The sequence below is a fragment of the Sminthopsis crassicaudata genome, chromosome 2 (assembly GCF_048593235.1).
Source record: "Sminthopsis crassicaudata isolate SCR6 chromosome 2, ASM4859323v1, whole genome shotgun sequence".
Lineage (NCBI taxonomy): Eukaryota > Metazoa > Chordata > Mammalia > Dasyuromorphia > Dasyuridae > Sminthopsis > Sminthopsis crassicaudata.
In genome coordinates, this window is record NC_133618.1 from 111,561,052 (window position 1) to 111,626,676 (window position 65,625).

At 35.4% G+C, this 65,625-nt stretch overlaps 2 protein-coding genes across 5 annotated transcripts; both read right to left on the reverse strand.

Moving 5' to 3' along the window:
- Positions 1-805: 805 nt before the first annotated feature.
- On the reverse strand, positions 806-28,406 carry FAM161A (FAM161 centrosomal protein A). 3 transcript variants are annotated; one of them, XM_074287018.1, is made up of 7 exons: positions 28,174-28,406; positions 14,312-14,559; positions 11,116-12,297; positions 10,470-10,637; positions 8,275-8,374; positions 1,925-2,070; positions 1,141-1,305 (listed from the first exon to the last, which is right to left on the reverse strand). In XM_074287018.1, the coding sequence occupies exons 1-7, from the start codon at positions 28,315-28,317 to the stop codon at positions 1,146-1,148; spliced, it is 2,148 nt and encodes a 715-aa protein (XP_074143119.1). In that variant the 5' UTR covers positions 28,318-28,406; the 3' UTR covers positions 1,141-1,145. The 3 variants fall into 3 exon arrangements, with proteins under 3 accessions (XP_074143121.1, XP_074143119.1, XP_074143122.1); XM_074287020.1 differs by lacking the exon at positions 10,470-10,637 and having other exon boundaries at positions 806-1,305; positions 28,174-28,403; XM_074287021.1 differs by lacking the exon at positions 14,312-14,559 and having other exon boundaries at positions 28,174-28,368.
- Positions 28,407-31,911: 3,505 nt separating this feature from the next.
- Positions 31,912-60,539, reverse strand: CCT4 (chaperonin containing TCP1 subunit 4). Of its 2 annotated transcripts, none has more exons than XM_074287023.1 (14): positions 60,037-60,539; positions 55,838-55,890; positions 52,190-52,279; positions 50,383-50,491; positions 49,870-50,012; positions 48,944-49,065; positions 48,482-48,614; positions 42,658-42,797; positions 38,361-38,457; positions 38,158-38,268; positions 37,948-38,078; positions 37,417-37,651; positions 34,797-34,910; positions 31,912-32,104 (listed from the first exon to the last, which is right to left on the reverse strand). In XM_074287023.1, the coding sequence occupies exons 1-14, from the start codon at positions 60,161-60,163 to the stop codon at positions 32,090-32,092; spliced, it is 1,620 nt and encodes a 539-aa protein (XP_074143124.1). In that variant the 5' UTR covers positions 60,164-60,539; the 3' UTR covers positions 31,912-32,089. The 2 variants fall into 2 exon arrangements, with proteins under 2 accessions (XP_074143124.1, XP_074143123.1); XM_074287022.1 differs by having other exon boundaries at positions 55,838-55,934; positions 60,000-60,533.
- Positions 60,540-65,625: the final 5,086 nt, after the last annotated feature.

Below are 65,625 nucleotides of genomic sequence, written 5' to 3' on the forward strand. Positions count from 1 at the left end.
CACTGTACACTTCAACAACAATACTGTATGAGGATGTATTCTGATGGAAGTGGAAATCTTCAACATAAAGAAGATCCAACTCACTTCCAGTTGATCAATGATGGACAGAGGTAGCTACACCCAGAGAAGAAACACTGGGAAGTGAATGTAAATTGTTAGCACTAATATCTGTCTGCCCAGGTTGCATGTACCTTCGGATTCTAATGTTTATTGTGCAACAAGAAAATGATATTCACACACATGTATTGTACCTAGACTATATTGTAACACATGTAAAATGTATGGGATTGCCTGTCATCGGGGGGAGGGAATAGAGGAAGAGGGGGATAATTTGGAAAAATGAATACAAGGGATAATATTATAAAAATATATATATAATAAAAAATTTAAAAAAAAATAAAATAAAATGAATAACAGCAATTTAAAAACATAACTCAATTTTTTAGCCAAAGTTGTGAAAGATAAAAGGAAAAAAACTGAATGGGTAGAATTCCGTGTCTTGATGTTATTAATAAAACTCAATTCTTAATTAGGACATTTTTATATACGTTTCATAATCATATTTGTCAAAAATAGTTGATGCTTAATAATACTTGAGATTAATTTTAAAAATATGGTGACTGATTGTTTAATACAATGTAGAAAAGAATTTCAATTTCAACACTGCCCTTCATTAGAAACAGTTTTCTTAAAACCCATCTGTGAGCAACTAGTTGAGATATCTCACTGATATTACTAGAATCCTTTATTAGTTTTTCCACTATAAGAAAGATGTATTTAGAAATTAAAATGACTTGCCACATCATCCTTTTAAGAATTCTTTTATTTGAACTACAAATGCTGATATATAATCAATGGTGTGTGCAAAGAAAAACAAAAACAATAATGAATCCATAATTGCTTATTAACACTTAATTTAAAAAAATTTTTTTTACATTTCTTTTAAAAAGGCATGTTTCATGATTTACTTTACAAAGCATCTATGTGCAATGATTTGGGATGGGGGGAGGGGGGAAGGAGATAAAAACTTAAAACAGAAATCCAACATTTTCCAGACTGCAGCAGACCTGTATCTAAAAAATGTGCCTCCAAGGATGTACTTAACATGTCGGTTGTTAGCTGTAATCAACAGAAATCCGGTACTTTTAAAAAGCTTTTATTGTTCCCACTTCATTCTCTGACAATGCGGAGTTTTCCTCTGCACTATCTTCATGAGTTTCACTGTCTTGATTGAGGTCGTCTTGGCTGACAGAGCCATCCTGATCATTTTCTCCCCAGTGTTCTCCTACTTTGTCTCCATCAAGGCTAAGGCAGAGAAAAATAAATAAATCACAATAATTTCCTATGCTAATCATCCAAAGGAAAAATTACAACACAAACAAGTCCTCCTACATATTTTCTTGTTACACAATTCTATGTCTTCCTTAAATTCATAATGTGATACCTTACGAGAAAATTTTGTATACATACTGACTGCTGGAAAAATTAGAAATGTTCTATGTCAATGATTTTGTTATTTATTATTAAGGCTTTACTTTAAAAAACACACGCACACAAATAAAAGTGCCATATTTCTGTTATCATTAGATTTCCTAGGTCTCAGAAACAAGTTGCTTTGTGTCATGGTGGACACTGAGAATTGTACTTAAAATCAGAAAGCCTGGGTCCAAATTTCACATTAGATACTTAAGAGCTGTAGGACCTTAAGCAAGTCAGTTAATTAATCATTCTGTACTTTAGTTTTCTCAATTATAAAATGGGGATAATGTTACCAACTACTTTATAAGACAGCTATGAGGAATAAATGATATGATGTAAGTAAAGTGCTTTGTAAATACTAAAATCTTATGTGAAAAATAAAAAAGTTTAATATTTGAATAAAAAGGACCTCTTTTAAGTATAAACCATTAAGAATGTACATTACCTTACTTCATCTTCAGAGTAGTTTTCAATCTCTTGGTCTGTCAAATACTCTCCATTTTGGCCTTTCTTTGACACAAACTCATCACAAAGCCCTAGTCCTCTTAAGGTTTTAGAATATTTCTTTTCAGCTGACATTCTTGCATTTTTCTAAAAGAAAAAAAGAAACCTTTTTAAGTTAACAACAAATGTCTATGTCAAGAAAGTAAACTTCCTTAAGTTAAAACACTATTACTTATCAGGACAGTGGGTAGAAGCTCCTCAAGAGATAATTTACTTTTAATTATTGCCATGTATATGACCACAGCCTAAGGCAAGTCAACAAGCTAATAGTTACTGCAGTTACCTTTGTAAAAAAAATTATATTTCATAACTTATAAAGAACTGCCTTTAAGTCCAGGCCTCTCTCCCTCACCATTTCCATGTCCCATCAGAAGTTTCTAATTCTGCGATAAAGAACTGTTAGTAGTAAAATTCAAGTCCATGGAACATAGCAGGAATGTTCTGTTGTGTTATCTGACTGTGGAATTAGCTTTGGTGAACCTTGGATAAGTTCTGAATCCTCCAAGAATCCTGGGACCATGCGTTTGAGGAACCCCTTGGCTGACTGGGAGTCATCGTTACAGATTTAGAGCTCAAAGGACCTGTAACTTTCCCTTTCAGAATCTGGCTCCTTCAATTTAGAGATAAGAAGTAAACTCTGAGAAGCTAAGTGGCTACCCCAGGGTCACACAGCTAAGAAAGATGTAAAGCTAGACTAGCTTTGGGCTACTTTCTAATTTGTACTACATCAGTGCTTTAGCTTTCTTATAGAGTCTTTGAAACACTTGGAAATCACTGGAAATTTGAATTTCATAGAGGTTCTCATAAGTAGGTATGAAACCCTGAATACTCCAGAATTTACCCAGCCACATTAATGAACCTTCCCCACATTCCAGGAAGAGCCAGTTCAAGCCAATTTCTTGATATAAACAAAGCCTTCATAAATAACTATAACTACCTTAAAGTGGACTGGAAGGGAGGGAACCACATAACTATCTGTAGTTGACTCCTCAAAATAGCCTGGGAATAGAGTAAAGCTCGACTCACAGTGCTCAATAATTCTTCTAGGTTGGGAATCTGAAATCATCCTATAATGATTGAAAGCCTAGCAGTTCCAACTAGCTTGAATAATAGTCACGTTATATTTCTCAAGTTCAGGGACCTCTTAGAATGGTTAAGTGGCCAATGTCTCCTAGGAGATACCAGAAAAAAAGAACTAGTAGAGGAGACTCTACGTGCCATTTTCCCCCTTAATAACTAACTTTAGCCAATGCACTTTTTTTTTTCCAATTAATAAATCCTGAACATCTAGGTTTCTTCTGGCAACCTCTACTCCCTTAAATCTCCCCTTCCCCAGGCTCATCACCTCCAATTCCTTCAAGTGATCCTTATATGACCCGATTTTAAAATTCTCCATCCTGGCCAATATGCCCTGGACACCTGCTTTCCACATCCTTTGCTATTGGCTAGCAAGATCCTCACAGCTCTTTCTCAGCCTGCTCCACTTCATCAATCTGAGCACCAGACAGGCCCCCAGAAGCCTTCTTGTCCAACCTCAAACAAAAGAGATCCCTCACTCTAACACTCCCCACAAATGTTTCAAGTGCTCCTTCCAGAAGCACCCCATTCCAATGGAGAAGAAGCTTTACTAATGTCAAGGCCAAATTGGCATCTGCAACTTTCACCCATCACTAAACATAACAAGTTTTATCACTTCTCCATGTGAAGGCCTCTCTGTAATAGTTAAGGACACATCATGTTCCTTCTGAGTCTTGTCTTCTCCAGGTTAAACATGTGGCACAGACTCAAGGCTCTTCATCCTCCTTCTTGGATGTTCTCCAAGTTATTTCCGTCCTCAATCTGTGGTGTCCAAAATTGAATACAATACTCAGATGAGGTCCAGCAAATGCAGAACCCTGGGAGTTAATCACCTCCCTGTTCCTGGAAACTATACCCTCATCTCATTAGCTTTCTTGGCTGTCAAGTCACACTGCTGACTACTCCTGAACTTTCAGTCCACTGCAATCCTCAGATCTTTTCCAGAACTACCATCTAACTATCCCTCTCCCATCCTGTACTTATAAAGGTGATTTTCTATAACCACACAAAAGATTTTACATTTATCCTTACCCAATGACATCTTCTTAGATTAGCCCAAAGCTTTATCTAGTTCAACAGTTTTTAAAGTGTGGTCCAGGGACCCATGAGATCAAAACTGCTTTCATGATAATACTAAGAATTCCATTTTAAAAATAGTAAACATGGCTAAATATAACTTGCATAAAAGTTCTTTGGGAAGTCCTCAATAATTTTTAAGAAAATAAAAGAGTCCTGAGACAAAAAAAGTTTGAGAACTGCTATTTCAGTCTATCAAGATCCTTTTGGGATCCTAACTCTCTCATCCAACCTATTAGCTATTTCTGCTAGCCAGCTTTTGCTTATTTGCAGGTGTGATGATCATATATTAAATGCTTTTACATAAATTCATGATAAAAATGTCATAAAGAGCCAAGGTACAATCTCTTGGACATTCTACTGGAAATCTCTAGCCAAGCTGAGAGCAAACCATTTTGAATTCCTCTGATTATATTATTGTCTAATTTATATCTGGTTTTTTCCCCTCAAGAATATGAGTTTAAAGCTTTGCTAAAAATCTAGGCAAATTTTATGTACAGCATGTACCTCATCCTGTCAAAAAAGGAAATGAGTTTAGTCTGGCATGACCTGTTCTTGATGAAGCCAGGCTAGCTCAATAATCACTCTTCTTTACAGATGTTTACTAATTACCTCTTTATAAAGAACTGCTCTAGAATACTCCCAGGAACTAAGTCAATCAAATTCACTGTCTGTAGATTCTGTTCTCTTACCATTTTTGAATCAGAACTTCATTTGCCTTTCTCCATTTTTATGGAACCTCTCCTATATTCCATGATCTTTTTGATATCACTGACTATGGCTCAGCAATCACATAAATCATTTTTTCTGAGACTGTTGCTAGGTAACTAGAATTCACCAAGGGCAGCTAAGTACTCTTTTGTTTGCTCCTTCCTTATCTTGGAGAACAACTTCCTATTAATCTTTTGTGTGTGTATGTGTGTGTGTGTGTGTGTGTGTGTGTGTGTGTGTGTGTGTGTGTGGTCATTTCTACTTGTGAAGGCTATTTTCCCTTGCATAGAAAACAAAACAGCAATAGAACCAGTATAGAACTTCTGGCTTCTCTATTATCGGCTCCACTGTCTCATCCATTCAAAGCAAATGTCTGATTTCTTCTTTGATTCTCTTTTTTCTCCCAATATGAAAGGAAAACAAACAAACCCTTAGGTTGTCCTTAGTTTCCCTCAAAATCGGATGCTTCTGAGCTTTAGCATTACTGATGGTATTTTTACAGGACAATGCCATGTGCCTTAAGTCAACTTTTTATATGACATTATTTTGATTTCCTGTCTAATTTCTCTTTAAATCTAAGTTGGCTGATGAATTCTTTATGCATCTGCTTCACTTATCAGTCACTACAAATAAAGTCCCCTTTTCCATGTTTCACTGGAATTTTTTGCATTTGGAATTTAAACATTCCTGAGCATCTCCCATCCTTCCTGAGCTAAATTCCCCTGCAACATTTTGATCCATGAGATCCTATCTCTTTTTCTCAACATCCTTGATATATGCTTTCATAAACGCTAGGAAATATGTCAGAATACAGTCTATTTTCCTTTACTTTATCACAAACTCTAGGAGGGAAGGCCATTTCCTCCTGGAGTTCTTATCATGTTCATCACAATTCTTTCTTTTTGAAAGAATAAGAATTTCTCCTTTTTCATTCTCCATCTTCTGAAGGATGAAATCATCACTAAGCCAAGAAGATATTAATTAACTTTTCTACTTTTGGCAAAGAAAGAACAGAACTCCAAGAGATGTCTATAGAACTGAATAAATGAATTGTTCCACTGCTAATCAATTGTGACTCCATTATACTCAAATTGTGATCCATTCCCCAAACTTCTCATCTACCTTCCTCATTTAACTCAGGTGGAAATGTAGGATATGCTAATAACAAAATTAATTCTGTTTCCTCTGCCACTGACTTCACTTTCCTCTATTTATAGTCATTCTTGCCAATAACTATTTCTTTTCCCACTCCTCTTGAATATAGAGCCTGAAAATTTCTTGTTCTCTGCTGTTTCTTCCATTTCTAGGTCTTTGACATGATAACTTCTCCTCTTTTAAGCCAGTAAATAAGCACTTATTAAATATCTACTATGCACCAGGCGCTGTGCTACATAGGATGATTTGCTCCCTTTATCACAGTAGTCTACTTCCTTCCAAGATATTACCCTCCTCTTCAAGGACTTTAGCAACAAGCTCACAGATTTCTTCTTTCTTCCTTCCCATTCTTCAATATTCAATATTTCAATAGCTATATGCTAACAATAATGTTCAAAATTTAAAGAAAATATATTTTAGTTGATAGTGAACATGTGTTTTTCCTGAGAACTAACAAAAAATAGTAAGTTAAAATAAAAATTTCTCTATAATAGTGCTGTACCTTGAAAATGAAATGTTCTGGGGTAGCTAGATAGCGCAGTGGATAGAGCACCAGCCCTGAAGTCAGGAGGACTTGAGTTCAAATCTGATCTCAGACACTTAACACTTCCTACCTGTGTGACTCTAAGCAAGTTGCTTAACCCCAATTGCCTCAGCCAAAAAAAAAAAAAGTCAGAAAATGAAATGTTCATTTGCTATGATACAGCTTAAAAAAAAGAGATTTCATAAAATTAAATTAGGAGAGAAGCATTAGAGAAAAAATAATATAGGCTCTCTATAAGTAAAATTTTCTTTTAAACTTTCATTTTGCATATTTATTTTACATCTTTTAAAATATCTATTCCTTGCTCCTCCCCTCATAAAATGTTGACTTTAGATTTAGAAAACATTTAAGGAACGGTAATTCATAGAATGTTGTAGCTGCTTACTAATGCTAGAGTCACCAGTGATAAAGTGAAACCACTTTAGAAAGTCACAACAATCCAGTTGATATGGTTAATACAGACCAAAGAACTATATAATTCTGTCTTTAAAGTGATATTTTTTAAAAACTTTTTTATCCTGTTCAGACAACTATACTAGTCATATTAATAACATAATGATAAAATTACTTTGTGTTATAAACACAATTTAAAACAGAGGCTCTGTTTGCCTGAATTTAAAACTGATATAAAAAATCTATACCTAAATGTATGATATAAAATGTATGATATAACATTATGCTCAAACTGGCATATAATGCCTACATTTGCATCTTTAAAAAAATGTTCTGACATTATGATGCTGTGAGGATTTACAAATAGACTGTGACCAGTATACATATCCCTCTTTGACAAGATCCAACTATTTGCCTGTTGAAAACATATATTGTGGTATTACTAAGCTTATGTGACCACATCTCTAGATAGATATAGCTGCCCCTTGGAGGCTTAACTTTCCTTAGACCCAAATTCTCTATGGGTTGTGGCTTAAAAATGTATAATGTTAATGGTAACTCTTCCCTTTTGAGTGGGAGTTATTTAAAGCCAAACCATTCATATATAATCCATTTTGGGAGCAGGTAAGAGGATGATTTAACAGGGATTGTGGGCTGTAAAAAGTACTTAGTCTCAGGCTACCATAGCAAATTTTTTTTGGTATTATGAAGATGCCATTTAAAAAAATAGTAGTTCTGAAAAAAATGTTCTTTACATCTTACTTTAATTGACAGCATGAAATGTAATATTCAGGTCACAATGATGATCCTTGGTATTTTTTTTAAATTTATGAAATCCCTAAAAATCTTTTCACCATTCAAAATTAAAGAAAAGCTTTATTTACCCTAAGATCTAATTAAGTCAGTTCTGAAAAATACAAATGACCACTTTTTATAGTCAATTACAAAAATGATTCCATGAAAAAAATTAAAAATATTTAATATAAAAATATACTTTACATTCTATACAGACTTAAATGTGTCATTGACATAGCTAAGTTCTCAGGTTTTTAAGCAAAACTATTTGGTTAATTTGATGCATTTGTCATAAATATTTCTTAGAAAATTATTTCATAAGTGTAATTAAGTGACACAGTGTATAGGAGACCAATGTTGGAGTTGGAAGGATCTGAATTCTCAGACACTTGACATTTACTAATGTATGACCCCACGTGCCAGAGAGATGAGAGAGAGAGAGAGAGAGAGAGAGAGAGAGAGAGAGAGAGAGAGGAAATTTAGGAATTAAAAACATAAGAGCTAAAAATACTAAAAAACTAAATGCCAATCCATACAACCTGAGCAACTCTTTCAAACAGTAATGGCCTCTTCTTCAATCTCTTTTCTATTTCTTCTAGTTCTTGTAGGTACTCTTTCATCCTTTCCTTCTCATTTTTTCTACCATTGAAGTAATATAAAAGAAGAAATATAGTTTTTAAAAGTTATGCTCAAAATAAAAATTGTAACAGAAAAACAAGTATATTTTCCTAAGACACATTTTAAAAATGAATTATTAGGAAATAGTTTACCATATTCCCTTTCTTTAATCAAGGTTGAATTTTTTTTTCTTTTTGGTGGTACCTAAGTCAGGTAGAAAATGTACTGGCAGAATCACTCTCTTCAATGGGAATATACTAGTTGCTAGTTGCTAGTTAGTAAACAGGACCTGGCCTGAAGAGGTAACTATATACCAACTAATAAATGTGCAAATCATCCACTTTAATAGCTGGCATATATACACAAACACATATTTTACCCCTATACATACACATGTCTCTATACAAGCCATCTAAGACTTTTGGGATACCTTATATATTAATTATATAGGCTTGTGATTTCAATAGTATCCAGGGAGCTGCCAGTAAAGAAATTTCTTTTCTCTTCAACCACATGAGGCCACCATTTTACAACTTCTAGTCTTTGGAAAGTGTATTATTGCCCAGAATCACAAAGCCAGTATGGATCAGGAATGGAAACTTGAATCAGAGTCATTCCTAATTTAAGGTCTGCTATCTGTTTACCATGCCACACTGCTTTATATATGTCTATTACATACTAACTTTTAGGGATGAATTTTAGGCTAGAGAAACAAATACTTTCTCTCACATACCCAAATCTGAGAAGAAATAAGTTTCAAGATTTCTTGTGACAGAATCTCATACATGTATATACACATATGCACACAGTGATACATATATAGATAGATAGATATAGATGTGTATATATATAGATACACATGCACACATACATGTGCATGTCCTAAAGGTCTTAGTACAGTTTTAAGTTTTAATAATTTTAGAAATATAAATGCAAAATAAAAACAATCACTTGAAATTTAATTAAATTTCTTTTACATGTACTTAGTTTTATAATAATATTACTATGCTTATAAATTTATTTTGAGTAACAAAATTTTAATTCAAACAAGACTGGACACCCTGAAATTATGCACTGCCTTTGTGATAATTTCTAGATATTCCCTTCTCATATCAGTGAACTGGACAAAGAAATCTTCTTGCTAACCACCTGATCTATCTCCCTTAAGAGTTTTTTCTTCTAGGTCATGTCAAACTCTCAATGAGCCATCAAAATCTTCTTTGAGTGTTTCTTTAAAATTATAAATGCCATCCTTTTAGTCAATGAATAGCAGCTGGAGAAAATTTTTACAAATTGAAAATTGGCTAATGATAGTGGTTATTGTTGCATTTTAACAAGAAACAACCAATATTTTTAAATTTTAAAAATATTTAACCTTCCAAATGTTTTTTAAAATTTGTAGCAATTATACTTTTGAGTTGCTAAAATTTAAAACTGTACTAAGATTTTCAGGACATTCTGTACATAGGCCATCAGAAGAGTGTATATATGTGTGTGTATATTCATATACATTTAGGTTATACATCCCATACACATCCCCACCTCCCACAAATTTGGTCTTGTTTGGTCTCAGTGTGCCTAGGCAACAACTTAAAGTTTCTATGTGGCAGAATAGTTACCAATCTGCATTGATAGAGGGAATTTCTTCCCAGGGAGTTGCTTATACTACTATAATCCCAAGTCTAGATTCTTCTCTTCTTCAAAAAAGAGAAATTTGGATGCCCAGGGATAAACTCCATGTAATTCCTCTCATCCTAATAATAATAATAATAAACTATTTTCTGAATAACAATTCTGCTGACACTTGGTGCCCTGAAAGAATCTAACCCACTTCCCAAAGACTTTTCTAAATAATTATAGTGACTCAGTATCAGCTCATTCCTATTATGTTAATGTTAATAATTTTTTAAAATCTTAATTTTCTTTAAAGGAACATGTTTTGCAATTGATCAAAACAATATACTATTATTTAACTCAAAAACACCTTATTATTTTAAAATGTTAGGCTCCCTTCCTCTCCTGGCTTTGGGGAAACATTTTTATTTTTCAGACATAAACATTTTTATGTTAGTCATAAAAATGTTCAGCTAGAATTTCAAGATTCCTTAAATGATACCTTAGTGTTGTCATTCTGGATTTAGACATTTGAGCTAAACTTTGGTGTGTATCAATAGCCCGAGCTCGGGCTACCAGGAGTTTCTGCAATTCTCTCATTCTTTGTTTCTGCTTAGCTAGATTCCGGTTTCGGTCCTCTTCTAATGTTTTCTTTTCCTCAAGGGATCTCCTGAGGGCAAAATAAACTAAGGCTGAATTCACTGCAAGCCCATGAGAATAGTTTTTTTTTTTTTTTTTAAAGGAATCTACACAGGACAAACTAAAGGAGAAAAAACATATAGACTGAGATAAAATAAACTAAGTAACTCAATCACCAGACCAAAAAACAGGAGAACATCAGACAATTTGGTTACAGTCTTTTTCACCCTGGAGAGCCCTGGGACAGAAAATGTATTACTTGCGAAAGATACTCTGCCCATACTCAACTGATTAGTAGGCATTCCTACCAAAGCAAAGTACAATCCGTTCATGCCTGTCCACCCTCTGACTGACTCCCACAGAGTTTTACTATAGACAGTTTAATCGTGAGAGTAATTTCTTTCTGTTGACCAAAATAAAAGTATTTTACCTTAGACTATTTATTAGTCATTATTCATCAATCATCTATTAGTGAATCCTGCAAATGAATTACCAAGATGCTGAGTTACCTGATGGCTTGCTGTCTCTTTCTGGAAGACATGGTAGGTCTGGGAGATTCTGATTCACTTGATTCGCAGAGGGAATGTTCTGCCCTTGAGCACCTGGTCCGTACTTTTCCTCGAGGAGACAGATAGGGCCATCGTGTTTCTTTTAAACGTTCTTCATCAGCCTGAATGTCTTCCAAAATTTTTTCCTTTTTGGAGGGAATTCGCAAAGTTAAGAGGTCAAATGGCTCACAGACTGTGGTGGGCCTGGGATTCTTGTGCTCCAAGAGCTGCTTCTGGAGCTTGGTATGGAGCCTCTCAAAGTCGGGCACCCGGCAGCTGGCCTTGTTCCTGCGCCTAGGCTTCTCACCCTGTGCCATGTGCTCTGGCTTCCTCCTGGAGGGCGACTGGTGAGTCTGCATGGTTCTGGGCAGGGATGAGTTCTGCAAGAGCTTCTGGGCTCTCAAATGGACCCTAATTTCTCTGAAGAATGCCTCCTCCTTGAGCTTGTCGCTGAGGAGGGGGCTGTAGGTGGACCTGGGAACAGGTTTGGCCTTAAAGGGATTCTTTCTCTTTTCAGGCTTTGGCTCCTCAGCCAGCTGCCCCTTCCGAGCTTCTTTCTTCTGCTCTTCCCTTGCAATGAATGTAAATGGCTTTTGGGAGGCCAAAAGAATCTTTTTGCTTCTCTCCTTCACAGATTTCTTCCTTTCTTCATTCCGCTCTAGTATTTCATGATATAGGGGGAGGAAAACAGACTCGGGAACGGGATTAGCTCGGAACCTTCTTTTCTGGACTACTTCTCCTTCTTGCTTATTCAACAGTTTAATGGCCATCTCGGTTTCCGACCGTGACTTAAGCCACTCTTTTTTTTTCCTTTCTTCTCGGATAGTCATTTGAAAGGGCTTAGGCACTGTAATCTTCGGCACCCACTCCTTTGGTTTTTTCTGTGGTTTTTCAACTATTGGTGAGTCTGAACTATCAGAGTGAGTATAAGCATAGTCCTTCACAGAAAAATCATTCCACATATTCTTGATGTATTCTTTAGCAGAAGTCATCATTTTTACTTCATTCATATTTTCTTTTTCTATATTGGAAAATCCATGCTCAGATAGATCTGATACACTAACGGAAGGCTGATTCAAATCAGACTCAGAAAATGATTTTTGCAAAATGGCAGGTTGATAGGAGGAGTTGATCCACACTGAGCTAAGGAAAAAGTAATGTTACATTGTGACCAAATACAGGAAACCACAATAGATTTATATAAGATCTTTGTGTATTTATTAAGTTAAATGGGACTGAAACAGCATGAGAGATGATGAAATTATGACAGACCTAAAAGACATCATAAGAATCATTGTCTCAGTTCATTTTATAGATGAGGAAAACTGATGGACAGAGTTGAAGTGAGTTGGTTGATAATTCACATTCCACAAAACATTTAGATTTACAAAGCACTTTTCACACAATGTCCTTGTGAGACAGGCAGACTAAGTGCAGTTGCCTCTATTTTACAAATGAAGAAATTAAGATTTAAACTGGTTAAGTGCTTTGTCTGAGCCCCAGTGTTGAGATCCTGGCACATAGGAGGTGCTTAATAAATGCTTACTTTATTGACTTGCCCGCAGTCACACAGCTAGAGTCTGTGGTCTGAGGAGCACATCTTAAAGCTTAGAGACTCTTGTGGAGCTAAGTCATGTCCTTAGACCCTGGGAACATTTCCCGGTACCTGATGAAGAAATGATCAGTACGTTTTTATTTGGAATGACAAAAGACTTATCTTTGTTTTCCTTCTCTTCTGTGGTATGTTGTAGAAACAGCCATAAATCCTCTTACATACATGCCTTGTCTGGTCTACAATTAACAGCTTCCTATTTCTAGGTAGAGAGCACATGCATGTATCTGTGTGTGTAATTGGATTTGTCTTTAATATGGAATTAGTACAAGTGCACACAGTTTATGACTGAGACTGAACAATGCCTACATGTGGTGAGGAATCACTGATGATGCCTGAGGCAGGAGGTCAATCCCATTTCATCCCACTACCTTCTCAGGGTTACCAGTTTAAATCTATTCAATTCAGTTCAACAAACAGCTACTTAATTCTTACTATATTCAAGGTACTATCTCATGGAATCACACCCAAATTATGAATCAAGTATTCCTATGTAAGACTCTAAGAAGGGTGGGTAATAAAAGTGGGGGAGACTACTTAGTCCTAACCTCTGACCCAAAACATGTGAGCACCCTCCCTTTCCCAAACAATTTGACCTGCCCTAAGATCAAGCCCCTTTGGGCAGCTTCCTGCCTGACAGGCCTTGAGTACCTGGGTAACCTTTCTCTACTATTTCCTGATTCAACCTTGGTAGCAAATGTGTCAATAGTTTTTTTTTGTTTGTTTTTTTTTTTTTAATGTGAATCTCTGACATGAACCGATGCTAAGTGAAATGAGCAGAACCAGGAGATCATTATACACTTGTATAACAATACTATATGAGGATCAATTCTGATGGAAGTGGCTCTCTTCAACAATGAGAGGATCCAAATCAGTTCCAATTGTCAGTAATGAACAGGACCAACTACACCCAGTGAAAGAACACTGGAAAATGAGTGTGGACCACAATATAACATTTCCACTCTTTCTGTTATTGCTTGCTTGCATTTTTGGTTTTTTTCTCAGGTTATTTTTACCTTTTTTCTAAATCTGATTTTTTCTTGTGCAGCAAGATAACTGTATAAATATGTATACATATATTGTATTTAACATATATTTTAACATATTTAACATGTATGGGACTTCCTGCCAGCTAGGGGAGAGGTGGGGAGGAGGGAAAAATTTGGAACAAAAAGTTTTGCAAGAGTCAATGTTGGAAAAATTATCCATGCATATGTTTTGTAAATAAAAAGTTTTAATAAAAAAAGTATATGTTATCATAGATAAATTAAAATAGTCTAGATTAAACAGCAATGAAATATTTCTACCTATCTCTGGTCAGAGAGAAGAAGACTATGAGACCATTGGATGAACACAAAAGTTAAAAAACAAACAAAACAATCTTCTAGCAAACATTTATACCCAAAGCATTACAGGTATATAACAGGAACACATGTAATAAAAAAAATACTCTTACAATATTTCAAACCATTTATTTATTCAGCACAACAAATCATTTCTGAGATTAAATCCAAGAAAATGTAGAGAGAATCATTACAAACTTACCTAAAACATGGGCCAGGCATCTGTTCCTTCGTGGTGTCTGGCTGAACTCCTTTTATATACAATTTATTTTGATACAGTTTCTCTAATTTTGCCATTGTTTTCATGTGGGCTGCCTTCAGCACTTCAAGCTTCCTAAAATACTCTTGATTGGAGTCACAGATTTCAGAAGTGCTCACTAAGTCCTCATAACTCCTATTCTCATGAAGGCTTTGCTCATCCACCATAGAAATGTCTGTTTCAAAATCATCCTAGGGAAAAAAGAAATCCTATTCTTTTAAGTAGGAATTTGAAATTCCTGGAATTTAAATATTTTAAATGTCTAGAACTGGAAAGCTAATGATGGTCATGCTGACAAAATGCTTTTTCATACAGCACATTGTGATTGATACTTGCAGAAATGACAAATTCTAAAAGTAAGTCATGATTGCTTTTCCTCTGACATTTTAACAACGTCATCATAAAAAAAAAAACAAATCAAAACTGAAGAATAAATTGGAAGAGAGAAAGAGATAGGGAGATGTAGAGAGGAAGGGAAAGAAAGAGAGATATAGGCAGGGAGGGAAAGAAAAAGAGAGGGGCAGAGAGAGAGAAGGAGGGAGGGAAGAAGGAAGGGAAAGAAAGACAGAGAGAAATCCAGAGACAGATAAAGAAAGGAAGGTAATGTTCCCAAATTATTAAAAGTCACAGTCTGGAAGCTCCTAAATTGGTTACTTGGAGCCCTAACATCCTTACCCAAGTCTGAATTCACTGGAAGAACTGCAGTACAACAAAAGAATTAAAAAATATTTATTAAATACTTAATATATGCTAAAGTCAAATTTTAAAAAATTGATCTCCTGCCTTCAAGGAGCTTCCATTCTATTGGCAATCCTGTGGGAATGTTTAGACTCCTACCTTCTTCTGATTAGTTGTTTCTAATTCCCTTCCCTCACCAAAGTCAACTTATGAGAACCTCTGCTCTAACTTGCAGTTTCTAACTGCCTTCAAAAAGATTCTTACCTAGCTCTGCAGTCTCTAACTACCCCTGTTTCTGGACAGAGATAATTGCAAGGATATTTCAACATTCCCTCCTGCAGTTTGGTTGTTTTATGTATTCTGGTTATACTTCCTCCTTCTATTTTCCACAACAAACCCCTATAAAAAATTTTTTTTCTCCCCTTCCTCCCTGGGTATTTCTATCTGACAAGGAAGCATGTTATCCAAATTGCAATTCCTCAACCATTAATAAAAGCTTTTTTTTTTTTTTTTTTTTTTCCCCTGATCACCTAGTTGGTCAGGTTTTCTACTAAGGGAAGATAACACACATGGCATGTTGAGGGAAGACAATTGAGATGGAAAGAAAAGTAAGGAATTATGCTTGTGTGGGGGCAGGTGCATGATGAGATGGCTGGATGAGAAACTAAAGCATGGTCCACTATCTAGAGCTAGCTGAAAAGAGAACAGGTTAAATGGTTTGTACATGTTTGGTCATCAATCAGTTGAAGTGGGTCCTTGGGTGGGAGCTCCAAAGATGAGCCCAAAGTCTGAAGACTTATGGGTATCTTTTGTTATTTATCATTTATATCTATAATAGGGCAGGAGATTAGTAGTGAACTGCAGTAAAATATTCTGGGTCCTGACTTGAAATGAAACAGCTTTCATAGGTGAGGTTCTAGAAGGGATAAGCAATATTCTCTAGAATAAACTCACCAGAAAAGACACAACCCTATCTCTACTAGCTTTAAAAAAACTAAAATGAGAGCTGGCTGAAAATGATGGCACACACCTGTAATCTTAGTCATTGTTCAGTGAGAGGGGAAGAGAGAAAGAGAGAGAGACAGAGACAGAGAAGAGACTAGACTGGTGGATCTCATGAATTCAGGGGTCCTCAGCTTCAAAGGGCCATTGGCTAATCAAGTGTTTGCATTATGTTCAGCACTACTATAGTAAGCGCCTGGGAGCAAGGAGTGATGAAGTGGCAAACTAGCTGAGGTTGGAGATGGGGCAGGTCAAACTCCAGTGCAAATTAAGAGGGAGATGGGTTTCTGAGTAGTACCTGGCTGGACCTCTATCTAAGTGAAATAAAAAGACTTTGTTTTTTAAAAACCCAAACAAAATAAAAAAAGAGGAGGACTGATTTTAATCTGAGCTATACAAACAAATAAGTTAGCCCTTCATACATTAGTTTTATAAAAGAAAGTCCACCATGGACCCTGAGGAATTTAAGCGGATAATCTCTGATCTTACATTGACTGACTTCTGTGAAAGGAAAGTGGGGCTGTCAGGACTGTGGATGGTTTGTAGGCCACATTCACTAACTAGAGTTCTTAGAGTTCATGGGGATAATCTACTGTTGTCTCATACCTCAGGCAACCAAAAATTTTCAACAACCTTTCAATCTGATTATATCATCCTCTCACCATTACTTTTTAAATTCTGACTCTGATACTTAAAAATTACATAATCCTGGGTAAATCATTTAAACTCTTTTATCTGTAAAATGGGAATAAGAAGTCCATAACATTCAAGATTGTTATAATGATCAACTGAGACAATGTATATGAAATATTCTGAAAATATTTAAGCAAGCCATAGCCCCTACTTTGGAGATCAATTCTGCAAACTACGCTCCTCTGCTCTGAAATTCCGCACATCTCATGGGCTGATATGTAACCACATCACATGTAGTTTGTGACAGAAAATCATTTCCAAAGGTAATCTTGTTCTCTTTTCATGTTTTCATCAGGATACTTAAAATACACACATATAAACAGTAGTTACAACTCAATTATATAGTGCTTTAAGGTTTAAAAAAGCCTTTCCTAATAGGTATTGCATTTTACATATGAAGAAACTGAAGCTTAAGTTGTCCATAATCACTCAAGTAGTATCAGAGGTAAGATCCAAAATGAGGTCTTTTGAGACCAGAATCTAATCCAGTACATAAAGTTATCTCATTTCATAAAGATTTTATATGGATGAAAAAACATATGTTGCTTAAATTGTTACATTACTTTGGTAAACAAATTACCTAATTTTATTTGTTTTTTTTTTTTTTATTCTTCAGAAATTTTCCTTTTTTATGATTTCGCGAAATAAATGCCTAAAAAATTCCAATAGACTTGGGATGGAAAATGCCATTCGCATTCAGAGAGAGAACTATAGCCTGAATGTATGTCACAATAGAGTATTTTCACTTTTTGTTGTTGTTTGCTTAATTTTTTTCCCTTTTGATATGATTTTTCTTGTATAACATGACAAATACGTAAATATGTTTTTTAAAACTGCATATATTTAACCTATATCAGATTGCTTTCTGTCTTGGGGAGAAGGAAGGTAAAGGAGGGAGAGAGAAAAATCTGGAACACTTAAATTTTACTAAAATGAATGTTGAAAACTATCTTTGTACATATTGGAAAAATAATATTTTTTAAAAGAAAGAAAAGAAAATTAATTCCTAAAACTGAGTCACCTTCAGCACTTATTTCTTCCACATATATTTTGCCAGATCAAGCTCATTCTTACTGGCTTCACATTCTTAAGGACTTAATGGCCACTTTCTCATATAAATAAACATACTGGATATTTAGGTAGTAGATTTCAAATATTCTACTTTTCATTAGTTGAGTCCCTCAGTAAACAAACATTTATTAAGAATCTAGTGTGAACAAAGCCCTGGGATACACAGCTAGTTATAAATGGCATAACCCAGATTTTAAAGAGTTTATAAAAGATATATATACAAATTATTTATAGAGAAGGGAGGAACTGACTACAAATCCATTCCCTGTGGAATCTGTTAGTTGACCTCCCCTTTCTAGTTTCATCTACAATGCTCTTAGGTTGATCAGGCTTAGGTAGATGTCATTTTGAGCTTTCTAAGGTTCTGTTTCTCTAATGAAGCTTCCCTAAATCAAAGCTGCTCATGGCCACTAAGTCTCTCTTCTTGTTTATTGTTTGAGTTGGTTTCTGGTCTCTTCCACCTATTTATTTATTAGCTGTTATGCCTTGCTAAAACTCCTCTAACAGGCAGTAATGAGGGCAAAAGCCTTAATTTTGTCTATTTCTTTTCTCTTTTTGGGATTTGAAAGTTTAATAATCTATCCTATATAGCCCCTACATTTAGTTTTCTGAGTTATCTGTCCTATCCATTTGGTTTTGAAACTTTGGATGAATTTTATTAACCCAAGAACCAACTTTACAAATAAGTATATTTTATAATATTTGGCTTATCTAACAAATGGATGGTTTAATTTTTTTTTTTAATACTACTGCATAGTACCATAGGAAATTTAAAAAAAATTTTTTTTAAAGGGTAGTTTTATTTTTTTAAGACTTTAAATTAGGAACATTTTCCCTTAGCATTTGGAACAAGGATTTTTAACCTTTTTGGGGGAGTCATTATCTCCTTTGGCAAACTAGTAAAACCTCTGAACCCTTTCTCAGAATGTTTTAAAAGCATAAAATAAAATGCACAGAATTACAAAGGAAACCAATTATACTGAAACTATTATTATTGATTCACAAATTCCAGTATAAGAGCCTCTGGATTAGAGCAATAATCTCATGTGACTGATTTGACCTATTTAAACCATAAATCCTTTCAATACATATTAATCAGTAATTAGAAATTATAAGTAGAAAGAAAAGAGTAATTTAAATACATTATAATCTAGCTTAATTCTGCTAGGCAATACTGGAAACAATGACAACTTTCTGGACATATAAGAAATCTATCTCCTGCTTTGGAAGGTTTTCAAACTACTTATCATAGGTTAATTTAATTTATATTTAATTAAAATGATTTAATTTAAATTATTATAAATTATAAAATATGGCTATTAATGCAGACTTTTCCCTTCCATGAAATCACAGACCAGAATAATTCTCCTGGTGCCAGAAAGACATAAGCAAAAATACAGAAATGGAAGAGAAAAAAAATGAATAAGGGAGAACAGTGTAGTTTAACTGGAAGAGGAAATACATAAAGGAGAGTGACATGAAATAATGCTGAACAAGAAAGTTACAGCCAAAATGTGGAAGCCCTAAAATAACAGAATTGGGAATTAATAAGATGCTCCCACAATGCCAGGCAAAGAGAACACAAGGGTTCTAAAGAGAAAGAGTAACAGCATTATTATAGACATGTGTTACCAAGATTATTCTGACAGTGGAGTAGAGTACAGGATGGAGGAGGAATAGACTGCAGGTAGATTAAAAAGTTATTACATACAAGATGAGAAGACATGGTTAGAGCAGAAATGTCAAGAAGGGGGCAGAAATTTCAAGCCAGATGGCTGCCATTCCATATACATACTTTAGCTAAAACATGAAAATAGTACCAGACCAGATAATGATAAAGAAATCCAAAGAGAAACTATGCAAGTGACTTCATACATTTCAGAGCAGCGGGGAAGGTCAGCTAGAATCCCCCAGGCAATTTAAAGGAAGCCATTCAGTAAGTCCACTACCACCAAGGTAGGCAAACAAGGTAGGAGATTATCCAGCAACCAGTGGCCAGAATTAAGGTAGCAAGAGTGGAGAGTTGCTCCAAGAAACCCACAGCAGAGACCTTAGAAATCACTGGGACTGTCAAGAATTCTTTGCAGTAGTCAATAGACCAAGCTACCTCATGCTAATAAGTTCTCAGTTCTTAGCATTCTATCTTGATATGCTATAAAGGATCCTGAAGATTCAGTGTTCTGAACCTCAATGGTTTCATAAGAGCATGAGGATTTAACCCCAGTTGTAGAAATCAGTGCAGAATCCCAGGAGTCACATGGTTGAGGCCAAGCAGGGTCAATCATCCCCCCTCAAAATACAACTATGATGTGTGGCATGAAGCCTCAATTTAGGAACTAAGTAGAGGAAGATGACTGATAGTACAGATCACTAGTACTATAACACAAAAGAGATACACAAAAATCCAATCTAGCATCTAGCAAGAAGAGTAATTCTACAAACAACAGAGAAGGCACCACCAGAATTTTAAAAAAGATTAAAAGAAAATGACAGAGGTCATTTCATGACAAGTACTATAGTCCTCTAGAAAGTGCTCTGGTTTTTGATTCAAGAGAACCAGTGTTCAAATTATGACCTTAACACTTGGCAATCTTTTCAAAAGTATTTTATTTTTCCAAATACTTGTAAAAATAGTTTTCAACATTCATTTTTTAAATTTTTTATTTATTTTATTATTATAGCTTTTTATTTATAAAACATATGCATGGGTAATTTTTCAACAATGACCTTTACAAAACCCTGTGTTCCAACTTTTCCCCTGTTCCCCCCATCCCTCCCCTAGATAGCAGATAGTCCAATACATGTTAAAATATATGTTAAATCCAATATATATATATACATATACATATATATGTACACACACATATTTATACAGTTATCTTGCTGCACAAGAAAAATTGGATCTAGAAAGAAAGAAAAAAAACCTGAGAAGGAAAACAAAAAATGCAAGCAAACAATAACAGAAAGAATGAAAATGCTAATGTTGTGGTCCACACTCATTTCCCATAGACCTCTTTCTGGGTGTAGATGACTCGCTTCATTACTAACCAATTGGAAATGGTTTAAATCATCTCATTGTTGAAGATAGCCACAATATTTATTTTTGTAAGACAGTGCTTCAAATATTTCTCCTTCCTTCCCTTCCTCCCCAAGATAGCAAATAATTTCACATAGGTTAATGTATGTGATTCTTTTATACATATTTCCATATTTGTCATGTGATGCAAGAAAATCAGACCAAAAGGGGAAAAAAAAGTTGAAAGAAACAAAAAAATACCATGCTTCAATCTATAGTCAGTCTCCACAGTTCTCTCTCTGAATGCTGATGACATTTTCCATCCCAAGTCTACTGAAAGTGCCTTAAATCACCTCATTGTTGAGAAGAGCTAAGTCTATCATAGTTGATAATCACATAATCTGGTTGTTTTTGTGTACAAGTTTCTCTTGGTTATGTTCAATTCATTCAGCATCAATTGACATAAGTCTTACCAGGCTTTTCTGAAATCATCCTGCTCATCATTTCTTATAGAACAATAATATTCCATTACATTCATATACCACAACTTATTCAGTTATTCCCCAATTGATTGGGCACCAACTCAATTTTCAATTCCTTGCCACTATAAAAAGGACTGCTTTTAAAAATAGATTTGCACTTGTGGGTCCTTTTCCCTTTTTTATGATCTTTCTGGAATATAGAACCAGAATATGCATGATCTGAACAAATCATTTTTAAGTCTTTGGGTCTCAGTTTCAGCATTTGTAAGATGAGGGTATTTTATGTTCTTTTCAGCTTTAAATCTATAAACCTATAGGAATAGTTCTTATCACCAAGGGTTTGGCTACTAAGGGATAGCTTGGAAAATTGGCTACAGCCAACTCAGGTTTTACTAAAAGCATGAAGAGGATGTATTAATGAATCTGAGAAACATAAATATGAAGAGTGCTCTCCATATCCTAGAATAACAAAACAGCATCAAACAAAAAAGAGCACATGAAATTTGGAATAAAATTTTAATGATATTTTAATTTATTTTGTTAAATAAATTCCATAATTGGCAAGAAACTGGAAACTGAGTGGATGCCCATCAGCTGGAGAATGGTTGAATAAGTTATGATATATGAATGTTATGGAATATTGTTCTATAAGAAATGATCAGGAGGATGATTTTAGAAAAGCCTGGAGAGACTTACATATGCTGATGCTAAGTGAAATGAGCAGAACAAGGAGATCATTGTACACAGAAACATCAATATTATGTGACAATCAATTCTGATGAACCTGACTCTTTCCAACAATAAGATGATTAAGGCCAGTTCCAATCATCTTGTGATGAAGAGAGCCATCTACATCCAGAGAGAGGAATGTAGGAACTGAATGTAGAACACAACATAACATTCTTACTCTTTGTTGCTGTTCACTTGCATTTTGTTTTCTTAGTCATTTCTTTCTTTTTTTGATCTGATTTTTTTTGTGCAGCAAGAGAATTGTATAAATATTTAACATATATTTTAACATGTTTAACATAGATTGGATTGCTTGTCATCTAGGGGAAGAGGTGGGGGAAGGAGAAGAAAATGCGAAAACACAAGGCTATACAAGGGTCAATGTTATCAAATTATCCATGCACATGTTTTGAAAATAAAAAACTTTATTTAAAAAAGAAAAGAAAAATTATCTCCCCAAGGTTACAGACCAATATACATCAGAGAGCTGAAATCAAGTCTTCCTGGCTGAGGCTAATGCTTTATACTTTTTTTTCCCATGTAATAAATCTTTGTTGAATTGAATCAAAAATAAACAAATAAATAAATTCCATAATTATGGTTGTTTAAAGAAATTAACATTAATTTTTAAAAATCTTGAATGTCCAAAAACACTACTTCTTCCCACACTTGAACAAGAGTTCATCAGTTCTAGTTGTGGAAATGAAGAGCCTTTTTCAACATGGGTCCTTTGAAAGTATCTCAGATCATAGTTTTAATGCAAGTAGCTCAATCTTTCTCTGTTGATCATTATTACAAAATTGTTACAGTGTACTATGTCACAGACCAAGCTCCATTTTATTTTGATTAATTGATTGAGATTAAATGTAAAAAGCTTAGGTCAGAAAACTTCAAGGCCTTCCCTCCCAAGAGAGATTTTTAGCCTGAATAGCTACCTAGCCTTAAACACTGAATGGCTGTGGCCTCAAACTGAGACTTTTTTTTTTCCTGAAGCAATTGGGATTAAGTGATTTGCCCAGGGTCACACAGCCAGGAAGTGTTAAGTGTCTGAGGTCACATTTGAACTGGGGTCTTCCTGACTTCAGGGCTGGTGCTCTATTACTACACCAACTAGCTGCCCCTAAACTGAGACTAGTTGAAGAACTTAGTTTAGAAAGATCTAGGTTTCCCACTGCATCTAGAGTCCTCTCCAGTTATGTTCATCTACACCTGTCCACTGGATCTAGATAGTTCTGGAGGGGAAAGTGAAGCACGCGTCTTTGCACAGCCCTCCCTCACTTAAATACAATTCACTTGCCCGTTATGATGGATAAACTACAACAAGCTAAGGCTCAAAGGAAAGAAAAAATTAGCTTTTCTGCAAGGATTATCCTGAAATATCCTGAAAAAATATCCTGAATAAAAATGTGAAGCATGTTCTCCTGAATATCCTGAAAAAATTAAGCATGAGATTAAATAATTTTTTTTTAAAGCTTTAGAGGAAAGAAATGGAAGTTTAGTTTAAGACAGAGTGATACGCTTCAGTCATGGATTAGACTCCTTGACAATTAGAATAAACAGAAATTAAAATTATTGAATAATTGTGCTCTTTTCACACACCAGCAAAGGTGTGTGCTTAAGATTCTATAAGTTAGACTTGGGCAATATATGACTAGAGAATTACTAGAAGAGCAAGTTGGTTTTCAAAGAGACAGAGGAACTAGAGACCAAATTACCAACATTTGCTGGAGTATAGAGAAAGCAAAGGAGTTCCAGAAAAGCATCTATTAATGTTTTGTTTACTATAAATAAGGAGAGACAGAGAGATAGGAAGGAAGGGGAGGGAAAGAGGACATTTTTTAAAGCTCAGAGGAATACAGAAAGAAGTTCAGAAAAATATGGAACAGAAATTTATATACAATTCTCTTTTTGTGCTCTAATAAGATGTCTCAGAAAGTTCATCGGACTCTAGTCCTATGTAATCCTGAAGGGGTATGTAGAGCTAAAATGGTTCCAAGAAGTCATCGAATCTAATCTTCTCATTTTAAAGATGAAGAAACTGAGGCTCTGAGAGGTTCAATGACTTGCCCAAGATCAAACAAGGAATAAATGGTAGAGCATAAATTCAAAACCAGGTCATCCCAACTGCAGCAGCCCTTTCACTGCAGCACACCACTCTTCAAGGAGGATTATTATTAACCTTGGTGGAATCAGAAACCAGATAAGGGGTTGAGCAGTAACTCTGAGAGAACAAGGATTCTCCCTTCTCAAGGACTGTTCTCCAATAAAGAAGCCACAAAGAAGGAGCAGGAGTCTTAAGAATCAGAGCTGCCCCAAAGTAGAATGGGATTCTTGGAAGGTACCAAGTTTCCCCTCTTTGGAGATCTTCCCAATATGGAGCACAGATACCACTCTGGATACAAAAAGCTTGTCAAGGGGGTACAGCACATATTTAGTAAAAATAAAACAAAACTTTTATCACTCTAAATAAGCAGTTTTTTTTTTTTTTAATGTGAATATGCATGATAAACATCAGATTTCTTTTTCTACTTCCACACAGTCAGTCTGGTCCCTTGGGGATATCTGCATGCTGAGGCTGCTACTCAATGGCTGATGGTGATCTTGCCTGCAATCATCACATATTATAAGGCCAAACTAAGCTGCTCTCTACCACCTACTCACACCATCAGGCTGTTTCCACCACATCAGTTGTCTGATCGATCATATTAAGTTCATCTTCCTTCTGACCTTTTCCTATTTTCCAATTCCCCTTCATGTTTTGTCTTCCCCTTTTGGGATGGAAATTTCTTGAACCCTGTTGTTTGTTTGTTTGTTTCTTTTTTTTTTTTGCATTCTTAGTACTTAATGTAGCACCTGGCACACAGTAAGGCAAATGCTTGCTCTACTAATCTATCCACTAATCTTTCATATTGAATAAGTGGGTAAAGGAAGGTCTCCTGAAAATGAGGGGATACAAAGATCAATGTTGGGAACTCCTATAGAGGTTGAAAAACACTTGTAGAGATGTTGTAGGAGTTCTAGTTCAGAAGCTCTGGATTACATGATTTCTGAGGTCCTAACTAATGCTCATTCAAGAAATTTCTATTTATTTTGAATAAACTTTTATATGTAAATGTAAGCTTTTTGAAGGTAAAGAATTTTATCCTTGCCACCTCAGACTTGCTGACAGACCAAGAGTGTAAACAGAAGGGATGGAACTTAAAGGGAAATAGTAGTTTTGAAGCATTAGCTATATCCCTTTAGTTTATGGGAAAAGGTTAATTAGAGTAGAGTAAAAGGCAGTCAGAAATGATCTATTTCTTGACTTTCTTTAAAAGCTTAGTGTTGCCACAGGGGGAGGGGGAAGATGTAGGCCCTTGGTCTACCTGCTTCAAGTCTTTCCCCCTCCAATCCCATCCTCTGTACAACTGTTTCTAAAAAGATTCTCAAAGTATAAGTCCTTTGATACTGTCACTTCCTTAGTCAGGGTCTCTAGGATTAATTGGGGCACTATATCACTTAACTTTCTGAGACTTAGCAGTCTCTTCTTCGTACAGTCTAGCCAACCAGCTTCCAGCCTTTCTCAGTCACACATTCAATCTCCTTGTCCTTGTCACAGATTGTCCTGTCCCTTCAAAGCCTCAGGTGCCCTTCCCTCTAATCTTCATTTCTTAGAATCCCTACTTTCCTTTGAAAATAACTTTTCTGACCCTCTCCAGCAAAACTATATGGTGTATAACTCCTTCAATGTGTACCTGTATATCCTACTAAAGAATTAAAGCTCTTTGGGGACAAGACTGTTTAGTTTTTGCAATTTCAGTACACAGCACTGTGCCTAGCACATAATGAGCCTGTAGGATTAATAAATTCTTGACTGAATGACTCTCTCTCTCTCTTTTTAATTATAGCTTTTTATTTTCAAAATATATACATGAATAATTTTCAACATTCACCCCTACCAAAACACTGTGTTGTTATTTTCCCCCCTCCCTTCCCCTGCCCTAGTGGGCAAGTGATCCAATACATGTTAAACATGTGCAACTGCTCTATACATATTTCCACAAATATCTTGCTGCACAAGAAAAATCAAATCTAAAAGAAAAAAAAATGAGAAAGAAAACAAAATGCAAGCAAACAACAACAAAAAGAGTGAAAATATTATATTGTAGTCCATATTCAGTTTCCTCTTCCTCTCTCTGGGTGAGATGGCTTTTTTCATCATAAGACCATTGGATCTCTGATCACTCTCTTCATCTGTAAAATGGTAGGGTCAGCCTCAGAAGTCCCTTTCCAGTTCTAATTCTATGTCCCAGTGATTGATCTAGTCAGCATGTTTTGTAGAATTCATTTGTCACTTAAACTCCTCTACCCCCCTTTAGTGTTTTTTCTCCTGGTATACACTATGCTATGGCCCTTCAGTGACAACCTGAGATCCTCTAGTCCAGTATCATTATACAAGTGCTCAGGCAGTTAAAATGACTTGCAAGAATTCAGCTTTCCTGGCTGAAAGTGTTTTTGCTTGTATATCATACTATATCTCCGATCCACTTGTGGTAGCCTCTTAATTCAGTCTTGGCTTTGTGTAGTGCAATTCTAAAAAATATCAGTGGGATTAAAATAAAGCAAATTGAACCGTGCTAACCCTTTTTAAGATGATAAAGCTCAAATCTTCAACTGCCATATACATGATACCTGGTTATTAACTGTCTTCAGACTTGGATTTTACTAAACCATTTTGATTTTTGGTCACTGAGAAGCTTCAAACATCTGAATATGGAGATTTATATCAGTAGATTGCTGGTTTTTACTTAGGGGTTACTACCAAAGCTGTTTTTGTTCCTCAACCAAGATTCAGGTGTCAGGACACAAGATCCGAAACCTGAGCACCGCCCAGTAGAAAAGGCCTTAGCTCTGGAATGAGAAGATTCCAATTCAAATCCTGCCCCCAGTGATTACTACCTGTGGGGATCTTGAACAAGTCTCTTCATCTCAATGAATCTCAGTTTTTTCATCGGTAAAATAACAGAGGGAATCCTCCTTTCATCTTCTGCCAAATGAGTTCCTAGTTGGCCTCTAAGATAGATGGGTGAAAGGTGAGGGTAGAGGGGGAAAGCAAGGGGCAAGCAGTGTTCTTCCCCTAGAAGCCATACTGGCTTCCACCTCTGTTCCCCTCCTGCTTGGGTGGCGCAGGACCGACCCATTCAACCTGCTGCCTATTCACACGGTTTGTGAGAGATGGAAGTTACCAACTATTCTTTGCCCTAACAATCTGAAGTTCCACCTTCTGACCTCCTGACATAACCAGAATCCTGGGTCTTCTCCGGGCCTTTACATCTGCCCTGCACCTGAACTTCCTACATCATCCCCCTTAATTAGAGTAGGAAATCCCCTGGAGCTCAGCCTGTCTAGCCTTTCTACAAGTGTCCCCAGGGCTTAGCTCGGTTAACACTTTTTTCATCCATCCTTTCATAGTCTCCTAGATCCCTTCCAGTTCTAGACATAGGATTCTGTGACTTTCTTGACCAAAAATAAACCTTAAGTCCACAAGTGGGCGATGCAAGAAAAACGTTATCACCCCAATCATTCCTAACTTTTCCATCTGTTTTTTGGATCGAGTTCTTGGTACTTTTCATAATTTAATATCCAACTTGATTTTTTTTGCATTCATTTTGCTAAATAAGGCCCTACTGCAACAAATGACTAGAGGCAGGGCAGGGATCCCTTTGGTTTCCTACAGACTCAATTTCAGTCTGTCAGTCGACAGTCGACGAGCATTTACTAAATGCTTACGCTACGCCAGGCACTGGGCCAGCACAGTCCTTCTGGGGACTCGCGTTCTAATGGGGGGGGGGAAATACACACACTAATTAAGCACCGAAGAGACAAGGGCAAAAGCGGCTCCGGCCGCCAATAGGAAAATTAACAACTATGAATGTACAGCACACATTCGGGGTAATAAAACGGAGAGAACCGAAGAGGAGGGAGGGAAGTTCAGGGCACGGCCAGTGCAAGAGCGCGGAGTCGGTGTGTAGCGTAGGGGCGCAGGTCGGCTGAGAAGCACGGGGGCAGAAGGACTAAAGGACTGGCCAAAAGTCGGCGTCAGCCCCGGGGTCTGTGGAAGGCGTCCGCCCTCCCTCCTGCCCGGAGCTTCCTACCTCCTCCTCATTTGATTCCTCCTCCGTGGTCTCGCTGGCGCCCTCTTGCTCGTAGAAGTCGAAGCCCGGCGAGCTGGAGCGCGGATTTAGCGGAGCTCGGTAACGGAACGAGGCGAGCACAGTCGCTCGACGGGAAGCGTCCATGGCTCGGGGCAGTTGGTACTTGCCGGCTCAAGTTTGAGTGGAAGGAACTTAGAACCAGCAGGGGGCGACTTCCTGCCGAGGGCGTGGTTGTTACCGGGCGCCGTAACCCAGGACGCTGAGCGTTGCACTACGGAAGCTCTCTAGGGACCAAAGCCCCCGCCCCGAAACGCAGACCCGGGACCCACGGCTCCCGAGGGACACCTGCGAACTCATTGGGGCCACCTCTTTCTCTCCCTATCCCGCCTTTTTTTTTTTCCTTTCTTTGTTTTGGTAACAGTTGGCCGGGGGAATTCTTCTTCCCTCCCACCTCTTTGAATTTCAATGTAATCGCTGAATGATTGATGACATCACATCACGTGCGTTTAAGCCCATTAGAAAGAGCCATAGAGCATTCCTCAAATAGGTTTTCTTTAGAGGGAAGGGAAACCATGCGCGCTCTCGACTTAGGAGGCTGCGCGCTCCCGTGGAAAGATTGTGTCATCCTCAATTAACATAGTTGCTGGGAAGGCCAGGGAAAGAAAGGGTATTGTTCGAGCGGACTGACCAACGGGCGCGAAGGAAAGGACCAACCAGGAGGAACAATGTTTTGTCCCACCTTTTTTCGTCTTGGAAAGGCCAATAGGAGTCCCTAGTTCTTCCGTGCTTTGTCTACTGGCTTTTGCCTGGCAGACCCCAGAGCCCGGGCAGTGAACGAGGACCCGGATGTTGAGTGCCGCATGGTTCCTTTAAGGGCATCTCCTATGCACCTTTTCCTCCAAGTCGCTTTTGGACACTACCTCCCCCATCCCTTTGGTGCTTCACCCGCCTAGCAGTACGATTTTCCCGGGTTTTCCGTAGGCTTATAAGAGGCCCTCCATCCCTGGCCTGATTAAATCGTATTGGCTCTTCTCCTGTATTGTTATAGATCGCTAAGGTTTGCGGTCAGGTTATACCTGTAGTCAAATTTCTCCTCCGACGCTCAGCTCTGTGACCCTTTAAGTGACATGTCACTTAATCGATTTTTGTCTGTTTCATACCTAACTCTAAGATCAAATGAAAGGATGTAGCTTAGGGACTGGTACATAGTAGCAGGTGCTTAATATATGTTAAATGCTTCTTGATCCTTAAAATGCTATTACTATTGTACAAGAGCAGATTGAAACTGGAAAAAAAACAAAAAACTTCGGCCTTTCTTACTCTGGGGAATCCAAAGAGGGACCCTGGATAAAAGAAGAGCCAGAAGCAGAGCTGATGTGGAACCTTTGGCCATGCTTGAAGTCCAGGAGTGGTCAACCTGGTCAGTAATAAACATCTATTGGTGCAAGTATCCTTCTAAATGATTTTCTAGAGTAACACATTTCACCCCAAACAAGGCAATGGGTTGATAACCAGACTGGAAGATATGAGTGGCAAACACTGGATCCAAACCAGTGAAATGATTTTACATTCTTATGAGATTGTGCAGGAGTAACTCTAGGGACAAGAGGCGGTTTCATATCTGAAAAAGGAAACTTTGTTAACACCTAAATTTTTTTTTAAATGAAAAAAGCCTTAATATTAACTGTAACTAGTTAGATTTACTTTGTAACTATTAAAATCAACTCTACACAGAAAATGTAAATTTCTTGTTTAATGTGCCCATTAGAATTCTTTGTCCATTTTCATTTTTCCTCCTAGATGGTCAGTGTGTACCAATCTTGTTCTTTTGTTACCTTTGTCAGGTTTTAAGATTAATAGAAAAAAAATTTAAAAACAAATAATCTTTGTAGTTCGGGGATTCTTTGTCCTTTTTAAGTTTCAAAGAAATCAGATTCCAGTCTGTGTGGGCCAATTGTTTACTCCCTAAACCTGCCAACTCTTTTAAAGTGCAACAGTATAGAATATGTGGTCACTAGGTGTGCAGATGTTTGCAACCAATTAAATTGTAAGAATCTTTTTTTATATTAACCTAAATTTCCACTCTACTTTGATAACCATATTCCAGGGATTTTTTAGTGCCTTCTTTCTCTGGCCATCTTATCCTCTTGAGTTTTGGAAAGGCCTTAGGCCAGTCAACTAGAGATCAGAATATCCTTTGTTGGGTGACTGTTCATCTTTATAAATGTAATCTTGTCCATTAGGACACAAGCTCTTAAAAGGATGAGATTTTGTACTTGTATACCCAAACATCTAGCATTTAAAGTACAGATTGAGGTCTCTCACTCATGCCAGGATTCACTGAGTAGTTTGGCAGTTGTGTTTCAGTAGAAGACAATCTAATCAAGAGGTTTGGTTTTTTTGATACTTAATGTTATCAGATAAGTTGAAGTACTGTGGAATCACACTTAAAAAGAAAATGGAGGTGTTTAAAAATTGAAATATTGTGAAATTCATCAATGACATTCTTGATGTTTTTTTGTCATGTGTGCTTACCTGGTGAGATCAAAGGTCTAATTTCTCTCATTCTGAATTAAAGGTTACTCCTTTAAATATTCTCATTTGTTAAAATATACTTGTAACTTGAAAAAAATTTAAATTTTTAATGTTTCAGGCTCCTGTTTCTGCAATATGCTCCTTTGCACAAACACTACAATGGTTTATAATTGCACAAACACTACAATGATTTACCTAGATTTAAATAAACTGTGAAATGCAAAGTGAATCCTGTAGGATTTAATTTAACCACACAATTTGACTAGATGTTGAAAACCTTAATAGAAAATGACAACTTATTGCAAAGCTAACCATTTTGTTCTCTTAAACATCTAAAGGAATAAACAAAATGATTTAAATTAGGGAAATCTTTAAAATGCTATATCAGAAATCACAATATTGTTTTGTACATTCTTTTAAGAATTTTACTTGTCTTAAAGCTATTCTAAATTCCTACATACAAGAATACATTCCAGAAAGTATTTGAGATTTAAGCATTTTACTCAAATAGGGAATATAAAATTGTTGGCTCCCCTTTGAAAATAGCAGCATGGCATGGTTGTAATGATAGTAGTTGCTTATAGATTTCCTATGAGCTTTGCATGCTAGGTGTAAAACACCTGAAGTTTTGAAATCAGTACTAAATAATTCTTGAGTATCAAAACAAACCAAAAGTAGAAAATTGGAGCCAATAGGAAAATAGCACTAATTGGGATAATTGAATCAATAATATGAATATAGGTTATGCTTGTACTTAATTCAAGATGCATAAGCAATTTTTTCTCCCTCTAACTTTGTGACCACCCTTTCCCACTGATGAGTTCTTAGAAACTCCTTTTTGAGGAAGGAATCAGTCATTGTTCATTGTCTTTTACCAAAATAGTCTTTAAAAGTTTTCTGCTGTCTTGGTCCTCTTCTCCCATTAGAAAAATATCTTTAAAAAAGTATCTTGAGAATAAGGATTCCCTCCCCCTTCCCCCTGACCTGGAGAACAAAAGGATCAAATAATCTGCCCACATATGAATAGCCATCTTTGGTAATTCTTTAAACTTGTATAATTTTTCTTTAAAATTTGGGGTAAAAATATCCATGTGGACCTCTGAGGAAAAAAAGTGAAATTCAATTCCACACTCAAATGGGTACAGCCATTTTTATTTTTCATAGAACTTTTGAAAGTATTCCAGGAATAACAACAAAATCTGCTTTCTTGAAACCAAATATTTACTATTTTTATTAGATTATATTGACAGTTTTCAGATGAATGACAAGTGGAAACAAGATAAAATCTTCCAAACTGCTAAGTGTTCCACAGGGTTATATTCTTCCACCACAGCTGTATAATACATGTCTGTACCAGAACAGATGGAGTATGTCAACCAGATTACCGAGTATTCACCTGAAGAGGAAAGTTAAATCAAGAATTTAAAACTTTAGAATCAATGGGGTTAGAAAGAATTTTAAAATATCTGGTCAAATCATGCATGTCATTTTACAATTAAGGAAAAGGAGGATTAGAGATGATGTGAATTGCCCGATGTCAGCTATTTAAGTAGCAGAAATGGGACTAGAATCTGGATTATCTTCATTCCTATCCCCTCCCCCTCTTCCTCCCCCCCCCCACCCCGCATACCACACTGTATTTTCAATTTCTGTTGCACCTTCAAAATTAGTGTGGCATATTCAGTTTAGGAGTCAAATTTCTTCCCCCTGAAAACTCCCAGCCTAGCAAAGCATTCTGCTATTCTTTCCTAATTGGATTTCTGTAATCCTTGCAATTATGCTTCATTTCTTCAGCTTCAAGGGTTTATATCCTGCTATAGAATACTAATTTTATAAATAGAAACTGTGCTCTGAAACTTTGTGTGTGATTGGGGGCAGGTTACATCAAGCCTCATAGTTTTTGTTTTTTTGTTTTTTTTTTTTTTTTTTACTATACCACTTATTTGAAAACCTGAATTTATTCCAAGACAGATTCATTAGGGAACATTCTGAGCATTAATAAAATTAGCTTAGGGTGAGAATGGAGAAAATGACACTGCTTCACAATAAGCTTTAACCCTTTGGACACTCATTTCCAACAGCAAGTTTCAGTTCTTATTCAAAGTAAAGTGCAACATTTATTGTGTATCTTGTGGTGCAATAGTTGGAGGTGGAGGAGGGCTGGTTTAAGGCCCAAACTCTCTCCCATTTTCTATGACCTCTGATTTCTCAGATTGCAGTTTTAGCTTGCCCAACTTGCCTAAGATTTTGCCAGCCTGGCTCACGAAATCTGGGGGTGTGGGCCTCATGAGCAGCAGCTTGGGTCTGGATCCTGCCATTACATATTTACGGTTTTTAACCAAGTCATTTAACATGTATAAAACCATAGTACCATTTGTATTAGATTCCTACTTAATTATTATTAAATAAGTTCATGAATAAAATTTGAGATTAGCCCCATTTCTCCCCACCAGTCTTGTGGTTTTTACTGCTATAGCATTGTACCATATACTACATGAAACTATACATAATACAGTGCTTTGGGGAATTGAATATTGAATTATAACTGACTATACTCTGAAAGGCACTTGCCTTTACAAGATAGTTGACAAATGATCATCCAGCCAATAATTTAAAGGCTTCCAATAAGAAGGAAGCAACTATTTCTAAGAGCCTATTCACATGGATAATTCTGAGTGTTAGTATCTCTGACAGAAAGCCTAAATGTGCTACTGCCACTTCTACCCCTTATTTCTGGTTTTTCTCTCTGGGGGAAAAAGATAATACTTGTACAATACCTAGGTCACAACTTTACCAGAAGTATCATAAATAGTACTTTAATGAGGCTATTATTTCTTAAGCATGACTTAGATTTTTTACTGCCTTCAATGCCTTACAACTTGTAACTTCCCTTTGATTTAGCTCCATCTATTCCCAATCTATTTCCAAGGAAAACAGACAGTTATGTGTAAAGTTTGAGCTCAAAATTGAAGCTCTTCCTGAAGAGGAGGAAGCTAGATGCTCCGAGGAAGATGTTATTTATCTTCCAGGAATGATACACACAAAGTAAAGCCACAGAAGTTACTGGATGAAAAAAATAACAAAAACCCCTACCAAACCCCACAAGCTCCCATTTCTATATAGAAAAGAGAGAAAGAGAAACTAGGACAAGGGGGAAATTTTGATTCCTTGCTGGGGGTATTAATAAGAACAGAAAGGTCTCCGAAGACATTAATAAAGAACCTGCCCAATTACAAAATTTCTGGTAAATCACATAAGCACAAATGCCCAATTCTAGAAGGAATCTAAAACGTAAAGTCAAGGGTTGACAACTATATGTTTATCTCTCAATTATACACAAATCACACATTCTTCATCTTTAACTCAGTAATCCCATTTCCCTTCTACTTATCCAAATAATATTGCTCTTAAGGTCATTATTCAAGGTCTAGTGCCTTTTTAAAATTCAACAAAAAACAATTTTTAACCACCTGAGCTAACAGCACAAGCTAATTTTAGTTCTTAGTAGAATAATGATCTAAAATGAGTTATAATCGGTATTAACTTCAAATTGTAGAGAAACTGGACCCATAGTTCATTAAATCTCTAATAATTAAAGTGTTTTACCTATTAAAAAGAAATGACTAAAGGACAACAAATAATTGCAAAATACTGATTGATCCACGTGTTTCCAGCCTCTCTTTAAATGACGACTAAAATAGTAACTTTTCTTTTTTCCTAAGTAGAAATAAGGTCTGTATTTCTACTTAGAAAAATTACTCTGGGGGCAACTAGATGGTGCAGTGGATAGAGCACCAGCCTTGTATTCAAGAGGACCAGAGTTCAAATCTGGTCTAAGACACTTAATACTGCCTAACTGTGTGACCCTGGGCAAGAAACTTAACCCAGCCTCAGGAAAAAAAAAAAAAAAAAAAAAAAAAAGAAAAATTACTCTGCATGTTAGAATTAAGTTTGCTTGTACTGTAAATGGATTTCTCAGGAACTTTTGGCTAATACTTCATTTGCCTGCTTGATTTACTCTAATTTTTCAAAATGCCTCAATTTCTAAATGTGGATTTTATGTTAGAAAAATAGAAGCCATAACTTACCACATCATCAATCTTGAGAATGCTTCGGACCGTTTCAGTAGCTAGGGTCAGAGCACTGACTGACACCAACAAAGGTTGAACTACTAGCTCCTCCAAAATGTTGGAAATTCCACCCTGGAAATTAATTTTTTTAAAAAGAAAATTGTTTGCATTATTTAACAAAGGCAACTTAATCTTTATTCCCTTAGCATAGCCCATTGAACATGATTATCTCTTTGATTTAACCTGATTTAGGTTCTTTCCTAAGAAGTCTTGGTTGTTATTGGTAAACAATGATTTCACAATTTTCCTTCTTCATAAATCATTTTCTATATTATGGACATTATTAAAAAAAAAAAAAAGAATGCCTTTCCTTTATTCATTATTGGGCAAGGCTTTTTACCCAAATCTATGCATTTTTATGTCTCAAAATTCATACCTATCTTTCCATTTCACAGATGGAACCATATCAACTTATATAATCTTTTAAAAATATTATCTAAATGAGAAAATAGCCTTAAGGAAATTATTAAATCTATCTGAAGTTAGAAATTATCCAGAAGAGTTGGCAGAGGAATCCAGGCCTTTGGGGCAGCTAGATGGCACAATGGATAGAACATTGGTCCTGAAGTCAGGAGGACCCGAGTTCAAAATCTAGCCTCAGACACTTAACATTTACTAGCTGGGTGATCCTGGGCAAGTCATTTGACCCCAAATGCTTCACACACACACCCCTTCCCCCCCAAAATGAGGAATCTAGGCTATCTGACTAAGGTTATTTTCTATTAACATCAATAATAGTACTAGACCTTTATCAATGTACAGATTATTCTAGTAACTGTCTAACTTTTCTTTGTTTTCAGTCCTGCTACTTTTATTCATTATGACTCTACCATTCCAAAATCTGCAATGATTTCCCTACAGAATGACATCCAAAATCTTTCCTTACCCTTGCACTGACGTCTACCATGTGAACTTATTCTGTGTCTTTGCAATTTTTCTTCCTATTCTTCCAAAACAAAACCACAATTTAAATATTTCCTTTATGAGGGTTTGTTTAGTTTTGCCTGGCTACATTAACTTTACCCTCTATACTTTTATTTTGTTTGACTAAAATACCTTCTTAGTATTGTTTCCAGATCTACCCATATTTCAAGGTACACATTCTTAATATTAATGACAATATGATTTATAGCATCTTCAAGATTTATAAAGTGCTAAAAACATTTTTTTTTTTTTAAATTTTTCACAACAATCCTGACAGGTAGGTTTTTTGTTTTTTTTTTTTTTTTTTTTTAAACAGATGAAGAAACTGACACAGAGTTAAGAGTATTGCCCTAGGGATGCCACATAGCAAATATATGTCTGGTTGATCAAATCGGAATTCAGGCTTTCCTGACTCTAGTTTTAATGCTCTATTCACTATGCCCCAGCTTCTTAAACTGTAGTTCATGATTTCATATGAGGTCTCATATCTGAATGGGGGCAAAGGAGGGTAAAGAGTCATGAAATTAAATGTTTGATTTGTATGCCTATTTTAATATACCTATATACCCAGAGTCATGTAAGAAAAGGTATCATGAAAAAAGTTTGACATACTCAGTACTACGTTACTTAATTCTCCTAATAAGACTACCCTCTCCTACATTGGTCCAGTAATCTTCATCTGCAGGGCTCCTGTCACCATTCAATCATGAATCCTTCTTTCCCACAGTTGCTTAAATGACAATCCTACAGCTCCAGGTGCTTTCTCTACTTTTAAGATCAAATACAAATTCCTTTATTTTTGTATTCAAAGATTTACAATGTAGTTCCACCTATCTTTCTATATGTATTATGTAAATCCCTTCCCAACTAGTTATTCCTTATACATGTCCTCCATTTTTCTATATACTTCTGTGCACACACCCTCCTCACTGCTCAAGTGCCAGCTCCTACATAAGACACCTTTTCTGATCTGATATCCACTTTCAGTTGTCAGTGCCACCCATCTTTGTATGTACGTTATGTATGTAGTACACACAGTTTTCCAAATACAATGGAAGTCCCTTGAGGAGAGGGATTATTAATTTTGGTCTCTTTATCCCAACAACTGACCTAAGGTATAAACTTCATAAATGATTGCTGATTCAGGATGAATTCAGAGAGGCTTGGAGAGACTTACATGAACTGAGGCTGAGTGAAATGAGCAGAATCAGGAGATCATTATACACTTCAACAACAATACTATATGAGGATATATTCTGATAGAAGTGGTATCTTCGACAATGAGAAGATCCAATTCAGTTTTAATTGATCAATGATGGACATAACCAGCTACACCCAGAGAAAGAACACTGGGAAATGAAAGTGGACTACTTGTATTTTTGTTTTCCTTCCCAGGTTATTTTTACCTTTCTGAATCTGATTTTTCTTGTGCAACTATACAGATGTGCACACAGATATTGTATTTAAGATATATTTTAACATGTTTAATGTGAGACTGCCTGCCATCTGGGGAAGGGAAAAGTTGGAACAGAAATGATTGCAAGGGACAATGTGGAAAAATTACCCATGCATAAGTTCTGTCAATAAAAAGCTAAATTAAAACAAACAAACAAATAAATAAATGACTGTTGATTGAGTAAAGAAACATTATTACCTTTCGGACATTAATCCCGGCAGTAGTCTCTCCCTGTGCATGCCTATTTCTTAATTCTGTTACAGTAGAAATGGGATTTAGGCCTGCATTTTCAGCTAGAGTAGATGGAATTACTTCCATAGCATCTGCAAAAGCACGGACGCAGTATGACTCCATCCCACTCAAAGTTCGTGAATATTCAGTTAAACGCAGGGCCAGTTCTATCTCTGGAGCACCACCTCCTGCAATCAATGCTCTGAAATTGACAAAATAGGTTTATGGCTAATTTTCTCAAGTGGACTCAACTGTCTGAACATTAAGAGAACATCTTTCAAATATTTTACTACTTTTAACTACTCAGTAACAGGATTTTTTTTTTTTTTTTTTAAATCCAAGTCTATAACTTCATCAGTTTAGGGAATTTGTGGTGAAGACTTTCTATCAATGAAGATTAACTTAATGTACACTAAACTTTTTGGGACAGTGTATACATATATGTATAAACATATTTATATACTGAATTAGTAACGAGTAAAACTTAAAATACATTACCTCTTTTTTACTAAACAACGAATGACACATAAAGCATCATGAATTGAACGCTCAGCTTCTTCAATCACCAATTTGTTGGATCCACGAACAACAATAGTAACTGTTTTTCCAGGGCTTGCACAACCTGTAATCTACAGCAAATAAGCAACATTATTAGCTACCCAACAGGGAGAAGAAAGGTAGCAAATTCAAACTTAATTATATACTTACTTTGAGCAGTTTGCCAGAACCATTTAAGTTGACCTCCTCTGCTAGCTCAGCAGAGCCAAGCATTTCAGGACTAAACTGGTCAATATGAGCAACTGGTTTGGTTCCAATGGTCTATAAAAATAGAGTCAAAGCACAAACATTTATTAAAATTCAAAATTTAGCTGATAAGCTCATTTCGTAAGAATTCAAAACCCCCCACTTACCTTACAAATAAATTCAATGTCTTCTCTTTCAATATCCTTAACCACCATAATCTTCATTTTGTTTAGGAAATGTAAAGCAAGATCACTAAGAGCATCCCTAGAATAAGTCAGGAGTTAAAATGTTATAAGTGAACTTGTCAATATCAGAAAAAAAGCTCTATTCTGTTCAGCTGCTTTACAACATTTTCTTTTATCACTTTAACATGGCCAAGAAATCATTCAAATAATTTAGCCGTTCATCTAAGTTATTTTAAAGTTGTCAAATTCTTTGTAAAAATAAGGGCCAGATGTCCAACACCACACACACACACACACACACACACACACACACACACACACACACACACACACACACACACAGTATAGATGATCAAAAACTAATTGGAAATAAAACTTTTATTAAGAGAAAATACTTTGTGTTATGATTACTTTGCTATTACAAACCATATATTAATATATTCTGTAGTGCATTGTTGATTCATTTCAGTCCTGACTTTTTGTGACCTCTTCTGGGGGTTTTCTTGATAGACATAGTGTTTTGTCATTTCCTTCTTAAGCTTATTTTACAGATAAGGAAATCTGAGACAATCAGGGTGAATTGACTTGCCCAAGATCACACAACTACTGTCTTGAGGCAAGATTTGAACTCAGGTTTCCTTGACTTTAGGTCTCGCACTTTATTTTACTATGCCACTTCACTGCCTCTATTGATGTATGTACTACAATATGTATATCCTACAAGGTGTAGACGAAAAGAATCTATACCACAATCCAAAGATATCTCACTATAAATCTCACACACACACACACACACACACACACACACACACACACACACACACACACACACACACACACACACACACACAGTCTCTGTCTCTTTCTGTGTTTTACTAATGTGCTAAGGCTGTTATCTCTTTTGGCAATGCATGGCTAACACCAGAGAATGAGTATGAAGGCTATCTCCACTCATCACTTGTCCTTCCTATGTGAATAGCCCTCCATTATATAATCATAAATTTTCCTGAAAACATCCTTTCTACCTCATCTACATCTGTGAAGTGTTATAGTTTGCTCAGTAACCCCCCAACTCTATATTACCCTCTTAATAATAATTCTCCAGACATTGTGTCTCACAGTTGGAATCACAAACTTTAAAAGATATCATCATTTTGGGAAGAAGTAGGGCGTCAATTAAAAGAACTGTGCAGTTTCCCCAAGTCATTCCAGCCCATAGTTTTGAGCTAAACTCATTGTTTACACATAGAGGCTTTCCAAGCTGTAAGTATATATCATCAGGGATCTCATTTAGGAAGCTTTACAATATTTCTGGGTTTAATGCAATCAGCATAATATCATCTTCTAATAGAAAAATTAGGAGGAACTTAGCACTCATAAACAATACCTCTTTGGTTTCAACTCTGCCACTGTCAAGAAAGATGACCAGTACAAACCCCCTCAGCTTAGTATACTGTTTCAAGTTTCACTTGATATAATTGGAGTTATAAAAGAAAGTTAAGATTTTACATTTTTCAAGGAAAATCATGAAAGAGAATACAAAATGGCACCTCTAGTAGATGATATTCTTCTATATTTTACAATGGATAGAGGGTATCAAGAGTTTAAAAAACTAACTTTAAATATGAAATTTTTGTGTTTCTTTGCTTGTTTCAGTTTTGTCCAACTCTCAGAAACCCCATTTTGTGGTTTTCTGGGCAAACAAGTGATTTGCCATTTCCATTTCCAGCTCATTTTATGGATAAGAAACTGAGACAAACAAGGTGAAATGACTTGCCCAGAGTCACAGAGATAGAGTCTGAGGCCAAGTTTGAACTCGGGAAGATAAGATCTTCCTTATCCCAAATCCAGTGCTTTATACACCGTTATCACATAGATGCCCCATAAAAGATTCTTAGCTCAGATATTATGTACAGTGGGAATTAAAATCCAGCAATTTTGATGGTCCTGTGATGGTGGATTTTATCCAAGGTTCAAGAAACATTTCTTAAGACATTTGGCTGTCTCATGAAACAGAATTTATTTAAAAAAAAGATAAATCCCCATGAATTCTAAATTCACCAATTTGCAGTTTAAAGCAGAAGGGTCAAAAAAGGTCAAACCCAAGGCTTCAGACACATTCAAACTAAATGTAACTGGGAAGTGTTTTAACAAAATAAAAACACACATAATCTGTGGTTTCCTAAATCCATTTGACACTACCAGGCTAAAGAGCCTATCCTTTGTGTTTTAATTATTTTTCACCTCTGAACCCTACTACCGCTAAAATTAAAATCTAATGGACCATCTCTGTGTTGTCCTGCTCAGTTAGCATCAGGGATTTCCTCAATTTGTTTAAAATGAACATTTATCTTAAAAAGACTTAAGAACTCTTATCAATGCAATCACCAATCAAGGCTACATAGGAAGGATGATGAAACTTATTACTCTTCTGATAGAGGAAAGATAAGATTCAAATAGTAGAATGAAACATTTATGAGCATGGCAAATGTGTGTATCTATTTAGACTGTTTATTCCTTTTTTTTTTTTAAACAGGGTAGGGGATATGGGGAAGCTAGTGATGAAGTTTAGAGGGAAATAGAGAAAAAAGGATAGCGCTTTGAAAAGAACATGCTGATTTTATACTTTTTTTTTTTTTTATAACAGAAAGAAGTATATAATAGGTATGTGATTTCACATATAACACTTTCTCATTTAGGTCAATTCCAATGGTCTGGTGATGTAGAGAACATTTACACAAAGAGAGGACCGTGGGGACTGAGTGGATCACAATATAATATTTTCACTGATTTTTTTTTTTTTTGTATTGTCTGCTTGCATTTTTGTTCTCTTTTTTTTTTTCCTTTTTGATCTGATTTTTCTTATACATCATAATTGTGGAAATAATAGAAGAATTGCAAAAAAAAAGTTCTATCTCTTCTTTGAGGAATTCTACACACACACACACACACACACACACACACACATTTTAACAAAGTACACTTGTACCAGTTTTTTCTAGAGGGCCAATTTTGTGTTCTAGACTTGATTTCTCTATACGGTTCACATTTTGTAACTGATACCTTTATGCCTATTTGCTCAGAAGTCAGGTGAATTCTAACTCTGAAATGCTGATCAGTCTTACTGAACTAGTTCCCACTCCGATCACATTTTTTCCAAATGCTTTTGGAACTACTGAGTATCTGACTTTTGGTTATAGCCTCAGAAAAGCAAAGATGAAGTTTATTCAATTCTAAAAAGAGTTCTCACTCATTGTCTCTTCCCCTCTCCATGCCTTCTAATACCTCAAAATTAATTTAAAAGAAGACTGTACTTCCTTAAATTTGTTCACTAATTAAAAATTTTTCACCTAAAATTTTCATGGTTTTACTATAAAGTTCCACTTACTAAGGGTTGCTTAAGAGGTTTATTAATAAATAAGTATCTTCAGCTGACAATTTTTAGCTTTGTTTTGGTAATCACATAAGAGAAATTTTGTCACTGGTTTATAGATTTTCTAGAAGTATTAATGATTCCCTTTGAGAGCCACTCTTATTTTCTAACTAATTTTCATTAGGTCTGATAAGAAAGGTTTGATAAAAACAGAAATGTTGGTTCACGTATAGTAGTACTGAATCAATTTAGTGATTCTCCCATCAACAATAAACACAGATTATTGTACTATGAGATATCTCTTAAGATTAATGTGGTGATTTTATATATTTCTGCTTTTTACAGGGAAAAAAGGTATCAGGATGTGCATTTTCAGTTTTTAAAACGAAATTTGTTATTTTTAAATGAACAAGTATTAATATTCTCTCCAAAAAAATTTTTGAGGGTAAACAACAAAAAGAAAAAACAAACAAAAACCACTCTAGTAACAAATTCTTAAATATTAAACAAAATAAATTCTTATATTTGCCACATCAATATGATCAAAATGTTTTGAAATAGCCTTTTATAACCATTTAAAGAATTCTGCATCATCCAAATCATTTCCACAAACCAACATCTGAAGATTTAGAGTGATTCTAGCTTCGCTTTTATAACTTGCTATGTATGGTATTGAGTTATTGAGATTAGGGTCAGGGAAAAGAACTCCCTTCCTGCAACATTGCTGTTCAGGGGGAAAAAGGAGCTGCCTAACAATTTATCTCAGGAATACAATGTGGAATTAGGACTGCTCTAAATCTTGGGTTATAACTAACTACATGGAATTTTAACTAAGATATTTTCAATTAGAAAACAAAGTTGATTAAGTTTTAAAAACTTTAATAAGATGTATTTCATATCACTTACCTTAGAATAGATTTCTGTATGAGGAGGACATTACACCCAGATTTTTTAATTTGCTTTACTAAATTGAGTATATAAGTTCTCTCTTCTCGCAAGACTCTGTCCATTTGAGCATAGTCAGAAACTACAATCTGATTATCCATCTGTTGAAAGAGAATATGAAAAACATGCATTTTAAGCTTTAAAATATATATAAGGAATGGCTGGTTATAATTAAATAATGTACCATAAAAATGTTGAGTTTGAGGAATTCAGAGGAACATGGGAAGACTTGTGTGAGATACAATTGTACCATGAAAAAAAACCCTGGCTTTGGAGCTAGAAACTTATGTTTAAATATGATTTCTACTCCTACTCCCTGGGTGACCTTGTGCAACCACTTAATTCCCAAAGCCAGTTTCCTCATATGTAAAATGAGGGGGTTGGCCCAGCTAACCTCTGAGGTCCTCTACCTTTTAATTCTATGAGTTTATGAACTGATTACAAGAAGGAAGAAAGCACAGTAGTATAAACAAAAACATTAATAGGTAGCTATTATGACTTATGCTACCTTAGGAAATCATGTACCTTGCTTTATTAATAAATTTAATTTTCTTCTTTTTCAAGTCTGAGAAAAATCCACCAATTTATGGCTACATAATTCAACTTAGAATCATTATCGTCATCAACAAGCATTTGTCAAGGGTTTTACTAGAATTGTGGTAAACATTAGGGATACAAAGAAAAACAAAATCATGGTCCTTAACATTAAGATCACATTTTACTGGAAGAGACAACACAACAGAAACTATCATTTAAGATAACTAGTAATTTGTAAGGAAGAAAGAACTAAAACATATACACAAACTTAAAGTACATGGTAGTTAATAGAGTGACCTAAAGAATCTAAAATAAAGTCAACTTCATAGGTGTCCTCAAGTTTTGGAGATATAGATCACAAATGAAAAGTGGTCAGGAAAAAAAATATTCTATTTACAAGGAACAGAAGAGATTAAAAGGATAGTAAAGGAGCAGGGCATATTAAATTTACTCATAAGAAAAAGTCTAAGAACTGGCTTGGAGAAGGCATTTGGATCATGATCAGGGGATAAAGTAAGTTCCTTGAGGTCAGGGATAATTTAACTTCTCTATCTTCATTTTCATCTGTATTCTTAACCCCTAGTACAGTGTATTACACAATGCGTGCTTAAAAAAGAAATACAATCTTGTAAATATACTGTAGACCATTTATCAGGAAGAAGGAATTTATCAAATAGATCATAAACCTTGCATGACATAGTAATGACGGGACACAAATTATTTGGATATTTGTTGGACTTCTGCTAAATGCAAAGCCAACCTCTAAAATTTTTCATTTGCTTTAACTATAATTTTATTGTTTAAAATATAATGTCTTGATATGAGTTCTGAACCTAATTCTGTTCAATCAAAAACTGGCTATTGAAGCAGCCATTCCATCTTCAACTTTTTCATAAGAGAAAAGGAAAAAGAAAAAGCTAAGCATGATCCCTTACACCTTAAATTTTGGAAAGGAGATAGCAAAACATAGGTAAAAGTATCATGCCCTAAATTATATATGGAAAGTCAGTTCAAGAAGAATGGGAAACAATTATCTATAATGAAATTTTGGTAAAAATAAAAAATTATTCCAATGAGGAAGAAAAAGGAGAAGTTATCTGAAGAGAAATAGGTATGGGAAGTCAGCAACTTTTTTTTAAAAGAAAGAAAAAGAGAACATTAGGAAACAGGACATGTACTCTGGTCCTACGAGAGTACTGTCAGGAGCCCTTAAGACCAGCACAATTTTTAGCTCTGCATATAGCTCTTTTAAAGTGACGTTGGCTGCTCCAAGGACATAGCAAAGCAACAAACCAAGGAGAAGAAACAGCACTAATCAACTTTTATCATGCTTCTGTTTTCTCTAGTAGAGAATGGTCTTTGGACTGGAAAGGGTAAAACAAAAATTTAACCATTTTCAGGAAACACACTCACATATATGAAGTTATAAGAAAGCTTCTATTTCTCTCTCTAATATTAAAAGTTACCAAGTTAAAACAAATGAAACTCCAGAGTACTGAAAGAAATGAACTTCCAGATGTGATTTCAGAATGTTAAAATTGTTTAACAGAAGTAGTATAATTAAAAAAAAAAAATGTTTTCCAAAAAAATTTTTTAGAATCGCATTAAGTATGATCTAGCACATGTTAGAATGGGAAGCAGGGTTCACTAAGATCCAATGTGTATTCATCAAGAACAAGTCATGACAAATTAATTTCCTTTTTCTGAGTAGTTTTTTATAGTCATTTTTTAGTTGTGTATGTCTCTTTATGACCCCCTTTCAGATTTCCTAGGAAAGATACTAGTTTACCATTTCCTTCTCCAGCTCATGTTACAGATAAGGAAAGCAAACAGAGTAAACTGACTCATGCAGGGTCACACAGTTAGTGTCTGAGACTAGATTTGAACTCACATTCTCCTGACTCTAGGTCTGGTGCTTTATCCACTATGCCAGTTAGCTGTCTTTTCAAGTTACTAGACTGATAAGTCAGGACAACACTATAGATATAGCACACTCAAAGTTTTAACAAAACTTCTCTTCAAAGTTCATTTTATTTTTATGAATAGAGAAACAGGCTAAATGAGGATAGTAGTTATGTGCTTTTGGAACAAATCTGAGCTCAAGAGATGTAACTAATGTATCATTCTTACTTTGCAGGGGAATACTTATTCAATATTTCTATCAACGATATAGATGTAACAATAGAAGTCAATAGGGTGCGATTAAAGTAGAAAACAAATTACCTAGGGAAAAACTCCTTTTTTTGAGAAGAACTCTTGTGAAAACTGAACGGCAATTTGGCAGAAATTAGGTTTAAACCAGCACTTTATGCTATACTCCACAATATATTCTAATTGAAAGTGACCTTAATATTAAAGATATAAAAAATTAGCAAGACATCATATACCTCTCACAGATATGGGTAAGAGATTCTTTCCTTTAGCAAACAAGAAATAAAGGCAAATACAAAAGATAAAACAAATTAACTTTGATTACTCAAAACTGAAAAGCTGTATAGGATCTTGGATAAGACAGGAAATGGTCAAATGGGGAGAAATTCTTTGAATCATTTTTCTTTGAAAAAGGTTTGTAAACCAAGACATATAAATAATATATATGTCTAATAGCTATTTCACAACAAATAAATGGTCCAAGGATATGAACAGTTTTTAAAAGAACAGCAAAATATTCATGATTACATGAAAAAATATTTCAAAGCAAAAATAAGAGAAATGAAGCTCAAACCAACTGAGGTTTTTTTTTTTTTACCTCATGTCCTGTAAACTGGCAAAAATGACTAAAAATGGCAAGTCAATGCTGGAAGGATTCAGGGAAGATAGGCACATTAACACACTGAGGGAGAGCTGTGAATTGGCACGACTCTTTTGGAAAATAATTTGGAATTATGCAAATAAAGTGATTAAGATGCCCCCATCTTTTGAACCTGAAACTCTATTCCTGGGCTAATATTCTAGGGAAGCCAATAATAAGAAAAAAAGTCCTCACTTACTACAAAATATTAATAGAACATTATGTGAGAGCTAAGAATTGGAAACAATGTAGATATCCATTGGTGAATGACTAATCTTGGTACATGAAATACTAAGAAATGATGCAGATGAATACAGAGCAGCAAGGAAAGCTCTATATGAACTAATGGAAAGCAAAGGAGTATGAAGAACACAATATACAGTTATCTACAACATTGTTAATGGAAAGAATGATAACTAAAAAAATAAAAAGTGTAAAACTATAAAGATCAAGCAGAACTCTAATGAAGATATGAAGATACCTCCAAACCTGCTGCCCGGTGGAGTTGTTACATATTGAAGATGTTTTTGGTTTTCCCAATAGAGCAGTAAGTTTTGTAGATTTTTTTTTCCCCTATAAAAAATCCTTACTATATGACATATGAGATGGCTATCAGGAAGAGAATAGAGGAGGGATATATAGGATACTATGATGATATAGGAAACAGCAATAAAAATTTAACTTACATGAAAACTCTAATGCCATGATTCTTTATTTTGTCTTGTGAACCTAACCTATTCCACTGATCAACTACTCTATTTCTTAGCTAGTACCAAATAGTTTTGATGACCACTCCTTTATAATAAAGTTATTAGATCTGGTACAGCTAGGCCACCTTAATTTCTTTTCTTTTTTTTTTTAATTCCCTTGAAATTGTTGACATTTTGTTCTTCCATATGAATTTTGTTGTTACTTTTTCTAGGTTAGCAAAAATAGTTTCTTGGGATTTTGATTGGTATAACACTAAATTGTCATCTTTATTATACTCACATGACCACTTGATATTTTTCCAATTGTTTAGATCTGACTTTATTTGTGTGGAAAGTGTTTTGTAGCTTTGCTCATATACTTCCTGACTTTCTGTTGACAGATAGATTCCCAAATATTTTATTCTATCGATGGTCATTTTAAATTGAATTTTTCTTTGTATCTCTTGCTATTGGATTTTGTTAGTGATGTATAAAATGGCTGATGATTTATGTGGATTTATTTTGTATCCTGCAATTTTGCTAAATAAAGGTGTGGATTATTTCTAATAGCTTTTTAGTTGATTCTCTAGGGTTCCCTAAGTATACCACCATATCATCATCAAAGAGTGATAATTTGGTTTCCTCATTCAATGCCATGATTCTCTAATTGGCATTTGAAAAACTCAGAGCAAACTCAGTGGATGACAGTTATGACCCAAGAAAGTTGGTTAAAATAATGAGTAAAATCTAATCTAAGGGGAAGCTAGTGGAAACAGCCCTGAAGTCAGGAGGACCTGAGTTCAAATCAGGCCTCAGACTAAGTACTTAACACGTCCTGGCTGTGTGACTCTAGGCAAGTCACTTAACTCCAATTGCCTTAGCAAAAAAAAAAAAAAAAAATCTAATCTAAGATGGAAATTCAGAGTTAAGTGTTAAGTCCTCCATTTTGATTCAACTATACAACTATAGGACTGGGAAAGCATTGCAATATAACAACGCATATAAAAAGACTAGGAGCTTTAGTATGAGCTAACATCATGGCATAGCAGTCAGGAATACTATATAAGTACAGTATTCAGAATAAGATATGCATTAAAGACATTTTCAAACAAAGAGCTGGCACTTCAAAGATATAAATTGTTTGCTTGACAGAAATTAAAGAGTTAAGGACAGAAGCTACAGAGAAGCAATTATTAGATAGATGTAAAAAATAAAAAAAAAAATCTTAACTTAAGTCCTAAATCTGTACAAAAGTAAAATGGGTTTCTTTAGATTTTCAAAAGGGTATAAGATCATTAGGAATTATTGCAAAAGATACCATTGAGGCATAGGTCAGACTACTAGATGACCTCTGAGATCATCTTCCAATTCTTAAGTTTCTTTGATCATCTGAAAAAGATGTCAGGACCGTCCTTTTAGCTGTCAAAATAAAGGATACTTTTACTTGGGTGTGAATAAAATGCTATTTTAGGAGTAAAATGTTGGAAGAGACACAGATTCAGCTACTTGTTTTTACTTATGTCTGTCATAGCAATCAAGGTGACAGAAAGCTCAAGATAATTATTTGTGTTCACATCCTTCTAAATTATGCCTCTGGGACATGCAATAAGTAGGCCTCCTGGTCAGAAGATTGCTTGGCATACTGACTTTATGCTAACAGCAACTTTTGCAGGATAAAGACACTAGTGTGATAGCTCTTTCCCATTTATTGGTGCTCAGCATTCCATCTACTTAAATAGTGCTAACAATCAGAATAAGATTTACTTACATCTGTTTTAGGAGCAGATAAGCAAAATTGAATAAGACCAATCTTAGCTTTCTCAACTCTGGTTATGCCAGTATTTGCCACCTTCTGCGTTAGGACCAATCCTTCCACCAGTTCACAGTCATCAATTGTCCCTCTAAGTTAAAAAAAAAAAAAAAAAAAAAAAGAATGTTAAGTTTTAAATCTAAAAGATGTAAACTTTAAAAAAAATTTAGAACCTTTTAGTTTACATTGGCTCCACTCATAGGTATCTCTTGGCTTACTCCTCTAAACCAGATGAAACAAAGAGAATAAATTCATTAACAATCACTGAGACATGCAGCATTCTCAGAATGACAGAACCACCAAAAAAAAAGCCCCTATTTGTTAGTTCTACTGTCCAATTCCATTTTTTGTCATCAAAATCATCTTTATTTGAAACATTAACTTTGATTAATGAAAATAATAAATATAGATTTTTCTCACCCAAGCTTCTTAACTATTTTAATGTCTCGAAGATCTACACTAGTGGCTGTGGTTGGGTCAATCACCTTCATTACGGCATCTACACTCATTGGAGAAAGCAGGCTTGAGTACTGAGATACAACCTAAAAGTATTTAATTTTAAAAAAGATCAGCTTTAAAATATGTAAAAGAAAACTGTTTACTATAAGCAAACAAGATAAACAAGGAAAAATAAACCATTTGGGAGAAATTTTTTAAATTACTATAAAAATACTTTTTCACTGACATATGAGACATGTTTCTTATCAATACTGTTAAGTTTTTTTAAAAGGAAAAATGACTAACATTTTAATTTTTCAAAGACGGGTTACATACTCTACAGTTGGGGGGGAGGGGAAGGTAACAAAGCAGCACTAACTCATAGTCTCCTAGTACTAACTAGTATCCTGTTGTATCTTGAGAATAGCAGTAAGCTTCCTTCAACACTAAGCTACTGTCAGGGTCGTTCTGGAAAGGCAATTATTATAGGCACAATCCAGTTTTTCCCAGGCTCAAAAATCAAGGAAAATGTATGAGTCTGGCACTGAGAGGAGGAATGGAAATTATAAATAGGAAAAGTTAAGAAAACAGAAACTGCTAAGATGCTAAGAGTTACCAATTTTCAGAAAAAAATTTAGATATTCCTATGTTAATATAAGTTTGCCAAACGATTAGTAAAAGTTAAGCCACATTTACTTGCCACAAAGTTAGCAAACCTAAAAATGGCCTAGGGAGATTTTTATGATTTAAGACAAAGGAAAATTGTCTTAATATGTTGCACTACAATGTTTTTTCCTCCTACTACAGAGCAAAGGAAAAATTTCTGCTTCTTCAGTTTTTATAACCCTAGATTGATTCATCAATAAAACTAAAAGGGCATCATTCCTATAGTTTTTAAATTCTCATACCTTTGAGTTGAGTGAAGTTGTCGCACTATTTAGTAATGTTTCTCTGTCACTCAGTTCCACTGGCTGTGCCATTTTAGTTAAGACTTCAACACCTCTATCCAAAGCTTTTTGGAATGATTCCGAAATGATGGTTGGGTGAATCCCTGTCAAATTTCACACTTTAGTTATTAATTAATTAATCATTTAATTATTAGAACTACATCTTATTTACTACTACACATTTGTTAAATTACTTTAACAGCTATGTTTTAGCTGTTATTTATATATATGTATAAGATATATAAATATATATTTAGCTTATATTTATAAGAACTATGTTTTTGAAAAGCAAATTATATTATTTGTTGAGTTATATCAAGTTTATTCCAAGAAAATCCAGGCTACAATTAACAAAGGAAAATTAAATCAAATTCAGTCATGAAAGACCTCATTCTGAAATAAATTCTAATAATTTTTCTACAGAAAATCACCTTTATCCTATCCTTACTTTGCAATAATAAAAACTCAACTAACCTTTTTGAAGAAGTTTGGTACAGGAATCCAAAAGAGATCCAGCAATGATAACAACAGATGTGGTACCATCACCAGCTTCAATATCTTGTGCTTTGGAAAGCTCCACCAACTAAGAAAATATAGAAATATAGAAAGTTGTCCAACTTTAAGTGACAGAGCACATTAAGACCTGATTTAAGTAATAGATCAACAGCTCTGCAAAGATACTTTGATAATCTTGGCAAAATCATGAGGCTTTGGCTATATGTAAAATTTAACAATGGATTTCAGCATGTGTATTTCTGGCAAATATAAAAAACACAGCAAGTTAGTTCCTAAAGGGGGGAAAAAAAATCTAAATACCACGTCATAAATTTGCCTTTCTAGAAAACTTAAAATTCCACAAAAGAATGTTTTCCCTGCTCCTTACTCTTCATTCTCCAAGGTATGTAGTGAAAGTATTAAGATGGAAGGGGAGAAGCATATGCAGTGGAACAAGAGGAAGAGAGCAGAATTTGTATTTCTATAGCTACACAGAATCTCATGTATCATGATCATTAATTATAGAATGTTTACTCTTCCACATAAGGACTATTCCTCTGCCTTTTCATGGCATGGGAATTAACTTTTCCCCCTCCTCTTCTGTTTTAGTATTTTTATTTTCCCCAGTTATATGTAGACAATTTTTTTTGAATTAGAATTCCAGTCTGTCCTCCCTTCATTGCAAAGATAGATGTAAAATTATACAAAACAGTCCCATAAATAAAATAGCATGCTCTTAAAGAGATTAAAAGCTCTAGCTAGTCCTACCAAGGTTTAAAAAAAAAAAAAAAAAAAAAAAAAAGCTAAAGCTAACAATGAGACCAGGATAACTAGGAACAAAGACAGTTCCAAGCAGGCTGGCCACCAAGTAATGAATGTCAGTAGTATAATATGGAAGCCAAAGACTAAAAAGTCTATCAAGAAGTAGAAAAAAAGTTTTGAGAATACTGATACTGAAATGACACTTTTTTGAAGAAATAATTTTGAATAGCCCCATTATTCAGGGGCTAGCTTAGTTAAGTTCTGAAAGGGTCATAATTAGGTTTGTCAGGTTTTTGTTTTTTGTTTTTTTAAGCCAGTGATTTTTTTTTTTTAACAAGTAACTGCCTAAATAATGGTTGTGTCTCAAATTAGTCCAGAAATTCAGATAACTTGTAATGAATTAAACTTAATTAAATTCAATTCTCTTGCTCATCCCAAGTCCATTCTTGACTCAAGGAAATCTGCTATACTTTGTGTATATGGGTAAATCTGATCTAGTATCTCTGCCCCATCAAGTCCTTTCAAGGACTTCTCTTTGCTAACCAAAAAAAAGTCTGCTCCAGGATCTCTAATCTTGCAGGTGGTCTCAAATGAGTTATTGCCCCTCATTCCCAAATAATCACATTTTCCCTATGCACCAGATCTATAAGCAATCATGCCATTGAGCTCTTTTGACCAATTCTAAGCTCTTCCCTGCCTATGAAGTCCTCTTCTTTGTTCTGTATTCCCCAAAGTATGAAAGAGAGATATGGCCATTATTTTATATATGGGCTTTGCTGAAGAAACTCAGATCCTCTCTATTGGTATATTTACACTTTAATAATAAACTTACTGTGCTTGGGATTTGGGGCCTCAGTTTACCTTAATTTTAATTATGCTCACACCAACAAAACTCACAGATGACCATACTGAAATAAGATGTAGCAAATGTTCAACATATTTAGATGTCATGGAAATCATAAAGTCAAATTTAAATCAAAATTAAAAAGCACTTTGTCATATAAAAGAAAAGATATATATTTACCATCCTGGCAGCAGGATGCAAGACTTGCATTTGTTTCAAAATTGTAGCACCATCATTGGTAATGGTCACATCACCTTTGCCATCCTGAATCTAGAAATTTTTTAAAATAAAAAAAGACAAAATTTCTTTAGTCAAAATTAATTTGGTTTCCAAAAACATTCTAATCAAGGCGAGCAATAAACTGGAAAAACATTTTTACAGGCAAAGGTTCTGATAAAGGCCTCATTTCCAAAGTATATAGAGAATTGATTCAAATTTATAAAAATTCAAGGCATTCTCTAATTGATAAATGGTCAAAGGATATGAACAATTTTCAGACAAAGAAATTGGAACTATTTCTAGTCATATGAAAAGGTGCTCTAAATCACTATTGATCAGAGAAATGCAAATTAAGACAACTCTGATATACCACTACACACCTCTCAGTTGGTTGATGACAGGAAAAAATAATGATGTATGTTGTAAGGTATGTGGGAAAACTGGGACATTAACACATTGTTGGTGGAAACTGTGAACAGATCCAACCATTCTGGAAAACAATTTGTAACTATGCTCACAAAATTATCAAACTTGCATATCCTTTGATCCGGCAATCTTTCTACTGGGCTTATATCCCAAAGAGATCTTAAAGAAGGGAAAGGGACACACATGTGCAGAAATGTTTGTGGCAGACCTTTTTGTACTGGAAAGAAACTGGAAACTGAGTGATGCCCATCAATTGGAGAATGGCTGAATAAATTATGATATGTGAATACTATAGAATATTATCATTCTGTAAGAAATAGCCAGGAGGAAGATTTCAGAGAAGCGTGGAGAGATCTACATGAACTGAAGCTAAGTGAAATGAGAAGAACCAGGAAATCATTATACACAGCAACAAGATTATACAATGATCAAACCTGAGGGATGTGGCTCTCTTCAACGACGAGACAATTCAAACCAGTTCCAATTGTTCAGTGATGAAGAGAGCCATCTATACCCAGAAAGAAGACTGTGGGAATTGAGTATGATTCACAACATAGCATTTTCTCTCTTTTTGTTGTTTGCTTGCATTTTATTTTGCTTTTTTTTTTTTAATTGGTTTGATTTGATTTTTCTTGTGTGGCATAATTGTCTAAATATGTATACATATTGAACTGATGCTGAGTGAAATGAGCAGAACCAGGAGATCACTATACACTTCAAGAACAATACTATATGAAGATGTATTCTGATGGAAGTGGATATCTTCAACATAAAGAAAATCCAACTCACTTCCAGCTGATCAATGATGGACAGAAACAACTACATCCAGAGAAGGAACACTGGGAATTGAATGTAAAATAGTAGCACTACTGTCTATCTACCCAGGTTACTTATACCTTTGGAATCCAATACTTAATGTGCAACAAGAAAATTGGATTTGCACACATATATTATATCTAGGTTATACTGTAATACATGTAAAATGTATGAGATTGCCTGTCATCTAGGAGAGGGAGTAGAGGGAGGGAGGGGAAAATCTGGAAAAATGAATACAAGGGGTAATGTTATAAAAAAATTACTAATGCATATATACTGTCAAAAAATTGTATAACTATAAAGTTAATTTTTAAAATATGTATGCATATATTGGATTTAACATATATTTCTACCATGTTTAACATGCATTGGAGTACCTGTCATCTAGGGGAAGTAGAACACAAGGTTCTGCAAGGGCTAATGTTGAAGAATTGTCCACGCATATAGTTTGAAAAATAAAAAGCTTAAAAAAAAAGAAACAAACAAACCAAACCCTAAAAACATTCTATTCACATTAAAAAAAATTTAATGGCAATATCTATATTATCTTTTAAATATAACATCCAATTTCTTAACACCTAAACCCCTTCACACCAGCCTTTATTTTATGCATAAAATATTAGCACCATTTTATTGTTCAGAAAACCCAGGCTCAGAAAATGGTTATTTCTTGATCACATTTCACAGGTAAATAGAGACAATTACATAGCACAGTGAATAAAAAGCCCTGGACCTGGAATCAGCAAGCTTTAAGTTCAAATCAGGCCTCAGACTTGTGTGATTATGGGTATGTCATAACCTCTCAGTTTTTTGAGTTATAAAACAGATAATAAAAGGTTGTTGTGAGGATCAAGATAATATCTGTAAAGTGTTTAGGACAGTGCTATTCATAGTAGGCACTTAATGATTATTCCATTCCAAATAAAACCCAAACATCTTAATTACTAGTCTATTCCTTTCTAGAACTCATTAAGTGGACCTCTTAAGTTCTAACTCTTAAAACATTTATTAGATTTGGACCTGGATGTTTTCCCTTATGTCCAACTCTTCATGAATGCTTTTTGGAGGTTTCTAAGCAAAGATACAAGAGCGATTTCCTTCTCCAATGAGGAAACTGAGGCAAACAGGATTAAGTTACTTGCCCAAGATCACACAGTTAATAAATGAGATTATGTTTGAATTCAGGTCTTTCTGATTCCAAGTCCAGTATTTTATCCAGTGAGCCACTAACTGCCCTAGATATATCATATTCCACAATAAATTCAAAATAGACACATGATCCGAAACATCGTATTTCTACAAGAGATTGTATAAACTGAGATTATATACTTTTGCATAAACTGAGATTATATACTTTTCACAGCTATGAGAGGTATTCTCACCCAAACAAACAATACTTACACAATATAAAAGTTAACTTTGATTACATTAAATGGAAAAGCTTCTGTACAAATTTAATGCACCTAGATTAAGAAAGGAAATGGCCAAACAAGGAAAAATACTGCTATCAAATTTCCAAGAACATATACATCTATAAATACCTTTAAATATCTATACCTATATTCAGTCTCATCCTTTTGTCTCTCACTATTGTGAGAGTGACTCCATGAGTCATTCCCCCCCAAAAACAATAATAGATATCTGGGACGAAAGATACATAAATGAAGTCCTCAAAAGAATATAACAAGATAGAAAAGAATGATCAAAATAATAACAAAAGGAATGCTAATCACCTTGAGGTTCACTTCAACATCTGCAAAATGGATAAAAGATGCTAATAACCTATGTTAAAGGGATTGTGAGAAGATATGCATTGCAATTATACTGTTGGTAGAGCTATGAATCAGGACAACCAGAATGAAAATCATTTAGAATGAATAAATAAAATTATTAAAATGTCCATACTCTTTGACCCAGAGATTTCACTACTCCACTCAACCCTTAAGGAGGTCACTGAATAAAGGCCCCATATAAATCAAATCAACTTTTTTTTTTTTCAATTCCTTTAAAGAAACTATTTTATTTCTAACTATGGTATAAAACAGCAAACTGTAAATCAGTTTTAAATTAGGCTATGATCTGTGCACATCTGAGAGATGGATTAGATTCCCATCAATAAATTGGAAGGGACAGGAGATGGGCAGAGTGATAAATGGGAAAGATATGTAGATTTATAGGTTTTCCAGACTCAGAGCTTTATAATATGACTTTAATACTTGGTTTGTAGGGCTAGAAATTCTCAGACCATTAGTCACTAACACTTAATACAAGCTTTATGAAATAGTTCTACTTTAAAAGCAAGGCTTCTCAAAGTAATTAAATCCCAATTAATAGTTTAGTTTTTTATAAACTTTTAAAAGAACTTACCATTTTGTCCATTCCTTTAGGTCCAAGGCTAGTTCTAATAGCATCTGTAACCGCTATAAAATAAAGGAAAACATTCAGTAAGTATTTGGGGGGGGCACTTTAAAATTCAGCTTTACCACTTACATTAATATTGTAAATTGAACACAACTCACTCTTTATTATAACCCAAATATGTATTATTTCAATTTTAAGATAAACCACTATGTACAATACTTGAGATTTGTTCTATGGCACTGCAACAAGAAAACTCAGTTTGTGGACTCATCCTATTTTATGTGTTTGTTTTGCTGAAGCAATTAGGATTAAGTGACTTGCCCAAGGTCACACAGCTATGAAGTGTTAAATGTCTGAAATCACTTTTGAACTCAGGTCCCCCTGACTTCAGGGCTGGTGCTCTATCCACTGTGCCACCTAGCTGCCCCTCAACCTGTTTTATTTTTCTTCAAATATAAAAATTCTAACCCATAGCAGAAATAATGGAATATTTTTATCATTGGAATAAAGGACAAAATCTTTTCTTTGACCCATGGCAGCTTGAAATGAGAAGAATCAGTCTAATTAGCTATAGTACAAATCACACAATATGGAAAAGGCAGACTCTAGTAATATAAATAAAATAACCTTAAAGATGACAGAATTCAGATTAAATACAATGTTGATTTCAAATGATTGAAAGGAAACACCTTCCCTCATGAATAACTATGCTGTCAATCACAATTCCTATTATATTGGCTTTGTTTAATTTTTTGTATATTTAGGAACTGTGGGAGCAAAGAATGGCTTATTGGGAAGTGTGGCAAAACAAAACTTGGAATAACTTCTAAAATTAATTTTTTAATGCTGTCATAGTTCACTTTCCCCTTCAAGTTGTATTATCAACTATCTTCTTTTGAAAGTTCCAATGGTATTATGATGAAGAGAGCCATCTACACTCAGAGAGAGGACTGTGAGAACTGAGTGTGAATCACAAGGTATTTTCACTTTTTGTTGGTTGCTTGCATTTTGTTTTCTTTCCCATTTTTTCTCTTTTTGATCTGGTTTTTCTTATGCAGCATGATAATTATGAAATATGTCTAGAAGAATTGCTCATGTTTAACATATATTGGATTAAGTGCCATCTAGGGAGAAGTGGAAGGGATAAATTTAGAACATAAGATTTTGTAAGGGTGAATGTTGAAAATCACTCATATATATATATATACACACACACACATATATATATATATATATATATATACACATATATATATATATGTATATAAAAAATAAAAAGCTTTAATTAAAAAAGAAAAGAAACTTACAACACCTAATTCATGTCAGGAAGGAATAACTTTCAGAAAAGCTAAATATGATCCATCAAGTAAGCCATTTAAAATCATCTTGAAATGTGTAATATCTACCATCCATGGAAAAAAAGTGGAATGAATTCCTCAAAGTCAATGTTTCATTTTTGCCTTTGTAACATACTCAGTTATTAACTAGTACAGCACTCTATATATTCACCTTTGGCACCTAATAAATGTGTTAAGTTGAATGAAGCAGTCAGAAAGAAGCAGTCCTGTGAATTTCTTTAGTATAGAAGAGGAAACTCCCTGACAACAAACAAACTGACATCTTCTATAGATTTAGAGTAGCCTAGAGTACACTGAAAAATTAAATGACTTGCCCCCGAGTCTTCCTGGCTCTGAGGTTAGTTCTCTATTCATTATACCATGCCTCTTTTGGAGAATTTTAAAGGATATAGAATTTCTATAGTGAACGGCTGTTTGAAGCCATCTAATTGGTTAAGATTTCTGAAATGGCATAATGGAAAAGAGAACTGAATTTAAGAGTCTGAAGATGTGGGTTCGAATCCTGACCCTACTATGTACTACTTCTTACCACTGGAATATATAGTTCTAGGCCTTGGACTCCCCATTTGTAAAACACTAGTAATTGCTATTTTATACAATATTTTCAAATTTACAAAGTTTTATATACATCATCTCATTTACACTTTATAACCACTCACACCTCTGACTATGAAAGCTACATGACTTGCCCATAATTATAGAGCTGATACAAATCTTCCTGAGGTTCTCTTAAAAGTTCTAAATCTGTTATCTTTACAAATCCTGTAATTTTAGCATCAGGGAAATTGAATCCTCAATTAGGTGAGTGGTTCATTCAAAGACAAGACCAACTATTCCCATCCCCCCAGTTTCATTATTAAGAGTTTAAGGCCTAAGTCATTAAAAGTCAATGTTAGGGTTTGGTTTACATGTCCATAAACTAAAGGCACACACGTTTTTAAAGTGCCTATGGAGATATGTGCTAATGCAGTTATTTGCCACCTGCCCACTGGGACATAGTGACTACACCAACCAACAAAATTGTAAGGTAATTTATACCCTACTTTATTCCAGATACAAAATCTTGTAAATTAGGAAACACTTCTAATTATTAGTATAGAATGACATTTTATATTGTTTTTTCCATTCTTTGTTCATTCATTAACATTTATTGGATTTCTATGTACCACTTATTGTAACTTTGGGTCTATTGTTCCCAAGTACTATTATTATCCAGGTCTGTTATCGTATTATTTCTCAGATCATGGATTGGGGGTACATGAAAAAAAAACACAAAAAAAAACAACAACCACATCCTTTGCTTCTCACAGGCAATAATCCTCCCCCATATGTAAACTTATCATCATTTTCTAAGTAAAAAGGTATTCTCTCTATACAAAAGGGAATCTTTTATATAGATGTAACCAATGTTATATCTACATAATGCTTTTTACTTACATTTTCTAAACTGATAATTAAGCAAACACAAAATGACACTGTCAAAGTTCTAATCTCCTCTAACCTCCCTTGAAGAATGAGGCCCAGAAAAGAACCTAAGCTGTAATTACACTTATGACAGTAGTCAGAACTTATTTCTTAATGTCTCAGTTAGAATCCAGTATTCTTTACATTAAATCAGCACATCACAAAAAGTCTCAAACCCTAACTAAGCCCTATTTAGCTACACATAACCACCAGCAGCTCCACTCTCACATTCAATCCTTTCACACTTTGGGTACTTAATTGTGATTTAAGTTTTTTTCTTCCCAGTACTTGGGTCTTCAGAGATTAACACTTTCTCCACCCCCAAGGGTAGAGTCTACTTAATTGCTTATTTAAATAGCCCTTTTACAACATGGTTTTATTTGATTGGCATATGAAAATGTAGGAGGTTGCTACTAGTTACTACTCTCCCAGAGTAGGTCCAGGCTTCCTTCAAAGTTCTGTACCCACTCTCCTCAAATCAGTCCCTGCACACACATTCAAACCCAAACACAAACTGCTCTCTCTCTCAGGAGAAAGGATGACGTCACGGCACACAGCATAAGCTTTATGTTTCTTGGATGGATGGAGTCTCGTTTACAGATGAGGAAACAGGTTAGGAGAGAATGACTATCCTTACTCATACGCAATATTCGCATGACTTTCAATTATACCTTGCTTCCCTCCCAAAAGTCACTTGGAAACATCTAGACTTAGTAGAAAAAGTCTGCACGTGTGTAGCTTCAGCAAACAGGTGAGTTGTTGGAGCCGCACAGGATCCCAGGATCCTAGGATCCTGAGGCCCACACCAGAGCGCCTCCATGCTTTCTAGTGGGAAGCACCGATTCGAAAAATGTGCCGAATGCCAGTATTAGTGCAAGTCTACCTTTGTACAGGCGCCACACTAACGATGGGGACATAGAACAAAGGACAGCCCCCGCTCCTTGAGTTAACACTTAATACCACGTGCAAATAATAAATACCCCGGATCAGTCGGGGGCAGTTTAAGAGGGGAGGGTCAAAGCCTGAGGAACCCGGCAGGTTTGCGGTAAAAGAGGGGGTGTTTGCCGGGAATCGAGGGAAGCCGGGGAACACGGGTCCCGTAGATGAAGGGAGAATATTCCGGGTGTATGATGGGTGGGTATGAAAAGGGGCTGCACCGGAGAGGGATAGAATGCCTTGAGTGGGCAGGGAAGGGAGAAAAGCCGGGGGAGGGGAGAAGAACCGATCGTGGACACACGCCGGTGGCCGGGACCGACACTCCCAGAGAGCAGCCGTCACACTGAGGCCGGCTCAGGCCCGAGAGAGACCTCCGAGCTAGGCCAAGCCCGGCTCAGCCCGCCCCTCACGGCCGATAAGGCGCAGGCGCGGCCCCACGTTCACTACCTTTGGCGGCAGAGATGTTGCTGAAACGGATCTGGGCCGGTTTGTCCCGATCCTGGTAAGTGCCTTTGCCCCGATTGCCGGAACCTCCGGCAGGCCCGTTGCTCCTGGGACCCATATTCTCCGGCATGGTTAGTCAGGCTCGGCGCGGCTCGGTGGTGACTAAAGAGCCCCGGATGGACGCGGATTGTGTCCGACCCGTGGCCTAACGGTCTCCGACCAACGTCTCCACGAAGCTTCCAGAAAGCAGAGCCGGCGCCTGAGCAGAGGAGGGTGGAGGCGGTGCCGGGTCCTGCCTCCGAGAGCGGCACTGGCGATGACGTCATGAATAGGTGTCCTCGGCGCGCCGGAACCTGAGCTGAGGTGGCGCGTGGAGAGCAAATCGTTCTCAAGTTGAGGGAGGAAGAACAAGATTTGTTATTAAATCTAGTGGCGCCGTTCCTGGTTATCTCCTGGCGAGGCCGTAGTTCTGACTACGTTTAGAAAGCAGCGAGGCGGAGAAAGGCAGTTTCTAACCACCTTCGTCTCTCCTCCAAAAAGCCCCCACGCATAACGGGGGCGGGGTTAGGCCTGAAGGACGCCTTGTCGTTGGTGAGGGCCAGGCTCCTCCTGATGTCTCTTATTTATTTTTTTTATAACTTTTATTTACCAGATAGATGCGTGGGTAATTTTATAGCACTGACAATTGCAAAACCTTTTGTTCCAACTTTTCCCCTCCTTCCCCCCCCCCCCCCCACAGATGGCAGGTTGACCAATACATGTTAAATATGTTAAAGTATAAATTAAATACAATATAAGTATACATGTCCAAACAGTTGTTTTGCTTCACAAAAAGAATCGGACTTTGAATAGTGTACAATTAGCCTGTGAAGGAAATCCAAAATGCAGGCAGAAAAAATCAGAGGGATTGGGAATTCTATGTAGTGGTTCATAGTCATCTCCCAGAGTTCTTTCACTGGGTGTAGCTGGTTCAGTTCATTACTGCTCTATTGGAGCTGATTTGGTTCATCTCATTGTTGAAGATCATCACGTCCATCAGAATTGATCATCATATAGTATTGTTGTTGTACTTCCTCTCTTTTCTAAACCTTCCGCAATTTGGCTTCAAACCTCATCATTCAATTGAAACCCTCCAAAGTTACCACCTTTCCCATATACTCTCTTCTGCCTAGAGGAGAACAAGCTTTTTGTGACCTAATTTTTTTTGCTTTTTTTCTGGTTGTCCAATGCCTGACCTCTCTACAATCTCCTTTAATTGCTTTCTCCAGATCATGTTCATTAACTGTGGATGCCCCTCTGCCACGCGTCTATCCTAGATCCTCTTTTTCTATACTATCCCCTTTTATTATCTCATCAGCTATCCTAGGTTAAATTATCATCTCAAAAGGGATAATGTTTATCTATACCTCCATTTCCATATCACCAACTGTCCATTGCATATCTCAAGTTCCAAAGGAGTCTCCATTTCAGCTTGTCCAAAGCAGAACTCAACATTTTTCTTTTCAAATTTTCCCTTCTTTGGACTTTTCAATTATTGCTAGGGGCACCACAGTCCTTCCAATCACTTAATCTTACAACCTCATTATTGTCTTCAATTTTTCATTCTTATTCCCACATCTAAGATGCTATCAAATCTTGTCAATTCTACCTTCAAAGACTTTCTTCTGCATGTATCCCCCTGTACTCATATAGCCAATAGCATGCTACAGGACCTTTCATTTCACATTTGGTCTATTGAAATAGCCTATTGGTTGGTCCCGCTGCTTGAAATCTCTTCCCACTCCAGTTCCTTCTCCTCTTACCTAAGGAAAAAATATATATATTTGTAGTTCTATGGAATACTTCTCTTTTTAATTCTTTGTAATAAGAGATGATTCTGTGTTGGAGGAATAATGGGGAATATGACAACAAAGGAAATTAATATAATTGTTTTAAAAATAAATGAACTTAAGTTTTCATATGCAACAATGCTGTAATCTTCTTGTCTCTACTTTTCATTATCCACCACAATTACAAAAGCCAGTATGTTAGGTCTTTCTCTCTTACTTTCATGTGTATGTCCAAAGAATGCTTTTTTGAGACTTCCCTCTCCACCCCTAATGTACAAAATTACTTTCTTTTTAAAAAAAAAAATTATTTTAGTTGAAAAAAAAAACAGTAAAAGAAAAAAGAAAAACAGGAAAGAAATACAAAACAAAAGAGAACATTGTCATGTGCCCCGCAGAACATCAGTGAAGATTCAAAATATATAACAATTACCAGATCAAGAAAATATATATTAATAGAAGAAATTATATTCATGAATGTCCATTTTTCTTTACTTCCTTGTAAATTATTCTTTGGTTCTCTGCTACATGCCTTATTTACTTTATTCCCCCCCCCATTCATTCCCCCACCCCCACTCCTACCCCCAAGAAACTTATAGTTAAGATATATTTATGTATACATATGTAGATATATCTATCTATCTATCTATATATAGATAGATAGATAGATATATACACTCATTCTCATATACCCTTCACATACACATCTCTCTTCCATCCCTGATGCCTCTTTAATTCAATTCTGCTCCATAACTTGACTTGCTATTACTTAACTTCACCCCACCTGAGGATCCCTCCCTTGTTTTCTTCCCTCACCCTTTATTTTCCTATCCACCTATCCCTTCCCTTGCCCCTTATTTCTTTATAGATTTTGGAGAGTGCTATACTCTTCATGGTATATGTAGTATTGCCCATTGAAGACATTTTTAAGGTGAACAGGTTTTCAGAACTATGAGCTCTCCTCTCCCTTCTAATGCCTCTATACCTATTCTTCCTCTTCACCTTATTTGTTTAACTTAATTACTATTTTTATCTTAACTCTGTCAGTCTTTCTTTTGAGCTACCTTATTGTTGAAGTTAATCTTAAGCATATACTATACATTTTCCCATGTAAAAGAAATAAACAATCTGTCCATTTTTAAACAGTTTGTCCATGTTAAGTTCCTTAAAATTTATCTTTCATATTGACTTTTATATGTTAAATTTTCTGTTAAGTTCAGGTTTGGTTGATGGAAAAGCCTGAAAATCTGCAAGTTCATTAAATGTCCATTTTTTCTTATTCAAAATTATAATTGGGTATATTGGATACATTTTTAACCACATGCATAATTCTTTTGATTGGCAGTAGATATGATTCTAGGACCTGCAGTCTTTTATGGCTGTTGCTGCTAACTCTTGTACAATTCTAATTGTAGCTCCAGTATATTTGAAATTTTTTTTTTTTGTTTCTTGCAAAAATTTCTCTTTGAAGGGTTTGAAATTTGGCAATGATATTCCTGTGTATTTTCCACAAAGGATCTCTTTGAAGTGGTGATCAGCAGATTTTTTTTCTATTTCTATTTTCCCCTCATTCTATCACTGCAGGACAATTTTCTTGTATTATTTCCTGCATTATTGTATCAAAGCTCTCTTTTTAGTCACAACTTTCTGGCAGTTCAATTACTTGTATGTTTTTCTTTTTGATCTGTACTCCAGATATGTCATTTTTCTTATGTTTTACATTTTGTTCTATTTTCTCACTCTTTATACTGTTTTGTTATTTCTTGGCAGCTATTGCATAGCTTCACTGGCTATTCCTTACCTAATTCTAATTTTCAAAGAATTAGTTTCATTTTTGAGACTCTGTACCTCCTTTTCCAGGTAGTTTAATAGTTTTTCATAAGTTTCTTGTTTTATGGATAGCATATATTGGATTGCTTGCCATCTAGGAGAGAGGTTGGGGGAAAGAAAGGAAAAACTTCAAACAAGTCTATGCAAGGGTCAATGTTGAACAATTATCCTATATGTTTTGAAAATAAAAAACTTAAAAAAAATAAGCTTCTTGTTTTTCTTGGTTTTTATTTTAATTTTATTTTTTCCTAAATGTCTCTCATATGATTTTAAAACTTTTTTGAGTTCTATAAATTCTCTCTGGACAGGGAGCCATTTCATATTGCTCTTTGGGGTAGCTTTTTTTTCTTTTACACTAAAGTGTCCTCTGAAGATGAACCCTGGCTTCCCTATTGCCATAATACATTTCAATGGTGTGATTTTCTTTTCTTTTCTTTTTTTTTTTTTAAAATAAGAGATATTAGTGTAAGTACCTTTGATGGAGGGTGGGGGAGAGCCTCAAGCAACCCTTCATCTCTCCACTCTGACCAAGAATCCCAAAGTAAGAGCTCCACACTTCTGCAAGTTTGGGCAGCCAACAATGTCCCTGCCCCATTGCCTCTGCACTCTGGAGGTGCTGGTTCCTTCTCACCCAGGGTATTCCCAATCACCTGAAGTTCACTCTGTGTGTACTCAAACCCCCACTACAGAGTCTGGGAGATGAAAGTGTCTGTGATTCCTGGGGAGACTTCAGCCACATGCAGCTAGCCCTAGGGGTCCCCACTTGGTATGTCTGCAGGAGCTAGCCAGGAGGTGTTAGCATTTTAGACAGGTTAATCCCCAGCCCGGGGTCTTTATTCAGATCTTCTAGGGTTGTATCTGGAGGTCCCCAGTTCTATCCCAAGTTGTCTTGATTTTTCAACTGTCTATGTTTGCCCTGAGGCGCAAATTGTGTTCTATTTGTGGGGAAAATCAGGAGAGCTCGAAATTTGCCAACCTACTCCGCCATCTTCCCAGAATCCTCTCTTAAAATGTTTTTTTTATATTATAGGTCTGATCATGTCATTGTGCTATTCAGTCAACTTCAATGACTCTATTGTCTTCAAGATCAAATACAGAATCTTCTGTTTGTCTTTAAAAACTCTTAATAACCTGATGTTTTCCAATTTATTCACACTTTACTTACTCCTTTAATACAGATCTTCTTGATGTCCTATGCAGAGGACACTTTTTTGACTGCTTCTTTACTGAGGGGTGGGATGTGTGTTTGTTTTTTGTTCCCCATTCCTGGAATGCTCTCTCTCCTCACTTCCCACTCTCCTCTGGCTTTCTTCAAGACACAGCTAAAATCCAACTTTCTATAAGAGGCCATTTTCAATCTTTGACCTTTTGAGATTACTTGTAGCTTGTATGTATATAATGGTTTCATATTGTCTTCATCATTTGAGTGAACTCCTTGAGAGCTGGGACTATATTTTTGTCTTTGTTTGTATCCCCAGTGCCAGTACCAGGAGATGTTTAAATGCTTGATTGACTGAAATGGATCTGTAGTGAATCAAGCACATTACACAATGCATATTACTCACATTTACATAATAAATAGGCAGTGAGGTATCACAGTGGATAGAGCACTGGTCCTGGAATCAGAAAGACCCCACTTCATCTTGGGCAATTCAGTTGACCTTTGCTCCGGATTTGTCATCTATTAAATAGGGATAATAATAGCACTGTCAAATCTGAAAGCAAATGACCAAAAAGTTACAGAAGTCATGCAATCACTGTTAAATCTGAAAATACTGAGCTCATAAAATCAATCACAATCACAATTAACTCTAAAAATATCAACTACAGTTAACTCTTAAGAAATAAAATAAAAACAAAATAACCAAGGAGTTAACTGTGATCATAATTAAAAAGTTTGATTTATTAAATTAAATCATTAGAAGAGGGAAATAAG

Excerpts from the sequence above, each read along its gene's own strand:
- CCT4 (XM_074287022.1), bottom strand. The coding sequence starts at position 60,163 with ATGCCGGAGAATATGGGTCCCAGGAGCAACGGGCCTGCCGGAGGTTCC. Across the intron at positions 42,798-48,481 it reads TATCTGCTCCTAAAACAGAT|ATGGATAATCAGATTGTAGT; the intron begins GTAAGTAAATCT and ends CTCTTTCAACAG. Across the intron at positions 37,652-37,947 it reads CGTTGTTTAGTAAAAAAGAG|AGCATTGATTGCAGGAGGTG; the intron begins GTAATGTATTTT and ends TGTCAATTTCAG.
- FAM161A (XM_074287018.1), bottom strand. The coding sequence starts at position 28,317 with ATGGACGCTTCCCGTCGAGCGACTGTGCTCGCCTCGTTCCGTTACCGA. Across the intron at positions 10,638-11,115 it reads AAGAGACAGCAAGCCATCAG|GAGATCCCTTGAGGAAAAGA; the intron begins GTAACTCAGCAT and ends TTTTGCCCTCAG. Across the intron at positions 8,375-10,469 it reads TCCAGAATGACAACACTAAG|AAAAAATGAGAAGGAAAGGA; the intron begins GTATCATTTAAG and ends CTTCAATGGTAG.